The sequence below is a fragment of the Ziziphus jujuba genome, chromosome 11 (genome assembly GCF_031755915.1).
Source record: "Ziziphus jujuba cultivar Dongzao chromosome 11, ASM3175591v1".
Lineage (NCBI taxonomy): Eukaryota > Viridiplantae > Streptophyta > Magnoliopsida > Rosales > Rhamnaceae > Ziziphus > Ziziphus jujuba.
The window spans coordinates 3,555,249-3,627,337 of NC_083389.1; the positions used below are offsets into that span (position 1 = coordinate 3,555,249).

Genomic DNA, 72,089 nt, shown 5'->3' on the forward strand with positions numbered 1-72,089 from the left:
TCCATATCTACAATATCTCTTTGACTAGATAATTATTGGTACAGATATCTCCTAGCACATTAAAATATGATCATTTTAACCAATTTTTGCATTGATTCATCCTGAATGTTGAAGAGAATTGTGTCTTCGTTTGGAATGAAAGAGTTTCTGTGTTCCACCAAAACAATTCTTTATTTCATTCTTAAGAAAAAAAGCTGTTCCATTATATTGAAAAACGGATCTTAACTTATATAAGTATAAGTTAAGGGTTGAGGGTTATGATAATTTGTAAAATACATATGCTTGTGACATGTGAGATAAGTAAAAAAAGTCTATGTGTTTTTATTACTAATAGTAGAACAGGACTTTTTTTATAGTTGAAATAAAGTGAATTCGACTTCTATTTTTTCTATAAATTATTTTTTGATTTGATTTATTATTATAATTAGAAATATCTTTATCATTCTAAATATATGTATTAAGAAATTTTTTTGTTGATTCCTGAAAAGATTGTGCATTAATATTCCGAATATCAATGACACCTAAAAAGATATCTATGTATATCTTTTTAATGAAAAAAAAAATTATAAAATAATGTCATTTACAAATTAGTCAAGCATTTCTTCTTTTTAATACCTACCCAATATTTTTTGGCGATTCTAATCTTTTATCATCATAACTTATTTTGTTTTTGTTAGAACTTATATTTTGTATTATAAATTCTTTATTGTTCTCTTTTTTTTATTTTTTCTATTTGATTTATGAGTTTATTTGTTCTATCACACAAAGTTTGTATATATTTTTTTGTTTGTTAATGAATAATTTGTGCAATCTTTGTAGGTCGAATTTTACTGAACGACTCATGAATTAGCTAATTATTTCTTATTGAATCTTTTTCTTTTTTAGTTTTCACTTAAATCATATATTTTTAGTTCTCTCAAGCCAAATAATAGAGTTGGGTTTGTTTTTTTGTGTTCTTTTACAATTTCTTTTAGAAATAGAAAGCTTTTACTAAACTGGTTTTTTGTGTGTTTTGAACTGTTTTTCCATTTTCTAATTTTTTTTGTTGAGTTCTTTAAAAATAGGTCCAAAAACTAAAAGGTGGTTTTGGGGAGAGCCAGAAGGCAATTCAGTTTCCATTCCTCGAACTGTTAAAAAATAGAAATAATTTTTTTGTCCTTTCTTTTTTCATTGGATCGTTATAAGTTTTTTGTAGCTTAGATTTGTGCCAAGGTTTGAGATGAAAAGGAAGTAGGATCTTTATTTGAATACCATCTGTTAGCCAGTTTTTCGAAAATTCCATTTCAGATAATTGGACGCCATTATAAGTACATTTAATATGCATTTCTCTATTCCAATCCTTTAAATCGTCAGACCATTTGGGAAATTGAAATAGTAGTATACGTACAATATTTTTAACTATTATCAAGAAGGGTAATAGAATATATTTTTTCTAAAATTAGATTGGGTTACTAACACAAGACCTCTTATTATTTGAGCAAATATAATATTATCCCATGCTTCTGCTATTTCTATATGTGCTTTTTCTTATCTTTTATCTTCTTCTAGTTTGTCTTTTTCTTTGTTTTTCTCAATGCCTTTTGGCTTGTTTTTTTTTCTGCATAATCTGAAATTGTTAATTCTATATTTCTCCACATCCAATTTATAAAAAACATTTTCATCAACTCAGAGATATCAAAAGCAAAAAAATAAAAACATCTTTTTCGATTCTATCCAAAAAAAGGGGTCAATGTACATTTGCTTGAAAGAGTTTCCAAATAACTATTTTACATCTTTGAGTGTGCATAAAACCTTTTATTATGTCTCGACGAAAATCCGGTTGTTGTGAATAATGTATCAAAACCGCTTCCTCTATGTCATCAGGATTATTAGTGTCTTTGGTATTAGTATAAATAGTTTGTAGGTTATTAGTAAAAATCACTACACGTTTGGATTTTCATGAACGAATCTCATACTTCATCGCCACCCGCTCTGTGCTTTCTCCCTCTTATTGTTCCAAATCATTAATTAATTTGTATGACCATCGAGGAATTTTTTTTACTAATTTCTTTTAGTCCGATAGCTTTTTTCTAATTTTTTTATTGTCAAGGTCTCTTATATCTGCATCAAATAGAAATTTATAATTTTTTTTGTTATCTCTAAGTCAAATTTTATTTGTTCTTATTCGGGAAGAAAGAACGCTCTTTAAATTTTAAACTTGATGGCGGTTTTTCAATAAGTTCATTGATTAAGTTCAAGAAATATAAATTTTTTGTTGTTAATGGATTTTTTATCTGTTCAAATTTTAGATAATTAAAAATAAGAAGGATACAATGAATCTTATTTATCCAAAAACCCTCTATGTTAATGTTATTTTTTCTGGAAGTTTCATTTAGGATTGAAGTTGAAAAGAATTTATGATTTATCTCCGATAGGGGCCATTCAAGAAAGGATCATATATTTTAGGTAAGTATTAGTTTTGAGGATTATCATTACAAAATCTAGTATCTCTTTCCGGTATATCCCAAATAAAAAATATCCTATCTAAAGTTTTGTCTAGAGGTTTGACCCTATTTATAAATTTTTTGTTTAGGTCTTTTCTTTTTTGTTCATTGCTATAACTCCAATTATTATATATTCAGTAGTAGAGGGTTTATCTACTGTAAACAGAGACATCTTTCTTTGTATCATTTCAACAAAAGTTGAAAACTCGGCGGGTATGTAAAAGATATTCTTTCTTTTCTGTCACTTTGACATATATAAAAAAAATATTGTGACATCTTTTTCTTACAGCATTTTCAAATTGATTGTTTTTTATATATCGGAATGGCCTATTCCATCGTTTATAGTCAAAAAGAATATTAACAAGAGGTTTTTCAATCCATAGTATTTTTTCTGTAAATATTTCTAACTTTGAATTTTCTTCATTTTCATCCACATCCGTATAATATGATTCATAAATGGGTCTATTTTTATAGCGTGTCTCTTTAAAGTGGAATTCATCCTTTGTTTTTTCCTTTCCATTCACTCGTATCTCTTTTGTTTCATCAATTTTGTCTGGATCCTCCTTTTCTTCCCAAAAAAAGGAAGGAGAAGGATCTTTTTTGGTGGATCTCTCTTGTTCCTGGTGAGTCCCCTTCGTTTTTGGAGTTGTTTCTATTTCTACATCTGTTTCTTCCTCACTTTCCCCCTTTTCTTCCATTTTTTAGGTTTCTTTCAGTTTGTTTGTAACAATGGGTGACAAATATTCTGCCTAAAGAGTAGATACACGTAATAAATAAGAGAGTACTAAAGATTCAAGCCATGGAATTTCTCACTAGATCTAATACAATCTACTTATTAGATCTAATAAGTACATTAGATCTAATAGAATTATTTTGCTGTATCCAAGCTAATACCAATCCAACCCATTTCATTAATAAAATGTGGCCAATTAACCAACCAATAAAACTACTTGTTACAAATAACATCTTGTTGTTGCATCGAAACATATAAATGTTGACTAATCTGACTAACATTGAACTTGGTAAAATGAAATGGTTGAGTAATTAAAAATGAGATTATTCAGGAATGCACATTGAATGCTAAGATTACGCATTGAATTCGTATTAGTAGATCCATAATCAAAAAAGTGTTTGTGATTGTTCCATAAGAAATGAAACAAAAGATACGGTAGAGCTAGGACAATTATTGTATGAGCTCTACCTTATGCTAGATGTAGAGGCACATAATAGATCGAATGAACATCATGAGCTGTCCCGTAATAAAATTGGTTATTGCTGATACTTTCTTCTCAATTCTTTCTTCTCCTTTTCTATAATGCGAGCTCAGAGAATGAAGAGATAAGAGGGCCCTATGGAGAATGTGGTCAAAAATCCATAATAGAGTCAAACCACAACGACCGAATTGATTATCTTCATGCATAAGGATACTAGATTACCTAGTATAAAAGATTTAAAAATCATCACAAACCTCCCTTTTTTCTTTTCCATTGCAATTTCTAGATTATTATATGATGATTTTTAAACTTTCCATATATATATATAGAAAGAGAAAGAGCTGGACTGGAAATGACATCTCTTAACTCAATGACACCAAAGGGATATTAAATGAATGGATTTGGGATATGGATGGAATATAATGAAATAAAGCCACTTTTGGGTTCCCTGTGAAATGAGGCATGGAATAGAGACACTACGAAGAAGTTTCGGGAGTTATAAAGGAAACTTCAACCTCATATTGGTCAAATGTACTAGCAAGTGCATCAAAGATGTAGTCATCGATTCACCCGAAAGGCCACAATTACCACAAGCAAACATATTAATGACGAGGAATGCATTTTGCCTATGCTACTAATACTTGTACTTTCTCCACTATTTTGCCCCAGACTGGCTGAGGAAGAATTACATGGCATAAAACAAAAAAATATGCCAATTCGGCCTTCGGGCTGGGCATCCTATATTTAATTTATCGACCATTAATGATAAATAAAAAGAAAGAAAAAATAAATAGTAAGGCCATTCCATTTCAACAAAAGACCCACGCCCAAATTCCATAGCTCGGGGTTCGCAATCCCAATCATGATTTTCCTACCCCCAAAGGGAGAGGTTCTTACCTTTTTGGCCAGTTGTGGGCAAGGAGGTATTTAAACCCCTGACATCGTGGTTCATAGCCACGTACTCTAATCCTCTGAGTTACAGGCCCCACCCCATCTTAACTAGATCTGTTCTCGGGAGTGCCCAAAAAAAAGAAGGAACCTTTCCTCTCCCATTCGTTCTAGGTTAAGAAGATGTGAAAGAACCTCTCTGTATATAAGAATGGTGCATTCCAAGGTACGAAGTGGGAGAGAAGGGATTTCATAATTAGGGTTTTGAATAAGACGACCTTTGCATTTTTCATTTTTTTTTCATATTGAAAAAATAAAGTAGTAAGAATGAGAGGTGTTAAGCTTTTTATCATCCTGGCATCGAGCTATTTTTCCTGCAGGACATCCTCTATAGTATCATCACAGTAGTAGAGTTTAAACACCAAGTTCGGGATGGATTGATGTGGTTCCTCTATGCCTAGGACACCAGAATATCGAACCACGAACGAACAAAGGCATGAGAGAAAAGCATATTGGCTAGTGATTATGAAGCCCCAATTCTTGATTGGAGGGGACAACAAAGGCCTCTACCCTTCCATCCCTTGGATAGATAGAGAGGGAGGGCAGAGCTTTTGGTTTTTTCATGTGTCTTAAAGAGTTGAACAATGGTTTTTTCGTGTTGTCAAAGAGTTGAACAATGAAAATAGATGGCGAGCACCTGATCTAATTGATCGGGTCATGTAGGAACAAGGTTCAAGTCTACCAGTTTGTTAGGATGCCTCAGCTGCATACATCACTGCACTTCCATTTGACACCTATCCTAATGATAAACAGCTCGTCTCACCGTGACCTTTTCTTAAATTCTTAAAACTTCTGTTGCTCCACCCTCGTAAGGGTAGAAAACCAGTCACCATCTTAGCTGTGCTACCAGAAGCTCTGGGGAAGTTGGAATAGGAGAGCACTCATCTTGGGGTGGGCTTACTACTTAGATGCTTTTAGCAGTTATTCGCTCCGCACTTGGCTACCTAGTGTTTACCGTGGGCACAATAACTGTACACCAGAGGTGCATTCTTCCTGATTCTCTTGTACTAGGGAAAGGTCCTCTCAATGCTTTAATGCCCATGCCGGGTATGGACCGAACTGTCTCATAATGTTCTGAACCCAGCTCACATACCACTTTAATGGGCAAATAGCCTAACCCTTGGAACATACTACAGCCCAAGGTGGCGAAAAGCTGACATCGAGGTTCCCTTGCCTTGCCCCCCATCAATAGAAATAGAACTGACTAATCCTAAGGCAAATAGAACTGACTAATCTTAAAGCAAAGGGCCAAAAAACTCAATGCTACTATTTTTGAACAACTTGGGGCTGGGCCTTCTTTTCGCACTATTACGGATACGAAAATAATGGTAAAAAATGGATTCAATTGTCAATTGCTCCTATTGAAAATAGGATTGACTACGAATTTGAGCCATAGCATGTTCTATTCGATACGGGTAGGAGAAGAGCCCGACTCAGTATTCTTAAAAAAAAATGCAAAAATTAGAACCAAGTCAAGATGATACAGATCAACTCCTTCTTGTGCCAAAGATCTTACCATTTCCGAAGGAACTGCAGTTACATCTCTTTTCCATTTCCATTTAGGTGTTTTTATGTGTTTCCATGCCCTTTCAAGACCCCAAAAAATGTACAAATTCCTTTTCTTAGGAACGCATTCCAAGATTTGTCACTATAAAAAGGATAATGGCAACCCCACCATTAACTACTTCGTTTATAAATTTCATAGTAATAGAAATACATGTCCTACCGAGCTAGAATTTGTAACTTGCTATCCTCTTACCTAGCAAGCATAGATTTCCCTCCGTGGAAAGAATGATTCATTTGGATTGACATGAGAGTCCAACTACATTGCATTCCTTTAATCCATGTTGTATATTTGAAAGAGGTTTACCCCTTTGCTTCTCTCATGTTACAATCCTCTTCCCGTTGAACCCCCTTTCTCCTCGGTCCACAAAGACAAAATGTAGGACTGGTGCCAATAGTTTATCATGGAAGAAAGGACTAAGCTGAGATCACTAACTAATACTAATATAATAGAAAATGCTAATATAATAGAAAATAATTGTATTTTCTGTATACTTTCCCTGGTTCCGTTGCTATCGCGGGCTTTACACAATTGATCAATTCGCATGGATATCCCTTCAACACAACATAGGTCATCAAAAGGATCTTGGAGACCCATCAAAGCATAAAATCCAGGATCTTTCAGAAGATGGAATCCTATTCGAAGAGTGCATAACCACACGGATAAACTCATACTAACCCATTAATTTGGGATCCGATTCGGGATTTTCCTTGGGAGGTATCGGGAAGGAATTGGAATGTAATAATATCAATTTATACAAATACATTTATACAGAAGAAAAGGTTCTTTGTTGACTCAAACACTGTACCTACCAGATAAGGACAGAGAAAGAGAAGAAAATCGAAGATTTCACATAACATAATACTTTTGATCGGAAAATCAATTTAATTTATTTCATGCCTTTCGCTTAATGAGAAAATGAGTCAGATTCTACAGGATCAAACCTATGGCACTTAAGCAATGATGCAAAGGAATAAAATAAAAAAAGAAATAAAAAAAGAAAAGACAGGGAAAAGTAATAAAAAAAAAATAAGTAAAGTAGAAGAGCCCGGATTCCAAATGAATGAAAGCGTGACTGAATTGGTCCTAGTTACTCTTCGGAATGGCATGGAAGAAAGGAAGAGATTCTCAAACAAGGAAAAGGATTCAATGACTTCAAAATAATTGAATGAGGAGCCGTATGAGATGAAAATCTCATGTCCGGTTCTATCGAGTGGCAGTAAAGGTGACTTATCTGTCAACATTTCCACTATCACCCCCAGAAAACCAAACTCTACCTTACATAAGTTGCTAGAGAATACTTAACCTCTGGATTTGAAATCACTGCTTATATCCCTGGTAACGGCCATAATTTACAAGAACATTCTGTAGTCTTAATAAGAAGTGGAAAGGTTAAAGATTTACCCGATGTGAGATATCACATTGTTTGAGGAACCTAGATGCTGTCGTAGTAAAGGATCATCAACAAGGACATTCTAGTGCATTGTAGATTCTTATCAAAGATTTGTATCATTTAATGATGCCATGTGAAGTGTATGGCTAACCCAATAACGAAAGTTTCGTAAGGGAACCGGAGCAGGCTACCATGAGACAGAAGATCTTTCATCCAACATGTGTATTTTTTATTTTTCAATGGATTTAGATCTTTCATTAATGAAAATTTTTTGATGTAATGAGTAATAGCTCTGGTTGTTCGCTGTTCAAGAATTCTTGTTTAGACAGTTCATACCATCCATCCCTAATGTTTTGATCTAAGATTTCAATTCTTCCATGTTTCAGCAGTAGTATATTGTTCCATGGAGCTGGGATCCAAAATATGGAAGAAACAAGTGTTTCCATGACTCTACCACCCGGTCAATTCTGTTCCATTTAATCCCTCTTTCATGGCCACATATCTTTCTGGCTAAGGAATGGGAAAACTTTCTTTTGTTACATGAATCCAATTTTCATTTCATATGGAAAAAGTCATATTTTTCGCAGCAATGTCTTTGTCATTTGATCCAACAGCTTTCCGTTAGATAGGAACAGCTTTGATAAATACTGATAACTCTCGGATGGAGTATTAGAATGGAAAAATCCTTTAGATAATGAACTATTGGTTCAAAGTTATCTATGGCAATCAATCAACAATTCAAAGTACTTTTCTTGCGTATTCTTGATAAACCAACATTTATATATAGATGTAGGAAGATCTGTTTGGGAAGTAAGAAGCCACTTTGACATCTCTTCATTTGTAAAGAATTGTCGATGTGAAAACACAGAGACAACAGGCAGATTTTTGAATAGGAAAAAAGTGGATCTGTAGGGTCCTAAATGAATTGGCTTATTCGAAAAAAGCCTTGTTCTTTGGAATGTTGATCTCGTGTCTGGTACCGCATGGTTCCACTCTGCAAGAACTCTGAATCACTCTCTTAAAGTCCATCCTTTTCATCATAAATGATCAACTTGCCCTGAAATGACCTGGCCCAATATGGAAATCCCAATTCATTGGGCCTTTCGATACAATCAAATAGAGAGCCCCAAGGGTGCCATATTCTAGGAGGCCAAACTATTTGATTGAATAAATCCTCCTTTATCCATTGTGGGTTGAGGACTCCTTCTCCTTCTCCTTCTTCACATTTCAACTCATATTGTTCATAGATAAATCTGTGCTCAATGATAGAACAAGATCCATTTTCCATCATATCTAAGGGATTGCTTGGTTTGGGCCGAAGGAGCATTGTCACTCGATCATTATCGAACTGGCTACAATCTTTTTCTATCCATGAGGATCCCACCAAAGTGCCTTCTTCTTCTAATAGGCCATGAACTAGATCAGAATCATTCTCAACGAGTCCATAAGAAGTGATCTTAATTTTTTCATCGTGCTTGGGTAGAGACCAAAGGTCTTTAGTGACCGATCCGGTAGAACAACTCAAAAGATAAAGAAGTATCGTTAATTTCTTCATGCTTGTTCCAAGTTCGAAGTACCATTTGTACGAATAAGAATCCCCTTTGTTACATGATTTCTTTATATAGATAGATATAAGATCTATGGAGCAACTACTTAGAAGTACATTTTGTGCAACAACCATTCCTATATGATATAAAAGGTTCCCATGATCATGAATCGATCTTACCTGGGATCGCAAATCCCAAGTTTGCCTATGAAGAGCATATCTAATTATATTAGTACTTATAATTGATTTCTTCTTCATAATACTAATCGATAGGCCTTCATTGGTAAGTGCTACAAGATCTCGTACCATGGTTATGGACCCGAATCCATTAGTATGGAACATTTTCTTTTCCAAGTGAAATCCCCTAGTATATGAAAGAGTGAAAAGTGCTTTCGTTGTTGTGGAATAAGAAGCCTTTGTATCTTAATGCATGTATTTAATTTATTCAAAGCTATTAGAGCAGGATCCACATTTTAGGGAACATGAGTTGAAGCAATAACAAGAATATTTCTAGTGGAACATCTTTCACAATCCTTTGAGAGATAGTTCACTACTAGATCGAGGGATAAGTAATTAAGCTCATTCACATCTGGATCATGAACGTTTGGAACCCATATTATCCCAGGAGACATTGCTTTTGATAATTTGAATTGAAGGGTGATATAAAATCGGTCTATTTTTGACATCATATCCGTAGTTAACACATTCATTATAGTTAGAAGCTCCAGCTCCGTATCAAGGTCACGGTAAATATTGTCACTATCATCAATAAGAAAATCTTTTTTTATCCAGGAACTTGTTCAGAAATACTAGGTATTTGACCAAATAGGATCATCCAGTTCCTATAGAACCTATCATTAAAAGACTCCAAGAGAGGGATAAGGTTTTCCATGAGATGGGAAATGAAAACTATTAGCCCGACATGAGGTTTGTGAATAAGTGATTGTCTAATAATGAGCAAGGAATATCCGTCTTTCTGCTAAATAGGATGTATTAAACTCATAACTCATTAGATACTTTTTATGGATGTCAACTACGCATTGTAAGTAAATTGCTTCCGGTTGTTCAATCATTTGATAACCAGAGTCATTCTTTGATAAGTGATCACCATGAGTTAAACTCAATAGAATTTTATCAATCCTTTTTTCTGTCATTAAGGTGGAGAACTGAACCAAGAATTCTCTTTCGTTATCATCAATCGAATCATTGTTCGAGACCTAAGCTTCTATTTTATCATCAATCCAATCACCGTTCACATTTTTTTCTTTTTCTTATCAATGAATAGATCTCTTTACTTGTGTGACTTAGATGTCTTGTATTGTTTGAAAAAGTGATTCGATTGATAGGATTTTGTATGATAATTATGAAATTAACAATATCGATGAGATTGATATTCAAATATTTCTTCTTAGAACGTATTAATTTGACCCTATAGGCGGGACCACCACCTCATAGCATGTTGCCGCCAGAAGCAGAATCGCGTATTTCTTCTAAAGAATCTCTTAATTGTTTCAGAGCAATTAGAAAGGGATTATTTAACTAGAACGAATTCAGTTCAGATGTAGGATATATATACAGAAGTTTTTGCAACTCAATCATGTATGATGGAATCATCAAAGATTTGACCCTTTTGGACTTCGTCTGTAACTCACTATAGACTCGAGAAACAAATAGAAGGTGTGTCCCAATGAGATATCTAGCAACAAGAAGAAGGAAAAGGATTGAATAGAGGAACTCTCGAACGTTTGGCGATCTCAGATGTGTTGATATGTAAACAATCACTCGAAATCTCACTTATCAGATTCCACTATGGAAGACATAGTTTTTCTGAAGAATTCACCATGATATATCTGATTCACGCATAATATCATGTAAAATGGATACAAATTTTGGGCTGCTACTTAGTATCGGCAATAGGTCTGAAAAACTATCTAAAAATATCAAATTTAGATATTTGTATCCTGTCAAAGTATGGAACCATGGCATATATGTTTGGAATATATTCCAGTTTGAGAGAGTTGAAAAAACACTATCCCGTTGAAAGGTTCTATACATCTGCCCTTTCTTAAAGCATTTCTTTAGACAAAGACCCCATTTTTTCCTCTTTTTGGATGATAAATATTTCCCAGAACATGGAGTGTGAATCAAACCCATGTTTAATTGAAATTAAGATACTGATGCAATTTCTTCCCTTCTGAATTACATAGATTCATATATGAAAGAGGTTGACAATAAGTTCTTTCAAAATTGACTATTTGTCCCTCTGTTCGAAGTGTTTCAGCAATATCTACGATCGAGTAAATAGCTTTACAAATGAATGGATTGGATCAAATTGGAAAATGGAAAGATTTGTACAAGTTATACTTTTCATCAGCATTTTATGGAAAATCGTTAGGTATGAATATGTTAGACACCTATAACTTGATTGGTGAACTAGTATCTCTCTAAAAAAAACCATATTTCTTTTTACCGCCGCATAAAGAAAATATTTTGTTGTGAATGAACAATATATTGAGGAATTGTCAATATGTAAAACCATAATTATTGATACGGGCCTTTTCCACATAAAAAAGGAATCCTTTGTTACAACAGAAGTATAAGTGATGTGGATAATTCAAGAATTGAAGTCGATTTGCTTTATAAAAAGAAGATATCAATGAATTTCTATGAAATGGTTTCACGGGATTCAGACAATTGGCTTGATCGTGGGATATCATTGAGAAATAGGAATCCATGTTATCAAAAGATTTCCTGCAATTATTTCTAGTATGGAATGAGTCAATCATCCACTTTGGTTTCTTATTGAACAAAAATGGTGATATTGTTCCTCCATTGATCAAGAATTTCACTTTTTGGGAAGTATCATGATCATCCAATAAGAAGGGTTTCCATTTTTTCAAATGAACGATTTGAAGGCCTCTTGACTCTAGCAACTGATTGTAGAGTTGATCATTTGGACCTTTCAATTCATAGATGTAGATCTCGGACCTATGAATGGGGATATTCCCAAAACTCATAAAGAAAAAAAGGAAGTAAGTTAGACAAAAAGATAAGAAACTTGAACAAAAAAAAGAAGCAACTTGGACAAATAGAAAGGAAGTGACTTAGACAAATATTTTTTGTCGATAACCTCTGACCAATCAATCGAATGTTGATTAATATGTAATCAATCGAACACTACTTGAAAATGAAAATGGCTCTTCTGCTCATAAATGAAATGTTTCGAATGTTCCTATAAATTCGTGCTCCCATTAGACCATTTGTATCTATATGCATTAGGATCCCGATTCATGGATCTCTCCATTCAAGAAATAAAAAACCATTTCTTTTGACTCTTTTTCAAATTTGTTAAATATTGGTTAATCGTATATTTCATTATAGTTCTATGATTCAAAGTGTCATTTCATATTTGATCCCTTTGAATTCCATATTCGAAGTTGTGATTGGATATATTCATTAGAAAGAATCGATTCAATATATTTCTTATGCACCTGTAGGTGCTATATTGGATTTGAATCAGATTTCTGATCAATCTATATTGATTGACTGCCTACAATATTTTGTTGCTAGCAAATACCACTATTTTTGGCTTTGTATCTTCCAAATCATTCCCGTAGGAAGTCCAGACTCTTTTTTTTTTTATCTTTCGATAAAAAGATTCATTTTCTTCATAAAAAAAAGGAGGTAAAACCAATAAAGATTTCTTTTTTGATTCATCCCTAAAGTTGAATACCTCATTCAATAATGATTTTTGATCCAATCTGTAGGAATCAATAGAAAAGGCATATCCTTTATAATACACCAGATCCGGTTCGGTTATTGGTAGAGTGAATAGATTTGCCATTTCTTGAACTTTTGATTCAAAATCATGGTGTAATGTGTATCCCCCCCTATTTCGGTCATGGAATAGATGAAATAAATCAAAAAATGGATATTTGTTTAAGAATGAAATCGTATTGGAACAATCTAGTTCATCCTTCGGAGCCATTCACATCCCGGATCTGATGAAATAGGATGAATTGAGATGGAATTTTGTGAATACGTAATTATCTTGAATATAATAACTATTTCTTTATTTTCTGATTGCCTGGAAAGGACAAAAAAAACATCTTGTTCTTTCTTCAACAATTTATGATCTCTAGTGGAGCTCTCAGTAGGATTCGAACCCTGATGAAGTTCTGACCATCTGTCAAAGAAAAAAGAATGAATGGATCTTGTAGGATTCCCAATAAATTCTTCGATTTCTTTCAGAAGTAGATGATTACCCATCTGCTTGTCACATTCCGTGAATAGCCGGGACATTGAGGAATATCGAGAAAGCCATTTAGGGAATCGGTCTAATTCTATCTCTATTTGCTCCATTTGAAGAAAGAAAGTATCCCAAATAATCGATCTTTCTTTTAGTTGTTGAATCTCTCTTTGATTGATCAATGTGTGATATTCTAAATCCTCCTTACTAATGGAATCAAAATGATCTCTTGATCGATCAAAAGATCATTTCAATTGGCTAGAATCTATTACTTAAACAAAACTGGATCTTATGGAATCATATTGAATATTTGACGATACATTCCGTACCTTGCTAAAAACCAATCCTTGTTTACCAACCACACTTTGTCTAACCAAATCCAATTCTCTCTCAATATGTTCCTCAAAAAATCCAATTCTTGCAGGATCTTCCCTTAACTAAAGAAGAGATCTTGGTGGAATTGCCACATATGAAATTGAGCACAATGTTGCAAAGAAATAGCCCACTTGTTTCTTGAGAAGGGGAAGCATGCTTAATATCATTTGATTGAATAGTTGACCCACCTCTTTGTTGTTTGAAGAAATCCTCCGCTTCAATTGGTATTTTTTCATGAAAGCAAACATGAAATAACAAATCCAGTATTTCACTAAGATTTCAAATAGCTATCCAAAATTCAAGTTGATTATGTTTCGCACCCGGCCTTATTTTAGCTTCTATTGCTTGTATGAGTAAAACAGACCTTGGTTCTTTAGATGTGGCCAACCCCTCTTGACTATGACTTATTCTTGTATGAAGACAGCAAGATTGTCCTTGAACTTCTTGGCTTGGGTCCTAGTGATTGGTCCCACCTTCATTTGTATTGGGTCAGCACCTAAGTGGGTTGTCGGGCGAACAGTCTCAGGTGGATTCGCATCATTCCCCTCCTCTTGAAAAGGATTTGTCCTCAAATCGAAGTCATCACCTGCAACAAAAGGAGATAAATTTGCAACATTAAAGGTGGCACTAACACTATACTCACCCGGTAGATCAAGTTTGTAGGCATTGTCGTTTATTCTCTCCAAAACTTGAAAAGGTCCATCACCCCTCGGCATGAGTTTTGATTTCCTTTGTTCGGGGAATCTTTCTTTCCTTAAATGCAGCCACACCCAATCTCCAGGTTCAAACACCATTGATTTTCGGCCTTGATTAGCCACCCTTGCATATTGCTCAATCCTCCTCTCAATGTTTGCTCGTGTCTTCTCATGAATCTGCTTTACAAAATCAGGTTTTTGTTTTCCATCTAGATTAGCACGCTCACTTAAAGGCAAAGGTGTTAAATCTAATGGAGTCAAAGGATTAAAACCATAAAAAATTTCAAATGGAGTAAATTTAGTTACTGAATGTAAAGACCTATTATATGCAAATTCAACATGTGGCAAACATTCTTCCAAAGTCCTTAAATTTCTACTAATTAATGCTCTCAACAATGCAGACAAGGTTCTATTTACTACTTCGGTTTGTCCATCAGTTTGTGGATGACAAGTAGTTGAAAATAAAAGCTTAGTAGCTAATTTAGCCCACAATGTTTTCCAAAAATAGCTTAAGAACTTAGCATCCCTATCCGACACAATAGTTCTTGGCATTCCATGCAATCTCACAATTTCCTTGAAAAATAAATTAGCAATATTGGATGCATCATCAATTTTGTTACATGCAATAAATTGTGCCATCTTAGAAAACCTATCTACTACAACAAATATTGAATCCTTACCTGTCCTTGACCTAGGCAACCCAATAATAAAATCCATAGACAAATCTACCCAAGGATAGGTAGGGATCGGCAAAGGCTTATACAATCCATGCGGTTTCAATGTTGATTTTGTTTTTCGGCACTTCAAATAGCTTTCACAAATTCTCTCAACATCTCTCATCATGTTAGGCCAATAAAAATGTTCTTGCAGCAAAGATAAAGTTTTTAAAACACCAAAATGACCCATTCAACCACCCCCATGTCCTTCCTGAACCAATAATTCCCTAATACTACAATTAGGCACACAAAGTTTGTTTTCCTTAAACAAATATCCCTCAAATATGTAAAATTTATTAAATCCATGTTTCAAACAGGTTTTAAAAATTTCTCCAAAGTCACTATCATGCTCATAAAGTTCTTTCAATTGTTCAAATCCAAGCAATCTAGCATCTAAGGTAGAAAATAGCACATACCTTCGGGATAATGCATCGGCAACCACATTTTCCTTACCTTTTTTGTAGCGGATCACATATGGAAATGTTTCAATAAATTCAATCCACTTAGCATGCCTTCACTTAAGCTTTCCTTGACCCTTGATTTGCTTCAAAGACTCATGATCCATATGAATCACAAACTCCTTTGGCATGAGATAATGCTGCCACATCTCCAAAGCCCTTACCAAAGCATACATCTCCTTGTCATAAGTCGGGTAGTTTAGGGCAGCTCCATTCACTTCTTCACTAAAGTAGGCTATGGGCCTTCCTTCTTGCATTAAAACAGCTCCAATACCTACACCCGAAGCATCACACTCAATTTCAAAGTCTTAGAAAAATTTGGCAAAACTAACAAAGGTGCATTACACAATTTTTCTTTTAATAAATTAAAAGATTTTTCTTGTACTTCCCCCCATTTGAAACCAACATTCTTCTTGACAACTTCATTAAATGGTGCTGCTATGGTACTAAAATCCTTGACAAATCTTCGGTAAAAGCTTGCCAAGCCATGAAAGCTCCTCACTTGGGTGATAGAAGTAGGAACCGGCCACTCTTGAATTGCTTTCACCTTAGCTTGGTCAACTTTGATTCCTGCAGCACTTACTACAAAACCTAGAAACACAAGCTCTTCTTTGCAAAATTCACATTTTTTAATGTTAGCAAACAATCTTTCCTTTCTAAGAACTTGCAAAACTTGCCTAATTTGATTCGCATGGTCATCCAAATTTCGGCTATATATTAGAATGTCATCAAAATAAACAACCACAAATTTACCAATAAATGGACGTATTACATGATTCATAAGCCTCATGAAAGTACTAGGTGCATTGGATAATCCAAAAGGCATAACTAACCATTCATACAGCCCATATTTAGTTTTGAATGTGGTTTTCCATTCATCACCTTCTTTCATCCTAATTTAGTGATAACTACTCCTAAGATCAATTTTTGTAAACATGCAAGCACCATCCAACTCATCAAGCATATCATCTAATCTAGGAATGGGATGTCTATATTTGATGGTAATGTTGTTTATAGCCCTACAGTCAACACACATTCTCCAAGAACCATCCTTTTTAGGTACCAACAAAACAGGAACAGCACATGGACTTAAACTCTCACGAATGTATCATTTATCAAGCAAATCACTTACTTGTTTTTGCAGCTCCTTTGTTTCTTCGGGAGTGCTCCTATAAGCTGGTCTATTTGGTATGGCAGCCCCTGGAACAAAGTCAATTTGATGTTCTATCCCTCGAATAGGTGGTAGTCCACTTGGAATCTCATTTGGGAAGACATCTCCAAATTCCTTCAAAAGAGAAATCATTGAACTTGGCAATTCCAGTTCTTTAAAGTTAGTTTGATCATTAAAATAATTTTCTTTGTAAAGCATGACCAGCAAAGGTTTCTTACACTTAATAACCTTATTTATATCCCCTAAACTCAAATAAAAAATTGCTACGTAACCTTTCCTTTCTTTCTTTTTCTTTTTTTCCCTTGGATTGGCGCAAACCTTCGAATTCCTCTTCCTTCTCCAAGCTCGCGGGTTTGCCACTTCCTTTTCCCTCTCTTTCGGTTTTCCCTTGATCTTTCCACTCAATATGAACCTTAGAAACCTTACCTTGGTCAACAACCTCAATCTTACCTTCTTGAAAGAATGGTGAAGCCGTTGGTGCCATACTTGCTTTTTCCTTGAGCTTTTCGGCTTCTCTCCTTTGTTGCATTTGTAATTGGTCTTTGTAAACCTCTTTAGGAGATAACGGTTCCAGCTTGACCTTCTTCCCTTTAAACCTGAAAACAATACTATTTTCTCGACCAAAATGAGTAGCATATTTGTCAAATTTCCATGGCCTACCTAATAGTATATGTCCAGCAATCATGGGTACAATATCACATAAGACTACATCCTCATATCTTCCTATACTAAATTTTACTTTGGCTTGTTTGTTTACTTTCATCTCACCACTATCATTAAGCCATTGTAATCTACAAGGTTCTGGATGTTTAATTGTTTTTTAAGCCTAATTTATCAACTACAAGATTACTTATCACATTAGTACAACTCCCACTATCTATAATCATGCTACAAATTTTACCTTGTATTTCGCAGCGAGTGTGGAAGATATTTTCTCTTTGTATCTGCTCTTCATCTTTGTAGACAGCAAGTACTCTCTGTTGAAATGTGGTGATCTTGCCACAATGTGCAAGGTAGTTCGGTTACACTTGCACTCTTTGTTTTGCAACATCAAAGACCAAACATCATTTATGTTTATACATTTTATTTTATCTTGTAATGTTTAAGAACAATATCCTTTTTGTAATGCCCTAAGCTCATTATCTAGCTTAAGGCCTTTTTTGTCTAGTTGCTGGAATTGTATTTCCAGCAACATAAGTCCACTTCCTTGGATTCCATTTAAAGTAGGTTTGGTATTTGGACCTGAATTTTGGATATGATCAACTAGATATGTAGAGGAAGCAGCAAAAAAAAGAATGGCCCAATTTAGAGCTGGGAAGGCTGATTTAAGCCCAACACAATCTGACCCTTGTGCAGTGTTGTTGCCCAGAAAACTGGGCAAAACTGTCTCGGGTTTGATTACTTTTGAATGGGTAAATGGACTTTGTTTTATCTGGTTTTTGGGTAGAACATAGTTTAATATTCAAAGAGGCTTCCCTCCAATTTTCAAGTCAAATGGAGGTGGTTTTCAAACTCAAATGCCTTAGACAAGCTGAACTGCCCATTAAAGAAGGTTTCTTGCATGCCCAGCACATTGATTAGAGTTAGTTGAGGTAGTTTGGCTTGGTTGGTTACTTTTAATGCTTTTGTATTTATTGATCAATATGACAGCATGCCTTATTGTCTTTTTGATGTATTTAAAAGTATGAAAATTGAAATGAAAAACGTTGAGAAAAAAAAATTCAAAAAACAGATTTTGAAAAACAACATTTTTGGCTCTCTCTCTCTCTCAACTACTACATTTTCGGTTTCTTCTTCTTCCCAAAAGCTAACAACCTTCTCAAGAATCCTAAACCTCCATTAAAACTAGAAACAAAACCTAAACAAACCCAAAAAAAAAAAAAAAAAAAAACAAAATCAAGAACCAAGAACCAAGAACCAACAACAATCATTCTTGACTAACACCTTGAATGATTGTGCTCTAGGGTACAACAACATAAACCTACACCAAATTCCATCACTCTTCTTGAAACCAAGCTCAACTCGGCATTAGATGTATCATGTTTCATCTTCATTACAATCCTCCTCTTGCTCGGTTTCAGCCCCACTTTCTTCACTTGCAGATTCCAACTCACCATCACCCTTTAATACCATGATTCTTCTATTTGGGCATTGGCTGGCTATTTGTCCTCTTTCTTGGCACTTAAAACAAATTATTTCTCTGGATTTTTGAGGTTTAGGATCAGATTTTATCTCACCTCTAAGTGCTTGGATAGATTCGGTCTTGACCTCCCTTCTTGGTCGGTTGGTAGTTTCTTCTCCTAATTTCAGCTTCAACTTGTTTTCATAACTGGAATTGTTTTTCCAGCCACTTGAACTTGTCCTTCCACTGCTAGAAACTCCTCCAAACTGTGTACTAACACCCCTCCTCTGGAAATGGTTCTCAAGCTTAGTTGCTACATGCAACATCTCCTCTAATTCCAAGTATTGTTGTAATTCAAGTTGGTTGGCAATGTCTCAGTTTAACCCTCCAAGAAATCTTGCCATGGTTGCCTCCCTATCCTCATTCATATTCAGCCTCATCATTAACATCTCCATCTCTTTGTAATAATCCTCCACGGACCTACTTCCTTGAGATAAAGATTGAAGCCTTTGATGCAGCAACCTATGGTAATGGGATGGCACAAACTGCTTCCTCATGGATCCTTTCATTTGTCGCCATGTTGTAATTAAATCATCACCAACTCTTCTTCGGGTGTTTTGCTCATTGGTCCACCATTGGAGTGCATAATGGCCAAACTCCATTGCTGCCAATTTCACCTTCTTAGCCTCTGAATAATTATGGTGGTCAAATATCATCTCCATCTTTTCTTCCCACTCCGAATATGCTTCGGGGTCAGTTTTTCCCATGAATGGTGGGATGTTGATCTTGATATTGCTAAGATTGTCATCTGTTTCTTCCCTCCTATATCTTCCACAGCCAGCTCTATCTTGGACAGCAAAAGTTTCATCCATACCTTCCTTAAAGTCTCCACCGAATGGCTCCTCATCAAATTCCTCTCTCGGTCTCTCGCGACCTCCTCGTCCTCGGCCTCGTCCTCCATGGAATTCTTGCCTATTTCTTGTGTTCGGAATTCCTTGGGAAACTTCTAGCCTTCCCATCCTTTGATTCACATGCTCAACTTGAGCACTAACCTGCTGTATTGACTCCAAAACAGCTCTCATGTCCACTTGGTCTCCACTCCCGGTAGCTCGAGCATCGCCATGAAATGCTACGGACTCCTCCTCATTGATCCTCAAAGGTGGATCTCCTCTCCTCATTCTTGATTCTGTTATGCTAGTATAATAATGCAATAGAAATAAAATAGGACCTTACCAATTTCACTCCCTTACGTGTTTCACTCAAATAAAGACTCGACACTCGTGTTTGCACACTTGTTTCGGCTTTTTACCCTCTTTTAAGCTCACACACTCTTGCCTTTTTCCACTCAATGAATTGTCTCAAAGTTCTAATTAAAACACCCATAAAACAGAAATTAGATCACTAATATGTTTTAATTAAACTTATCAACAAAACAGTAGCAAAAAGTAGGCAATACCGAAAGAATCCAACAAATCCTAATTTTTTGGCTTTCTAGACAAGAAAACACAAAATAATGGAAAAACGTTGGAATTTCTGAAAACTGCACCAGATGGTAGTAGATTATGAGTTCAAGAATAAAATTCCAGGAAAATAAATTCAAATACGAACAAGAATCAAATTGAACAAAAATATAGAATAGTTGTTGGTTGTTGTTCTTTGTAATTCAAGTTTTATATCAATTCCTTTATTTAATTTTAATCCAAATAATTTAAGCACCCAAAATCCAAATATCCAGCAGCAAAAACAATTCTCCAGCAACTCAAATATTGAGTAAATACTAAAAAAACCAGCAGCTCCAACAAAATTCCAGCAAACAAACCAAACTCCAACAAACAGAAATATTGTTTTTTCTTCTTTTTTTTTGTTTTTTTTTTTTTTATTCGGCTTTACCTTCTTTTTTTTTTTATTTTTTTCACTCACAGAACATAAACAACTGCAGTAGCAAGAATAATTAGCAAAATTGCAATTCCAACTCCAAAACAAACACCAAACCCGTGACCTCCAAATAAACAAAATGTGCAGTTTTTTTTTTTTTTCTTTTTAAATGTTGCCGCAAACTTCTTTTTTTTTTTTTTTTAAATATATGAATGCAAATATTTAAGACTAAAACAGCAAAGGAAAATCAACAAAAACGAAAATTATCAAGAACAATGATAAAAGACAACCAACAAATTAGGAAACAAAAATACGATAAAACTAGGAAACCTAATTCAACTAGGAATGAATTTTTTTTTTTTTTTAAAGATATGCTGAACGTGTATGGGACAGATGCAACCTTAACCTAATGCTAAAATTGCAGAATAACACAAAAAAAAAATAAATAAAGCAAATGAAGATAGATCAAACCTGAACAAAATTTAGCTCTGATACCAAATTATACGAAACTAGGACGACCTGCTCCTAAACCCGTATTATATTAGCCCGGATCTCAATTAAGTTCAAGTTCTAATGGAATGGACCTCAACCCCTAACCAACCTGTGGTTAGAAACCTTGGTATAATGTAGACGCCACAATAGGGGATGGAAAACCTATTGATAAGTCAAGCTAAAACAACCAATTCTCTAATGGTGTTTTAGGTGTTCTCAAAGAACAAAGAGATAATTAATCTCACAAGTATTTTCTTAATCAAATCAAAGTTTTTATTCTTATTGAAAAATAAGCCTTTAAATAGGCTTGAAAGAAACAAAATAAACCCTAAAAATTTAATTCAAAATCGGACTCCTATAGGAATTAGGAAACTTGACCGAATTCTAATATGTCCCAAACTAAGTTTCCTAAACTAAATTTGATTAATTAATTCCTTTATTTTGAATTAGGAATTAATTAATTTACAATGGAAATAATAAAATAAAAACCTTCCTAAAGTTATTTGTCCAGAAAATAAATAAATAAAAACTAAAAAGTAATGGTAGTTTCCTAAAACAAAAAGTAGAATAAAATTAGGAAACTATAATACTAGCTTTTTGACTAATTGAACTTTGACCAATATTTGACCAATTTGAGCTCCAAATCAGCTTCAATATGCTTTGTAGGATGCCAAATAAGCTTGTTGTGAAGTTCCTCACGTTGCCCTTGCTTAGAAGTATGAGAAAAGGCTAATACAGTAAAATACAGTAAAGCCAGCAAGGAATACAGCAAATCCGGCCTTTCCTTCTCCTTGTGCGCAAACCACCTTGTTGGTCGGCTTTGGCTGGTTTCTATGACTCATCCTCCATATGAATTGAACCCATAAGGATGGGGTTCCAATTCATGCAACCCGGCCTTCTTATCATCACCAAAAACGTCACCCGGCCTTGTTTTGGCTTCTATTGCTTGTATGAGTAAAACAGGCCTTGGTTCTTTAGATGTGGCCAACCCCTCTTGACTATGACTTATTCCTTGTATGAAGACAGCAAGATTTTCCTTGAACTTCTTGGCTTGGGCCCTAGTGATCAGTCCCACCTTCATTTGTATTGGGTCAGCACCCAAGCGGGTTGTCGGGCGAACAGTCTCAGGTGGATTCGCATCAGCCCACACATAAAAATGACATTTCCATAAAAGGATAAGAAAATATTTCCATTTATTCACCAGAAGAGGAGTATCTTTTGAAACCAAACTAGATTTTCCTTGATATCTAACATAATGCATGAAAGGCTCCATGAAGAACCATAAAACTGCTGGAAAATCATTGGAAAAGACTTCTTGTACGGGATGTGTTATTTTTCTGTGGAAATGAATTCGCTCAAAAAATACGCCAGAAGATGTTAATCATAAATGAGAAGATCAGCTATGGAGAAAAAGTAAGACGGATTCGTATTCATAAACATGAGAATTATATAGGAACAAGAAAAATCTTGAATTATTTTTCAAAAAAAAAAAAGAAAAAAGATTTTTTTGGAGTAATAAAACTATTCCAATTATAATATCGTGAAGAAAAAGTAGTAATAAATGCAAAGAAGGGGCATCTTTCATCCAATAGCGAAGGGTTTGAATCAAGATTTCCAGATGAATGGGGTATTCGTACATTTGATACATAATTTAAATGTGGGAATTTGCCCTCTAAAAATGGAAATATTGAATGAATTGATCGTAAATTAGAATATTTTACGATTTCTAGCCTCGAAGATACTAATCGTAGGAATCGTAAGGAAAATGGAATTTCCATAATGACTGCAAATCCCTTGGATATCATTTGAGAATACAAATTCTTATCGTATCCAAAACATTTATTTTGGTCAGACTCATTAGCGGAAATAATTAAATGATTATGGTGATACATTTGAGTAATTAAACATTTTACAATTAGTAAACTAGATTTATTGTAATAACCTACATTGATGCGAATCCGCCCGAACCCGTACAACCGACAACCCACTGGGGTGCCAATCTGTTACGGATGAAGGTGGGACCAATCGCTAGAGCACAAGCCAAGAAGTTCAGGGATAACCTTGCTGTGCTTATTCAAAGGATAAATCATAATCAAGAAGGAATGATCATGACCAAAGAACCAAGACCTGTTTTGCTGATACAAGCGCTGGAGACTGGTACGGACCCGGGTGATGGTTTTTGCACATTTTTTCAGTCCGAGAAGCATGAAATGGTTCCAATGCTTTATGGGTTCAATACATATGCCTACGAGGTCATGGAATCAAGTTAAAGCAGCCTCAAATGCAATCAAAAACGGCTTGTACGGACAGCATCAACAATTTGGCCAAATTTACTGTATTGCTTGCTGGCTTTACTATATTTTACTATATTAGCCTTTTCTTATTTTTCCAAACATGGGCAACGTGTGGGACTTCATATTCAGCTTATTTGGCATCCTAAAAAGCATCTAGAAGCTGATTTGGAGCTCAAAGAGGTCAAAGATTGATCAAAGTCAACTTGATCAAAAAGCTAGCATTTTTAGTTTCCTAATTTGTTTTTCCTTTTTGTTTTAGGAAACTACCATTACTTTTTGGCTTTTAGGTTTTTATTTTATTCTTTCCATTGTAAATTAATTAATTCCTAATTTAATATAAAGGAATTAATTAATCAAACTTAGATTAGGAAAGGAAGTATAGTTTCGGCCAACTAGGTTTCTTTTATGTGTGGTGGTTGGTTTTCTTTATGTTCTAGGGTTTTTAAGTTGTCTTTTCAAAGCCTATTTAAAGGCTTAGTTATCAATAAGAATACAACTTTGATTTGATTGAGAAAATACTTGTGAGATTAATTATCTCTTTGTTCTTTAAGACACCTAAAACACCATTAGAGAATTGGTTGTTTTAGCTTGACTTACCAATAGGTTTTCCATCCCCTATTGTGGCATCTACATTATACCAAGTTTTTTAACCACAGGTTGGTTAGGGGTTGAGGTTCATTCCATTAGAACTTGAACTTAATTGAGATCCGGGCTAATATAATACGGGTTTAGGAGCAGGTCGTCCTAGGTTCGTATCATACATTTTCCAGCAAACTCGGTCCATTTAAACCATGATCATGAGCAAATGCATAAATATACTCCCGAAAGATAAGTGGATATAGGAGATCGTGTTGCTAAGATCTATCTAGTTTGAAATATCCTTGAAATTCTTTCATTTGAAATTCGATTTGAACCGAAGATAAAGGGTTTATTGGGTTATCAAATGATACATAGTATGAGATAGTCAAAATAAGGTATTATAGTACGAAAAATATAGATACCACGGAAAAAGGTAAGACCATCAGTAGACTCTTTATCCTCTCTTTTTTCATCTAAGTGGTTTATGTTCAGTCTAAGATACCTCGGAAAAATCCTTTATTTTTGCAATCCAATCACTTTTTTGATTTTGAAAAAAAAAAAAACCTTTTTATCAATATGCTACCTTTTTCTACACATTTATCTCCACCTCATAATGGAGAATACCTAATAGGTAGGACTCATAAAAAATGGATAATCTCTCATGGGAAAGCCTTTCCCATGTCAAGCACTAATATATTTTTAACGTCTAACTAGTTTGGGTAATCATTTGGACAACCATTCAAAAATGAAGACCAAAAGCTCGTTACTCTTTGTTTCTCTATAACTGGGGCCGCAGTTAGGCTCTGTCCATTTATTCACTCGACCTAAGTTGAAATTGATTTTCCAATTTCTTTTTTTCTGCCACACCAAGAATTCAAATAAGGGATGTAGACATAAGAAAAAAGTAATGAAGAAAAAAAAAAGAAGTAGAAAAAAGCTCGAATTTCATCAATCAATCAATATAAGTAAAACAAAAATGCTTAATCTCCCTTTTTTATTTGTTCATAGAAATCCAACTACCCCCATTACCATTAATGGTAATACCCAAAATCGAAAGTAGGAATAACGAATTAAAAGAGAACAGTAGAGAAAAGACTATACAAAGCTCTCTACAAGTGATCTCCACCTTCTTTATTTATATATTTCTTATATATTTCATTTTGATATATTTCATTATTTTTCATTAATTGACTATCGTTTGGTAATTAAGGGTAAGTTCCGTAAAAACCCCCGCTTTCTTTAAAATATCATGACCAGTTCCTATAGCATGAGCGCCTTTTTCAAGGAAATATAGAATAGCAGGAACGTTTAAATAGGCTTGATTCTTTATCGGGTCATAAAAACCCACTTTCTGAAGATCTCTTCCTTCTCTTTTGGATCGAACATCAATTGCGACGATTTGATAAATGGCTCACTAGGATAGATGAACAATACCCCCCTAGAAACATATAAGAAGTCTTCTCCCCGTACGGCTCAAGAAAATTGGAAATTTTATGCATGTATAGAATGATAAGGTCAAATATATCCATGAAATCATCAAATCAACTAGACTATGATTTAAATACTTATACTGTCCCCCACCAAAAAAATTTATTCGTATTTACAATTTGCACCCTCATAACTCAAGTTGGATAACTCTCAAATAACTTAAGGAAACCTTTTAAGCATTTCATTTATTTATTGGTCTCTTACCCCCCTTTTTTCTGTCTCTTTAAGAACCTCTTTTGATTCTGCACTCTGATCTAGTTGTTGAGACAATCGACAATGGTATTTCCTTGTTCCATGAACCTTTATCTTTGCCTTGAATCATTGGGTTTAGACATTACTTCGATGATTTTGACTCGTTTCAAAATGGCAGCAACATACCCTTGTTTTGTGATTTCTTTCTATCAAAGAATCATACGACTGAGTGATTCTTGTGTAATACATTTGATTTAATCAAAAAAGTTTTACCAATTCCAAAAAATTTGACTTTTGAATTTGAAACTTGCTTGAATTGTCTGCTTTTGATTTATATATGGAAAATATATTTACAGATATATTTACAAAGTTATCCCAATTTATTGATTAATACTTTCCCTAGATTCTTGCCTTCGAGAAAGGAATCAATACCTTTTACTCGAGCTCCATCATGTACGATTTACATCACCAAAAAAAAAAAATGAGAGTTTTATTGAAATAGAAAAAACGATGTTGAGTCAAGAGCACTTTCATTCCTCTATAATTCCTGTATAATAAAAAATGGTGGATGTAAGACTCCACAACAGATCATATCCTTCAAGTCGCACGTTGATTTCTACCACATCGTTTTAAACAAAGTTTTACCATAACTTTCCTTTAGTTTGGAACCAGTATGTAATTTATTTAGTTATGGAATCATGAATAGTCATTGGTTCGGTCGGTACATAGTAATCTATACTTTTTCTTTCTATATGAAATATAAATGGCTAGGTTCTGACGAAGTCTTAGAACGAATTCAATTTAATCCCCAACACCCAATACATATATTTACTTTAACATATATTTTATTTATTTAATATAATAAAATATAAATACCACGAATAAAATAAAAAATTTCTTTTTGAATCTGCACCTTCAAGTAAGTTGATAGTGATAGGATAAATTTAACAACTTCACACTTCTTCGAGTACTACGAACTTATAAGAAATCATCAAAAAGATTTTGGTGATTGAAAGATTTCCAGACTCAAGATCATTATTTTAATAACATTTTAAAGTAAGGACCACATTTTAGCATCCTAAGAGAAATCCATATTTGTATTAAACCATCAATGATTAAAAAACTAGATAGCTAAAAGATCCAATTTATTTTTTGAGTGAACTAGTGGATAAAGACTGGTGTAAGGTAAAATTGTTGTTTTTTCTACTAATTTCTAAAATTGGAATCGAAATAACAATAATATGGGAACCCTATACATATAGACTAAAAAATTGTTACTGAAAGGAATTATAGATATTTTCTGTTAAATATTTAACATTTGTGGATCACAAATGGATCCAATTATATATGCATGTTATTTGAACACGATTCATTTTGTGAAAAAGATATGATTAAGAGAAGAATTATTAAGAATACCAATAAAAATTTTCCAATCCAATTTTATACTCTTAAACAAAAAGGTGTTTTATTTTAAAAGGCAATCTTTATTCTGATATATAGCATTATACATATTATAATGCTATAATGGGTTGGGCATGCTCTGGGACAAAGGGATTCGAACCTCCATATAGCGGGACCAAAGCTCGTTGCCTTACCACTTGGCCATGCCCATTTGTATTCGACCCTAATAAATACTAGTATTGATATTGGTCGTTCATCACTCCAGTATAAATATCTATAAAATATATAGATTGTTGCTATAATTTTAATATGTGTCGATATAGAATTAAATTGAATTTATTGATCCTTACATATAATTCAATTAAGATATTGTATGAAAGTATGATTTATTCTATTCTCTTTTGATTTGAGAATTGAAGGATTTTTTATTGAGGGAGTTGTAAGTTTTCGATGCGATCTTTACGTGATTTACATCTCAAAGTGTGTAAATACCGAATGCATAGGTTGAGTCATTCGCTAAACAACTATTTTGTTGCAGATCAACCAGATGCTCCTACCCTAATGAATGCCAACTGGAAGAACTCACAGTCCTATCGTTCAGTGGGAAATCCCTTCTTGTGGCTTTAAATTTATTACCTATTGCTAATGAGGAGAGATCTTTCATTAGGGTTTGATGCTCCTCAATGGAGATCACCAGAATAATAGCTTGCTTGTGGAACTTGGTACTTTAATGCGGGTATTCTTGTACAGCTTGGCCTTTTCCCTAGCGCACTGCCATCGAATCCACTGGTCCTCCTCAAACCCAATGGGACGGAATTCCTTGCGAATTATAGTTTTCAACTTTTTTTGTGACAACCCAAAAATGTCATGGTTCCTCATATATGCATTCCATCAAGTTAGTGCATAATTTGACGATTTCTTTTTTTTTCTTTGTTTGATCCAGTCCGTTCTATCTTCTTTCCAATGAATCCACCCTATTAGATTAGAGAAAGGCTTCCTATTATGCATGACAACAGAACGAGCATTTGCTGGATGGCCAAACATTGAATAAAATGTTGGCATGGGGTTTGAGCAATTTCAATTTCATTATGAGTCTTTTCCAATTGAAATGAATCTTGTATACACCAATTGAAGCACATGTTGGGGCATCCAAACAAACTAGCAGAGGCGCTACTATGGCAAAGACAATAGCAAACACACTAGTCTACGTTGATCACCTATCAGCAGGGGAAGCAGTATAGGTGGTAGAAACTAACTAGGGTTTAGGTACCAATTCAAAGAGCATTCGTTTAGCTCTCCTTAGGGGTCAAGACTAGCCAGCCCTAGAGGTACCACACTAACAGCGGCATCCCAGCCTGATACGGATCCCTACCTCTCATAAAGTGCAAAGACTAATTGATCAGACTCGTGGGTGTTCTTATGAAGAAACACTTCTAATACTCGAAGTCATGCCTTATCAAGCATGTTCTCCCATTTTAAAATTGGTTTCTTCTACAGCACCAAATACTAATCATAATAGAGATTTCACCAAAGCAATGTTAAAAATTAGTAAAGTGGAAGTCAAGGAAGGCATTATTGTGAAAAAATTAAAACCTTAAGATCAGGGATGAGGTATCCAATAAAAAGACCCACTTGTTATATAACTATTGTACTGAAACATATAGCTGTACATTATTATATAGACTATTTAAAAAACAAAGATGTCTTTGAAGAATTTTAAGGTTAAATGACAAATATTTTTTATAATAAAAATACAAATAAAATATGCCATATTATGCTTAAAAAACATGAATGAATGAAAAAAAAAGGTACAACGATATGACATGTCATGATATGTATAGTAGCGGGGGATTATGGGACAAAAAATAAATCCACTTGGTTTCAAACTTGGCATAAACCCAATGTCATAATTCTCTTTGGTTTACACAACCAAAAGATTATTTGGAGGATCTACAAGAAGATCAAAAAATACAAAACTGTATCAAGAATTATGTACAAAAAATTATGAAAATATCTTATATTGTCGAGGGAATTTCATGTACAGAAATTCAAAAACAAATCAATTTGATTCAAGTCACAATCAGCTCATCGTGAACTAATAACTATTATAGAACTAATAACAAGCTTATCGTTTCGCGTTATCTAGATAAAAAAAACTAGTCGAGATACGATATATTGGTCATATCAATGTAGCAACTGAAATCTTTTTTGCATAAACAAACAATGGAAAAGAAAAAACTAATTTGAGTATGAGTTGTAAAGAAAGAAAAAAATATGTGAATAAATGGAAGGATGAGAGAAAGAGCGAAAAAACAAAAATATCAATGATATATGCGTACAATATGTAAGGTCTATGATTCATCTCATAACGAGGAATGTAATAAACCATTAATACTAATTGTTCATAGAAAAAGAATCAAGAGTCTCGAGCTAATAAATACTGAGAGGATTGACTCAAGAACAAATCAAATTTCGTTAGGGGCTCCGTTGTAGAAGTCAGACCTAACCATTAATCGAGAAGTGATGGGAATGATAGAACCTGTGAATACATAAGATTATACGAAAATGAATCATAATGATTCATTGGGTAGGATGGCGGAATGAACCAGAAACCAATTCATTTATTTTGAAAGGTCATGTCATAGACTAATCCTTCAACTGAATATTGAAAGAGTAAATATCCGCCTACGAAAATTTTGATTTTATTGGATTTTTAAATTTTTGCTGATCTGATATGATAATAAAAAGCAAAAAAAAAAAATAAAGGTTCATTATAACCTTATAACAAAATTACTTTATCTATACTATTATCTTTTAATGTATCTCTAAGTAAAAATTCTCCATAAATCGAATCCATGTTTAGTTAGATATCAAAACAAGATATACAAATTTCTAATAGATTAGATGAAGTTTCAAAAAATCTCATGAATCAATATATTTTTTCAGTATATTATTCATTAAATACATAGATATTGTTTTTTAATCGTTTCAATCGCGAGGAGCTGTATGAGAAGAAACTCTCTTGTCCAGTTCTGTAGAAGAGATGGAATTAATAAACAACCATCAACTATAACCCAAAAGAACGAGATTCCGTAAACATCATAGAGGAAGAATGAAAGGAATATCTTATCAAGGTAATCATATTTGCTTCGATAGATATGCTCTTCCAGTGCTTGAACCCGCTTGGATCACATCTCGACAAATTGAAGCCAGTCAGTGAGCAATGACACGAAATGTCCAGCATGGTGGGAAAGTATGGGTATGTATATTTCTAGACAAACCGGTTACAATAAGACCTACAGAAACCCGTACAGGTTTGAGGAAAGGATCTCTCGAATATTGGGTAGCTATCGTCAAACCCGGTAGAATACTTTATGAAATGAGCAGAGTAGCAGAAAATATAGCCAGAAAGGCTATTTCACTAGCAGCATACGAAGTCAATTCATTATTTCGGTATACGAACATAGAACCAAAAGAAAAGGCTTATTGGATGAAGAAAAAAAAAACAATTGCAGGTTTCCTTTCTTGTTTTGAACAAACAACATTTTTTTTTTTACTTCCAAAAGTGATTTGAATGTAGCGGATAACAGCGAAGCTCGAGAATTAATGTGTATTCGAATCACAAAAGCTAGTAATCAACGATATGCTCATATTGGTGATGTTATTATTGTTGTAATCAAGGAATCAGTACCAAATACACCTCTAGAACGATCAAAAGTGATCAGAGCTGTAATTGTACATACTCGTAAAGAACTTAAACTTGAGAACAATATGATCATATGATATGATGAAAATGTTGTGGGTGTAATTGAACAAGAAGGAAATCCAAAAGGAACCTGAATTTTTGGTTCGATCGCTAGGAATTAAGACAGTTAAATTTCACTAAAATAGTTTCATTAGCACCCGAAGTATTATAATTTCACTATGACATAATTAATATAATTAATATAGTTCTAATATTTAACTGAGTATTTAACTGAAATTGATTAAGATTATTTAGTAAATTGAGATTTATTATTAGTAGTAGATTGGTTGTGTCTCACGTATATGCCTTTAAGAATTCATAAGTAAAAAATAAAGAAAAATTGAAAAAGAGCATTTTGATTATATCAAAATTCAAGTACAACAATAATCTGAGTTTATCACGAATAAAGACACTATTGTTAACATAATAACCTCTATATGAAATGCTGACATGAATAAAAAAAGAACAGTTCGAATACCATCTACTGAAATTATTGAAAACATTGTTAAAATCCTTTTACGCGAAGATTTTATTGAAAACATGCTGGAACATCAAGAAAATAGCAAAGATTTTTTGGTTTTAACCTTACGACATAGAAGGAACAGGAAAGGACCATATAAAGCTGTTTTAAATTTAAAATGGATTAGTCGACCCGGTCTACGAATATATTCTAACTATCAACGAATTCCTAGAATTATAAGGGGAATGGGGATTGTGATTTTTTCATATAATTACGGCAAAGGGCTCAATTAAAAGAAATTGGTGGAGAACTTTTATGTTATATATGGTAATCCTTTTCATATGTGAATTACATGCAGAACTTTCATATTTGTGAAAAAAAAAAAAACAAAAGAAAAGAGAGGGTGGTTTTCTAATATCACCCCTCCCGTATTAGTTTATACCTCAAGGAGTTTGACCTAAAATGAAAGAAAAAAAAAAGATTCATGAAGGTTGAATTACTGCATAACTGCCCAATGGTATTGTCTGAATTCATTTAGATAATGAAAATCTAATTCTAGATTATGTTTCAAAAATGATTATAAGTAGGTTTTTTATACGTATACGATGAGGAAATCAAAGCAAAAATGAAGCAAGTCGTTTTGATTCAACCAGCAGACGTATAGTTTATAGACTCCGAAAAAAGATTCCAATGATTAGATGGTTTTTTTCAATTTCAACATTCATTTTTGGGGTATACAATTCGATGTTAAAAATTTGAAGCAACTTATTTTCTTCTAAAAAAGAAAGTTATAATTAAGTTAAGGAATGATAAATATGAAAATAATAGCCTTTACACATAAAATTTATGAAAAATGTCGATTGATCGATAGACGGGGATGAATTATAGTAATTTGTTCCAACCCGAGACATAGACAAAGACAATGATAATCTTTCTAAACAAAAAGGGACTCTATAAGTCTAAAGGAACCGTTGTATAAATACAGAAATAAAAATAAAGGATCCATTTTGACATGAAATGGATATATCCATATATCTCTGACTTCTGTTTATGAGATGATAAAATATGGAAAAACCTATAACAAGAACTGGCTCACATAAGCATAGACATATTGGTTCACGTAAAAATGAGCGTAGAATACGGAAGGGAGTTATTCATGTTCAAGCAAGTGTCAACAATTCTATTGTGACTATTACGGATGTAAGGGATCGAGTAATTCATGGTCTTCTACCGGTACTTGTATATTCAGGGGTACAAGACAAGGGTCACCATTTGCCGCTCAAACCACAGTGGGAAATGCTATTCAAATAGTAGTGGATCAAGGTATATACAGATTCTTGAATGCCATAGTGGGTATTCAAGAATCTGTACATGAAATTTTAGTGAGTTGAAAGAAATTGTATAGAGACGTAACCTTTCTGGAACTCATGATGCGTCTATTTGTGTCAAAGGTCCCTGATATGTAACTACTCAAGACATCATCTCACCACCTTCGGTGGAAATCGTTGATAATACACAAGCTATAGCGAACTTAATGGAACCAATTAATTTGTGTATTGAATTACAACTTGAAAGGCATCACGGGTATCATATAAAAATGCCAAATAACTTTCAAGATGGAGGTTATCCTATAGATGCTGTATTCATGCCTGTTCGAAATGCCAATCACAGTATTCATTCTTATGCAAATGGGAATGAAAAACAAGAGATAATTTTTCTTGAAATATGGACAAAATGGAAGTTTAACTCCTAAGGAAGCACTTCATGAGGCTTCCCGAAATTTGATTGATTTATTTATTCCTTTTTATATGCAGAAGAAGAAAAATTTGATTTAGAAAAAAACCAACACAAAGTTACTTTGCCCCTTTTACTTTTCATGATAGATTGGCTAAACCACATAAAAATCAAAGCGTAATAGCATTGAAATCTATTTTTATTGACCAATTAGAATTGCACCCGAAGATCTACAATTGCCTTAAAAGGTCCAATATATATACATTATTAGACCTTTTGAATAACAGTGAAGAAGACCTTATGAAAATGAAACATTTTGGCATAGATCGTTCAAGTAAGTTTCTTTTTTTTTTTTTTTTTGTTATTAGGATAGATAAATTATTCTAGATCCATCCCCCAAAAGAACTGGACATGATAATTTTTAATCATCCGGCTCGAGCTAGAATCAAACAAACCAAATAGATCCATATAAAAAATAAAAAAATTTGATATTGTATCCACACCTATATGAACGATTCTATGTAGGAGTAAGAAAAAATTTACCAAATTTCCTTTTTTAGAGTTTCAACAACCATCCATTATAAGGAATTCAGTTCTTAGAGATAAATGTTCAAAACCCAAGTGAGCTTACAAATCATGATCAAGTGCTTTTTGGGTCGTCTAAGATCTTGCAATTGGATTTTATCCCCAAGAATATTAAAACTTTTTACATACAAAGGATTTACTTGTTACCAATCTAGTTTAGCCCCTATTCTTCTTATTCTTCTTTAGATCCCTTGTTTCACTCCGATAGTATAATAAATCGAGTCAATGCAAAGGAAATGAATACATTTCCATACTTCGGGATTATGTCACATCACTCCACTTATTCTTTCTACTGGACCTCACGGAGCCTATTCATACAAGACATGATCGAGTCTGATCGTAGAAAAGATTCTCTTCAAACAAACCAGCCTATACCTCTGTATAGGGCTTATATTCTGCATGGCCCAATCAATAGTTCAAGTCGCACACTCCCATAATCCATTTTATCTTCGAAAAATTCACTTCAACTATGAGTGTCAAAAAAATTAAAATAATACATTATTACATCTTTACGGAGTTGAAGAGAAATATCCAAGCACATGTCTTATTTGTTTAAATAAGACATATTTGCAGCAATGAAATACTACTGGTCCTACCCTAATTGATAAATGATTGATTTAAAATAGCTATAATATAATATAATTTTTATATTATTTACATTATAAATTACATTACATTATATTATAAAGGGCCAAAAATCCCTTGCTTACATATCATGAGGAAGTGCATTAACATGAATACAGCAGTAAGAAGAGGTAATACAAAAGTGTGTAAACTATAAAACCGAGTCAAAGTGGATTGTCCCACACTAGCACTTCAGCATAATAACTCTACCAAAGGTGATCCTATTATAGGAATAGCTTCTAGCACACCTGTTAGAATTTTTACTACCCAATAACCAATTTGGTCCCAAGGTAAGGAATAACCAGTTACACTAAAAGACGCGGTCAATACACCCAAAATCACACCTGTAACCCAAGTAAATTCATGGGGCTTTTTAAAGCCGCCGGTGAGATACACACGAAATACGTGTGGGATCATCATGAGGACCATCACACTAGCCGACCATCAATGAACTGATCGATTTAACCAACCAATGTTAGCTTCAGTCATTATATATTGAATAGAAGCAAAGGCATCCGTAACGGTCGGACGGTAATAAAAAGTGTAATTCTACTTAGACAATAAAAAATGTTGACATGAGGAAGAACATTTATACTAGTTATATCATCTGCAATTGCCTTAATCTTAGGACGTTCTTCAAACCAATCACAGATTTTATTGGGATAGGTGAACAGAGCAGACACCCCCCCCCCCCCAAAGAATCGTATATGAGAATTTAATCAAGTATGGCTCAAACAGAAACACCAAAATACTAGTTCTACCAAAACACCAAGTTTTTGGAATGCTCCAAATTCTACTTGAGCATCCAAATCGGGGTCAATACCAGCAAAAACATCTCCGAACAAGGTTCTAGCACCATGCCAAATGTGGCAAAAGAAAAAGAGCAAAGCAAATGAAGCATGTCAAAAAGTAAACCAACCCCTCGGACTGCTACGAAAAACACCGTCATATTTCAAAGTAGCACGATCTAATTCAAATATTTTACCCAACTGAGCACATTTAGCATATTTTTTCACAGTAGCGGGATCACTATAACTAGCTCCATTGAGTTTGCCGCCATAGAACTCAATAGTTACACCTACTTGCTTGACACTGTATTTCGATTCTACCCTCCTAAAAGAAACATAGGCTCTAACAATTCTATCTCCATCTACCAAAATAACCGAAAATGTTTCAAAAAAAGTAGGCATACAACGTACAAAAAGTTCACGACCCTCTTTATCTCTATAAATAGGGTGTCCTAACCACCCAATAGCAATTTCATCCCCTTTTGTTGGATTATTGCCGATGTAATCATAAAAAGCTAATTTTTTAGGAATTTTAGGCCAAGCTTCGGATAAACTTTGATTTTTGGCTAGCCCAGCACCAACTTGTCGATATATTTCTTATTGAAAGTATCCTTGATAACAAAAGGGACCAAACAATTGTATTGAGGTAGTCGCTGAACCATACCACAGAGTTCCAACAACAACAAAAGCTGCAAAAAAGATAGCAGTGATACTACTAGAAAGGATGGTTTCAATATTTCCCATACGTAATCCTTTGTATAGATGGAATAGACCCGCCAATATGCCCAAGGTCCCTGCTACAATATGATGAGAGGCTATTCCTCCCGGAAAAAAAGGATCAAAACCTTCCACACCCCATGCTAGATTTACAGATTGTACCTTTACGGTTAGTCCATAAGGATTGGATACCCATATTCCCGGACCATACAATCCTGTTACATGAAATGCACCAAAACCAAAGCAAGCCATCCCTTAAAGAAATAAATGAATTCCAAAGATTTTGGACAAATCCAAAGAGGGTTTTCCTGTACGTTCATCATAAAATATTTCTAGATCCCAATACACCCAGTGGCAGATAGCTGCCAAAAGCGTAAGCCAGAAAACACAATATGTGCACCGGCCATGCCTTCGTAACTCCAAATACCCAGATTCGTTATAGTCCTTCCTATGGTACTCCAACCGCCCCATGAAGGGTATAATAAACATCCCTTGTTCTCCACGTTGGATCCAGAACAAGGTCAGAGGGATCAATAACCGCTAATTCGTATAGAGCCATCGAATCGGCCCAACCAACAACTAGAGATGTATGCATTATATGGACAGCAAGCAAACGACCAAGATCGTTCAATACGACGGTATGAACATGATACCAAGGCAACCCATGGAAGTACCTCTCTATCAACGAAAAATAAACACTATGTAGCTTTATTGCACTTAAAAAAAACTATACTATAGATCTTCCCTTTTGAGTGGATTATCTCGGGGAAAGGATTAATATTTGTTCTATTATTTTAGTAATTATGGAACAATTTTGTTTGTAGGAACAAAATGAAGCATATCTATTCTACACCCGATAAGTACCAATATGCAATGGTAAGAGGTTGATACCTTTTATATGAGTGACTGCATTTATTTATTTTTTTTCATCATTCAAAGGACCTATTTAAAAGAATTTTCCTTTAGTATTTCTGTCTTCCTTTTTTATAAACTTATTACATCTATGGATAAAATAGGACAAAGAACAATATTATTAAGACAATAAATACATTGTTACACTTTCACATCAAAGTGAGCTATGGTTATTAATTTTTATCTCATTTAATGCTTATTGATGCTTCAAAAGTTCCTTTTTAAAACCCTGGAGAGGAAGATACACCGTGGATTGACGCATAGTGCGACTTGTCAGATATATTTGGTCATATGGTATTTCCCCATTCTCTTACCTGATCGAGATATCCTCTCTTTGGCCGAAGAAAGGTTGATTGAATCATAAAAAATTTGGAGCATGAAATATAATGAAGTGCAATTCAATCTATTTTTTAGGGGGGTATACTGATTAAGCTTCTTAATTATTATAATTTATAATTCATGGTTGGCTTGGTTAGACCAAAAAAATGAAATATAATATTAATATACTGGCTCTGTTTAGAAAAAAAAAAAACCAATTGGTAATATATCTGTGATTACCACTTATATCATATTCTATTTATAGAGATTTTCCACTTATAATATATAATGATGATATATAATAATGATCTCAAAATGTTAATCAATCGAGTAATGTGAAGAATGCATTAAATATTTACTATTTAGCGGGAGACATGGAATAAAAAGAAAAAAAGGAAGTTGTAGCGAAAGGATGTGGTATTGAGGCATTTTTCCTATATGTGCAAATACAAATCGAGCAGATATTTACTTGGAGTAAAGCCTAAACCTAAAAAAGGTTGAAGAAGACCGTTCAGGAACAAGAAAATTATATCGTGATTTGGATTGGATCCCGATGAAACAATACATCAATGAGAAGTTAGTCCATCCGATAAGTTTAGTGAATTTTTATTTATTTATAGGTTTTTTATTTATATATAAATTAAAACAGGCCAAAAATCATCTTTCTTAAAACATGAAAGAAAAAGTCCCTCTTGGTTACAAGTTAAAAATGAGACTGTTTCATTTCAATCTTTGTAGATTCCATGTATTATTCTCATTATGCATATAAAGGAGGAGCTGCATGAGATAAAAATCTCATGTACGATTCTGAAACGAAGATTCTTTGAATCGAATGACGGTCGTAATGGATGTTGGCTCAATCCTGATACGAACCTAGGACGACCTATGCCTAAACCCGTATTATATTAGCCCCGATCTAATTATGTTCAAGTTCTAATGGTCACCTCAACCCCTAATCAACCTATGATTAGAAACCTTGGTATATAAAAGACATCACAATAGGTGATGGAATTCTTATTGATAAGTCAAACTAAAACACTCATTCACTAATGGTGTTTTAGGTGCTCAAAAGAACAAAGAGAAATTCAATCTCATAAAATAAATTCTGAATATTATTCATGGTGTGTTCTTCGTATAAAACAAGCCCTTTTACAGGCTAATGAAAAAGGAAAAATAAGCCATGCAATGAAGAATCCTAATATGGCAGAAAGTTTCCTCCTTTCCTAATCTAATTTGGATTAATTAATTCCTTTATTTTGAATTAGGAATTAACTAATTTACAATGAAAATAATAAAATAATAAATTTCCTAAACTTATTTTTCCAGAAAATAAATAAATAAAAATTAAAAAGTGATGGTAATTTCCTAAAATAAAAAGTAGAATCAAATTAGGAAACTAAAATACTAGCTTTTTGACTAAGTTGACTTTGATCAATCTTTGACCAATTTGAGCTCCAAATCAGCTTCAACAGGCCTTTTAGGATGAAAATAAGCTTATTATGGAGTCCCACACGTTGCCCTTGCTTGGAAGAAAGAGAAAAAGCCAACTCAACAAAATACAGTAAAGCCAGCAAGCAATACAACAATTTTCGATCAACTTTTTGAAGTTGTTCATACAAGTCTGTAAAAGTTGGTTTTACTTCTACCTTGACTTGTTCCCATGATGTCTTAATGATTTTTTTTTTTTATCCATAAAGATTTGGAACCATTTCTTGCTGCTCGAACTCCATGAATGCACAAAAATTGCTACCCGTGTCCTTATTGGCTTCCATCACTTGTATGCCCAAAATAGGTCTTGGATCTTTGGATATGGACAAGTGCTATTGAGAATGAATTATCCCTTAGATAAAGGCAGCAAATTGGTCCCTAACCTTTTAGCTTGAGCCCTAGTGATCGGCCCGGTCTTCATCAGTATCGAGTCAGCAACCCAGCTGGCTGTCGGTTATGCGGGCACGGACGGATTCGCATCAAATCCGAAGGAAATTATGGAGAAGCTTTATAGAATTATTATGAAGCTATGCTATTAGAAATCAATCCCTATAATCAAAGTTATATACTCTATAACATAGGCCTTATCCACACAAGGAACGGAGAACATAGGAAAGCTTTGGTATATTATTTTTGGGCACTAGATCGGAACCCATTCTTACCACAAGCTTTTAATAATATGGCCGTGATCTATCATTATGCGTGACTATCTCCACTATAGAAAGGGAAAGAAAGAGCCAATCCATTAACAAATACTAGAAAAAAAAGGCTTTCTACATATGTATATCAGTTGCAGTAAAGAAATGCACTTCATGGAAGTGGAAATATGACTAAATTTGTATGCCTAGATACTTTATTCTATGGATAAAGGGTCTAATTGAAAAAGAAGTGCTACAAAGATCAATTCGCGAGATTCTGGCCAATACAATAACAACTGCTTACGTATGTCATGATATGAGATAAAAGTTAGGAATCCATTTATGTGATATAGTTGATCCCCTAAGGTATTGAGCAGCGGTGTAGCATCAGATCCCAACGATAGTAAGTCTTTTCCTTCTTATGAATAAATTCTTTTTCAAAGATTCTATATAAATTTATATATGAAACCGAGATAATTACCTTTTAGAAAATTCTAATGATAGTGGAAATACTTATGCTTTATGAAGGTGGGAGAAAAGATAAAACTGATTAAATCATTAAGCAAAATTAAAGTTTGAAACTCATAACCTCTTTTGGCTAACTCGAGAGAAAAAAATGGGATAGATCCATTAGAAATCTTATTCAATTATATATGGTAGATTAAAAAAAGGAGATACTAAAAGAATTTGACTGCTGAGAGATATGAGGTCGGAAACTCTCAAGTGCGGTTCTAAGGGAAGGAATTTACCTGCTTACTCCAACCGGGGAGAACAGGCCATTCGACAAGGAGATTTTGAAATTGCGGAGGCATGGTTTGTCCAAACTACGAAGTATTGGAAACAAGGTATAGTGCTTACTCCTTGGAGCTATATTGAAGCGTAAAATTGGTTGAAGATCACAAGGCGTTTCGAATGAGAACACATTTTATTCTAACTATTTTTTATTTATTATAATGAATTGTTTATGAATTTTTTGTTGTCTCTATCAGTCAAATAAAATGGATCATTCCTCTGGGAAGAACCCAATGAAAAAATTTCATCATATCCCTTCTCTTTCTAAGATCGTTCTATTTCGTCTATTATTTCATAGGGATAAACGATATACAAATAAGTTAGAAAATATATTTCTTTTCTACTATTAATAATAATAACTAATAAAAGTAAAAGAGACCTTCGGATGACTAAATATAAATACTAGCAAGTCTCATAGTAATGACTAATGACTGGTCACATGGTTTGGAATAGAGTAATAGTAATATATTCTATGTAAGATGTAAAGTGTCTTCGTTTAGGAACTTCTAATTAAGATATGAATACATTAGGTTGTAGAAAAAAGAATTGCATCAATTCAAAGCCCCTCAAAAAGATTTTATAAGATTAAAAAGGTCCATTAAGTGCCCCCCAGCTATGTCATAATAGATCCGAACACTTACCCCATATCGATTTCCAGATGATGAATAACTAAAGAAAATAGATAGATGGGAGATAGAAGATTAAAAACTAAGTCTAAACATCTTTCATAGGTTCACTAATTACATAACTATTGGTGGGTCTCCTTGTATGTGTTGTCCAAAAAGGGGAGGACTTAATGATTATTCGTTCACCGGAACTAGAAGTTAAAATTTTGGTAGATAGGGATCATCAAAACTTCTTTCGAGGAATGGGCCAGGCTAGGTCATTTCTCAAGAACAATAGCTAAAGGACCAGATACTATCACTTGGATCTGGAACCTACATGCTGATGCTTGTGATTTTGATAGCCATACCAATGATTTGGAGGATATCTCTTGAAAAGTATTTAGTGCCCATTTAAGCCAACTCTCCATCATTTTTCTTTGGCTGAGTGGTATGTATTTCCACGGTGCTTGTTTTTCCAATTATGAAGCATGACTAAGCGATCCTACTCACATTGGGCCTAGTGCCATGGTGGTTTGGCCAATAGTGGGTCAGGAAATATTGAATGGTGATGTAGGCGGTGGTTTCTGAGGAATACAAATAACCTCTAGTTTTTTTAGCTTTGGCAAGCATCTGGAATAAGTAGTGAATTATAGCTCTATTGTACTACAATTGGTGCATTGGTTTTTGCAGGCTTATTGGTTTTTGCTAGTTAGTTCCATTATCACAAAGCGGCTCCAAACTTGGCTTGCTTCCAAGATGTAGAATCTATGTTGAATCATCATTTGGCAAGGCTACTAGGACTTGGGTCTCTTTCTTGGGCAAGGTATTAAGTACATGTATCATTACCAATTAATCAATTAATGCTGGAGTGGATCCTAAAGAGATTCCACTTCCTCATTAATTTATCTTAAATCAAGATCTTTTGGCTCAACTTTATCCCAGTTCTGCTGGCGGAGCAACCATTTTTTTTAACATTAAATTGGTTAAAATATGCAAAATTAACACCATCATTTAGCTATTGCAATTCTTTCCTAATAGTAGGTCACATGTATAGGACCAACTGGGACATTGGTCATGGCATAAAAGATATTTTAGAGGCTCATAAAGGCCCATTTACCAGCTAGGGTCATAAAGGTCTATATGAGATCTTAACAACATCATGGCACACTTAACTATCTATTAACCTAGCTATGTTGGGCTCTATAACCATTGTTGTAGCTAACCATGTGTATTCGATGCCTCCTTATCAATATCTAGCTACCAACTATGGTACACAACTTTCATTGCTCACATATCACGTGTGGATTGGTGAATTTCTCATAGTTGGTGCTGCTATTCATGTACCCATTTCTATGGTAAGAGACTACGATCCAACTACTCAATACAATGGTCTATTCGATCGTGTCCTTAAACATCGCGATGGAATCATATCACATCTTAACTGGGTATGTATATTTTTAGGCTTTCACAGTTTTGGTTAGTATATTCATAATGATACTATAAGTGTTTTAGGGCATCCCCAAGATATGTTTTCAGATACTGCTACACAATTACAACTCGTCTTTACTTAATGGATACAAAACACCCATGCTTTAGCACCTAGCGCAACGGCCCCTGGTTCAACAACAAGTACCAGTTTAACTTGGGGGGTGGTGATTTAGTGGCCGTTGGTGGCAAGGTTTCTTTGTTACCTATTCCATTAGGAACCGTTGATTTTTTGGTACATCACATTCATGCATTTACAATTAATGTGAGGGTATTGATACTTCTGAAAGGTGTTCTATTAGCTTGTAGTCCACGTTTAATACCAAATAAAGCAAATCTTTGTTTTTGTTTCCCTTGTGATGGGCCTAGAAGGGGGGGTTGAGACATGTCAAGTATCCGCTTGGGATCATGTCTTCTTCAGGCTGTTCTAGATGTATAATTCAATTTCAATAGTAATATTCCATTTTAGTTAGAAAATGCAGTCAGATGTTTAGGTAGTATAAGTGATAGTGGTAACTCATATCACAAGAGGCAACTTTCTACAAAGTTCCATTACGATTAATGGGTGGCTCTGCGATTTCTTATGGGCATAGGCATCCCAGGTAATTCAGTCCTATCGTTCTTCGTTATCTTCATATGGCATTTTTTTCTGAGGTAATCATTTTGTATGGGCTTTTAGTCTAATGTTTCTATTTAGCAGGCATGGTTATTGGCAAGAACTTTTTGAATGCATCTTTAGGCTCATAATAAATTAAAATTGATACGAACCTAGGACAACCTGCTCCTTAACCCGTATTATATTAGCTCAGATCTAATTATATTCAAGTTCTAATGGTCACCTTAAAAACAAAGGGAAAATCGGCCACACAAAGTAGTTTCCTATGGTGGCCGAAATTCTCACTCCTTTCCTAATCTAATTTGCATTAATTAATTCATTTATTTTGAATTAGGAATTAATTAATTTAAAATGAAAATAATAAAATATTAACTTTCCTAAACTTATTTTTCCATTGAATAAATAAATTAAAACCAAAAAGTAATGATAATTTCCTAAAACCAAAAGTAGAATCAAATTAGGAAACTGATGTGATTCTGCCCAAGCCCGCTCAACCGATAACCCATTGGGGTGCTGACTCGATACGGATGAAGACTAGGCCAATCACAAAAGCTCAAATTAAGAGATTTAAGGACAAACTGGGAGTATTTATACAGGGGGTAATTAATCTCAATAGAGCTTGTCCATACTTGAAAATACAAAGCCTATTCTAAGCATTCAAGTGGTGGAAGCTGATACGGACCCAGGTCACAGTTTTGGTACATTTTTGGAGTCTGAGAAGCATGAAATGGTTCCAATGCTTTATGGGTTCAATACATATGCCTAAGAGGTCATGGAATCAAGTTAAAGCAGCCTCAAATGCAAACAAAAAGGGCTTGTATGGACAGCATCAACAATTTGGCCGAATTTGCTGTATTGCTTGCTGGATTTACTGTATTTTACTGTATTAGCCTTTTCTTATTTTTCCAAGCATGGGCAATGTGTGGACCTTCATATTCAGCTTATTTGGCATCCTAAAATGCATCTAGAAGCTGATTTGGAGCTCAAAGAGGTCAAAGATTGATCAAAGTCAACTTAATCAAAAAGGCTAGCATTTTTAGTTTCCTAATTTGTTTTTACTTTTTGTTTTAGGAAACTACCATTACTTTTTGGCTTTTATTTATTTATTTTCTGGACAAATAAATTTAGGAAGGTTTTTATATTATTCTTTCCATTGTAAATTAATTAATTCCTAATTTAATATAAAGGAATTAATTAATCAAACTTAGATTAGGAAAGGAAGTATACTTTCGGCCAACTTGGTTTCTTTATGTGCGTGGCCGGTTTTAACTAGGGTTTTTAGGGTTTATTTTGTTTCTTTCAAAGCCTATTTAAAGGCTTATTTATCAATAAGAATAAAACTTTGATTTGACTAAAAAAAATACTTGTGAGATTAATTATCTCATTGTTCTTAGAGAACACCTAAAACACCATTAGAGAATTGGTTGTTTTAGCTTGACTTATCAATAGGTTTTCCATCCCCTATTGTGGCGTCTACATCATACCAAGGTTTATAACCACAGGTTGGTTAGGGGTTGAGTTCCATTCCATTAGAACTTGAACTTAATTAAAGATCTGGGCTAATATAATACGGGTTTAGGAGCAGGTCATCCTAAGTTCGTATCATTTGGTATCAGAGCTAAATTTTGTTCAGCTTTGATCTATCTTTATTTGCTTTATTTGTTTTTATGTTATTCTGCAATTTTAGCATTAGGTTAAGGTCGCATCTATCCCATACATGCTCAGCATCTCTTTAAAAAAAAAAAAAACAAAACAAAAACTCATTCCTAGTTGAATTAGGTTTCTTTGTTTTACCATATCTTTGTTTCATTGTTTGTTGGTTGATTTTCATATTTGTTCTTGGTAATTTTTTTTTTTGTGGAATTTTTCTTTGCTGTTTTAGTCTTAAATATTTGCATTCATATATTTAAACCAAAAAAAATAAAAAAAAACAAAAGGTGACTTGCGGCAACAACTTAAAAAAAAAAAAAAAACTGCACTTTTGTTCTTGTCACGGGTTTGGTGATTATTACGAGTTGGAATTGCAATTTTGGTAATTATTCTTGCTATTGCAGTTGTTTATGTTCTGCGAGTCAAAAAAAAAGAAAAAAGGGAAAGCCGAATAAAAAAATAAAAATAAAAATAAAAATATTTCGGTTTGTTGGAGTTTGATTTGTTTGCTGGAAATTTGTTGGAGCTGCTGGCTTTTTGATTAGTTATCCAATATTTGAGTTGCTGGGGAATTATTTTTGCTACTGGATATTTTGATTTTGGATGCTTAAATTATTTGGATTAAAATCAGTTAAAGGATTTGATACAAAACTTGAATTACAAAGAACAACAACCAACAACTATTCTATAGTTTTGTTCAATTTGATTCTTGTTCGTATTTGAATTTCTTTTTCTGGAATTTTATTCTTGAACTCATAATCTACTACCATCTGGTGCAGTTTTCAAAAATTCCAACGTTTTCCCATTATTTTGTGTTTTCTAGTCTAGAAAGCCGAAAAATTAGGATTTGTTGGATTCTTTCGGTATTGCCTAGTGTGCAAACACGAGTGTCAAGACCTTGTTTGAGTGAAACACATGAGGGAGTGAATAATGTGAGGATTTATTTTATTTTTGCAGTATTTTACTAACATGTCAGATTCTACAATAAGAAGAGGAGATCCACCCTTGAGGATCAATGAGGAAGAGTTCGTAGCATTCCATGGCAATGTCCGAGCTATCTGGAGCGGAGACCAAGTGGACACGAGAGCTGTTTTAGAGTCAATACAGCGGGTTAGTGCTCAAGTTGAGCATGTGAATCAAAGGATGGGAAGGCTAGAAGTTTCCCAAGGAATTTCGAACACAAGAAATAGGCAAGAATTCCATGGAGGACGAAGAGGTCGCCAGAGACCGAGAGAGGAATTTGATGAGGAGCCATTCGGTGGAGACTTTGAGGAAGGTATGGACGAAACTTTTGCTGTCCAAGATAGAGCTGACCATTGAAGATATAGGAGGGAAGAAATAGATGGCAATCTTAGCAATATCAAGATCAACATCCCACCATTCATGGGAAAAAATGACCCCGAAGCATATTTGGAGTGGGAAGAAAAGATGGAGATGATATTTGACCGCCATAATTGTTCAGAGGCTAAGAAGGTGAAATTGGCAGCAATGGAGTTTGGCCATTATGTACTCCAATGATGGACCAATGAGCAAAACACCTCAAGGAGAGTTGGTGATGACTTGATTACTACATGGCAACAAATGAAAGGAGCAATGAGGAAGCGATTCGTACCATCACACTATCATAGGTTGCTGCATCAAAGACTTCAATCTTTATCTCAAGGACATGGATCTGTGGAGGATTATTACAAGGAGATGGAGATGCTTATGATGAGATTGAACTTGAATGAAGATAGGGAAGCAACCATGGCAAGGTTTCTTGGTGGTTTGAATCATGACATAGCTAATCAACTAGAATTGCAACAATATGTGGAATTGAAGGAGATGTTGCATGTGGCTATTAAATTAGAGCATCAATTCAAGAGGAGGGGTGTAAGATCATGGTTTGGAGGTGTTTCCAACAGTGGAAGGTCCAATTCAAGTGGCTGGAGGAACAATCCCATCTATGAAAACAAGCCAAAGCCAAAAGTCAAAGAAGAAAGTTCAAACCGGCCAAGGAAGGAGACTAGAATCAAATCTGTCCAAGCACCAAAGAATGAGGTAAAATTAGATCCTAAACATTCTAGAACTCATGATGTTGTGTGTTTTAAGTGTCAGGGACAAGGACACATCGCTAGCCAATGCTCAAATAGAAGAATCATAGCGTTAAAGGGCAATGATGAGCTAGAATCAGAAAGTGAAGAAAGTGAGGATGAAGCCAAGCAAGAGGAGGAGGACTTGGAGGATGAACCCGAAACCTTGCAAGCATTTTTAGTTTCCTAATTTGTTTTTACTTTTTGTTTTAGGAAACTACCATTACTTTTCGGCTTTTATTTATTTATTTTCTGGACAAATAACTTTAGGAAGGTTTTTATTTTATTCTTTCCATTGCAAATTAATTAATTCCTAATTTAATATAAAGGAATTAATTAATCAAACTTAGATTAGGAAAGGAAGTATAGTTTCGGCCAACTAGGTTTCTTTATGTGTGTCGCCAGTTTTACATAAGGTTTTTAGGGTTTATTTTGTTTCTTTCAAAGTCTATTTAAAGGCTTATTTATCAATAAGAATAAAACTTTGATTTGACTAAAAAAAATACTTGTGAGATTAATTATCTCTTTGTTCTTAGAGAACACCTAAAACACCATTAGAGAATTTGTTGTTTTAGCTTGACTTATCAATAGGTTTTCCATCCCCTATTGTGGCATCTACATTATACCAAGGTTTCTAACCATAGGTTGGTTAGGGGTTGAGGTCCAGTCCATTATAACTTGAACTTAATTAAAGATCAGGGTTAATATAATACGGGTTTAGGAGCAGGTCGTCCTAGTTTCGTATCAAAAACTAACATACTAGCTTTTTGACTAAGTTGACTTTGACCAATATTTGACCAATTTGAGCTCCAAATCAGCTTCAATATGCTTTTTAGGATGCCAAATAAGCTTATCATGAAGTTCCACACGTTTCCCTTGCTTGGAAGAAAGAGAAAAAGCCAACTCAGCATAATACAGTAAAGCCAGCACAAAATACAGCGAAAACAAGCCAAATTTACTAACTGTTCGTACAACCCCTTTTTGGATGACTTTGAAGTTGATTTGACTTGATTCCATGTCCTATTGGGCATATGTATTGAATCCATGAAATAGTGGAACCATTTCATGCTTCCCGGCCTCCATAATTGCACAAAAACCATTACCCGGGTTCGTACCGGCTTCCACCACTTGTATGCTCAAGATAGTTCTTGGATCTTCGGGTATTGACAAGCCATTTTGAATATGAATTAATCCCTAGATAAAGGCATCAAGATTTTCCTTAAACTTCTTAGCTTGAGCACTAGTGATCGGCCCCGTCTTCAGCTGTATCGAATCAGTACCCCTGCAGATTGTCAATTGAGCGGGTTCCGGCAGATTCGCATAAAAAAGTTGTTCCTACTACTCAGCCTAGAGCCTTGAGCATTGTCCAAGGACATGCTGTAGGAGTAACCCATTACCTTCTGGGTGGAATTACCACAACGTGGGCATTTTTCTTCGCAAGAATGATTGCAGTAGGATAATGGCTAGAAGGATTTGAAAGGCATTATGGCATTAAGATTTCCAAGGTTTAGCTAAGGCTTATCTCAAGACCCCACTACTCATCGTATCTGGTTTGGTATTGCTACTGCACATGACTTCGAAAGTCATGATGATATTAATGAGGAACGTCTTTATCAGAATATTTTTGCTTCCCATTTTGGGCAATTAACAATAATATTTCTGTGGACTTTTGGAAATCTATTTCATGCAGCTTGGCAAGGAAACTTTGAGGCATGGATACAGGACCCTTTATGGGTAAAACCTACTGCTCATGCAAATTGGGATCCTCATTTTAGTCAATCGACTGTGGAAGCTTTTACTCACGCCGAGGGGGGGGGGTGCTTTTGGCCCAGTGAATATCACTTATTTTGGTGTTTATCAGTGGTGGTATACAATCAGTTTAAGTACCTATGGAGATCTTCATAATGGAACTCTTTTTTTATTATTTCTTTCTACCATATATTTAATAGCCGGTTGGTTACACCTACAACTGAAATGGAAACCGAGCATTTTTTTTTTGGTTTAAAAATGTCGAATCGCACCTCATTCATCATTTATCAGGACTATTTGTAGTAAGTTCCTTGGCTTGGACAAGAACATTTAGTTCATGCTGCTATTCCGAGAGCCAGAGGGGAATACATTCGTTGGAATAATTTCTTAGATGTATTGCCGCACTACCAAGGATTAGGCCCACTTTTTACAGGTCAGTGGAATCTTTATGCTTAAAACTCCAATTCCAGTAGTCATTTATTTGGTACCTCCCAAAGGGCTGGAATATCAGTCAGCCATAAACGCAAAGTTTATGGCTGACTGATATTGCTCATCATCATTTAGCTATTGCTTTTACTTTCCTTATTGCTGGTCACATTTATAGAACTAATTTCAGGATTGGGCATAGTATAAAAAACCTTTTAGAAGAACATATTCCTCCAGGGGGACAATTGGGGCATGGACATAAAGGTCTTTATTACACAATAAATAATTCGATTCATTTTCAATCAAGCCTTGCTCTAGCCTCTTTAGGGGTTATTACTTCCTTGGTTGCTCAACACATGTACTATTTGCCCGCTTATGCATTCATAGCACATATCTTTACTATTCAAGCTGCTTTATATACTCATCACCAATACTTTGTAGGATTCATCATGACAGGGGCTTTTGCTCATGGAGCTGTATTTTTTATTAGAGATAACAATCCATAACAGAATGACGATAATGTATTGGAAAGAATGTTAGACCACAAAGAAGCCATTATTTCCCATTTAAGGTGGGCCATCCTCTTTCTAGGGTTCCGTACTTTAGGACTTTATGTTCATAATGATGTCATGCTTGCTTTTGGTGCTTCGAATAAACAAATCTTAATTGAACCTGTATGATACGAACCTAGGACGACCTGCCCCTAAACCCGTATTATATTAGCCCGGATCTTTAATTAAGTTCAAGTTCTAATGGAATGGACCTCAACCCCTAACCAACCTGTGGTTAGAAACCTTGGTATAATGTAGACGCCACAATAGGGGATGGAAAACCTATTGATAAGTCAAGCTAAAACAACCAATTCTCTAATGGTGTTTTAGGTGTTCTCAAAGAATAAAGAGATAATTAATCTCACAAGTATTTTCTTAATCAAATCAAAGCTGTATTCTTATTGAAAAATAAGCCTTTTAAATAGGCTACAAAGCCATGAAATAAAACCCTAGAACATAAACAAAATCAGCCACCACACATAAAGAAACCTAGTTGGCTGAAACTATACTTCCTTTCCTAATCTAAGTTTGATTAATTAATTCCTTTATATTAAATTAGGAATTAATTAATTTACAATGGAAAGAATAAAATAAAAACCTTCCTAAAGTTATTTTTCCAGAAAATAAATAAATAAAAGCCAAAAAGTAATGGTAGTTTCCTAAAACAAAAAGTAAAAACAAATTAGGAAACTAAAAATGCTAGCCTTTTTGATCAAGTTGACTTTGATCAATCTTTGACCTCTTTGAGCTTCAAATCAGCTTCTAGATTATTTGTATGATGCCAAATAAGCTGAATATGAAGTCCCACACGTTGCCCATGCTTGGAAAAATAAGAAAAGGCTAATACAGTATAATACAGTAAAGCCAGCAAGCAATACAGCAAATTCGGCCAAATTGTTGAGGCTGTCCGTACAAGTCCTTTTTGATTGCATTTGAGGCTGCTTTAACTTGATTCCATGACCTCTTAGGCATATGTATTGAACCCATAAAGCATTGGAACCATTTCATGCTTCCCGGACTCCAAAAATGTACCAAAACAGTCACCCGGGTCCGTATCGGCTTCCGCCACTTGGATGCTTAGAATACGCTTTGTATCTTCAAGTATGGACAAGCTCTGTTAAGATTGATTACCCCCTGTATAAATACTCCCAGGTTGTCCTTAAATCTCTTAATTTGAGCTCTTGTGATTGGCCTGGTCTTCATCCGTGTCGAGTTAACACCACAGCGGGTTATCGGTTGAACGGCCTCGGGCAGAATCACATCACTGTATTTGCCCAATGGATACAATGGACTCATGGTAAAACTTCATATGGGTTCAATGTACTTTTATCTTCAACAAAGGTCCCGCGTTCAATACAGGTTGAAACATATGGTTGCCTAGTTGGTTAAATGTTGTTAATGAGAATAGTAATTCACTATTCTTAATAATAGGACCCGGAGATTTCTTAGTTCATCATGCTATTGCTTTGTTGAAGTGTGGCAATTTTGCCACTTCATAATGTATGTCACCGGCTAGCATGCACACCTTGGTATCAAATCTTTTCCTTTTATGAGTTTATATTTTTTTGTATGTTTTTAATTGATGTAAGATATATTTTGATAATGTTTTGTGCCTAAGTTATGTATGCAAAAGTATAGGCAAAGTTATGCACAAAAGAGTAGGAATGTTATGCTGGAAATGCCTATGCTGCTGGATTTATAATTTCCAGCAACATGGTTCCACTATTTATCTTATATCTCAGGTTGCAAATGAATTTTTGGGATGAAATTTTGAGGGATGTCTACAGAAATATATAGAACACTATGGTTCAAATTTCAGTTCCAAATGACATGGGAAAGTCCATTTTCTATTCCAAACAGATTGCTGTATCTGATGGGCCCAGTATGCAGAGTATGGGTCAGTTTTGGAGCTGTTTGGCCCATGATCCGGTTCCAGAACCTTCCTAGCTCTTGGAACAATATTTATTGATGACCAAGGATGCTTCAAACCAAGTTTCATAAGCAGATACAAAGGGGAACTAAGTAGGTAAAGCTAGTTTGGTTGTTTACCCAATCTAGTTAAACAATAGGAACTTAGTTCAAACCATGTGCCACTTTTTACTATATTTGGACGAGACATGTTGCAGCTGATTTTTACCTTTTTTGTGTATGAAAATTTAGGTGTTGACCATTTTACTTTTCAAATTTCAAATACTTTACTCATTTTGTAAGCTCACATGCTTGGCATGTGTGAACTAGTTGTAATTTCAAGCTTATATTGTAAAATGAATGAAATGGCTACACATCTAAGCCTCATTTTCAAAAACCAACCTGGTCCTCTTCTTCTCATCTCTTCTTCATCACCTTAGAACACTTTAGGAACCCTAAAAACCAGAAAACACCATAACCAAAACCTAAAAACACAACTCACACACAACCATTCCCAAGAGCATCACCAAAAGCTTGCTTGTTGCTAACACTTCAAGCTAGCTTGCTCTTGGTCATAACCTTCTCGCCCCAACAAAGTGGTCATAACCTTCTCGAAGCTAAGATATCTTCATTGGAGGAGTCAAGGAACCTAAATGAAATTTCCTTGCCTGAGTTGGTGAATGCCTTGCAAGCTACGGAGTAAAGGAGGAGGATTAGACATGAAGAATCAATGGAGGCTGCATTAGTGTCTAAACAACATCAAAAGACACAAAATTAAAAGAAGAAGAAGCTTAAGGTCATAAAGGAGAAAGGTGAAACTAGCAAACCCGAGAGGAAGTCCTATGAACCTTGTCACCATTGCAAGAAGAAAGGTCATCATCCAAGAAGGTGTTGATGGAGGCCGGACGCATTTTGCCATAAATGCCAACAAAAGGGTCATGTGGAGAGAGTATACAAGGCTAACAAGAAAGATAAGCAACAAGCAAATGTTGCTAAAGATAATGCAAGTGATAGTCAATCCGAAGAGTTGCGTGTTGCTACTTGTTTTAGTAGCATTAAGAATGATGAAGGATGGATCATTGATAGTGGAGCAACACACCATATGTCTCACAAGCATGAGTGGTTCACAAACTTGGATAGGAGCAGCCACAACAAAGTTAAAATTGGAAATGGAGCCTTGATGGAAGTGAAAGGCAAAGAAGATGTGGTGATACACACCACCAAAGGTATCAAAACTATCCATGATGTTCTATATGTACCTTCTTTATGTGAGAACTTACTTAGTGTAGGTCAAATGCTTGAGAACAAATATGCATTACACTTCTCAAACATGACATGCATTATAGTTGATCCACATGGAAATGAATTAATGTGTGTTGGAATGAAGAACAAGAATTTTAGGTTGAATATGGATGAAAATGGTGCATCGGTTGCATTGAACACCAAAGTTGAGAACACCTCTCAACTTTGGCATAAAAGACTAGGCCATACTAGCTTTAAGTCATTGGTAGGCACACATGAACTTGTTAGAGACATGCCATTGGTGGAGAAGCAAGAACATGTGTGTGAAGTGTGTCAAAAAGGAAAACATACTAGGCTAGCATTTCAATCTTGTTCTTGGAGATCAAAGGAGAAGTTAGGACTTATACATTCGGATATTTGTGGTCCTATGAGTGTTCCATCCTTAAATGGCAGCAAGTATTTCATAACTTTCATTGATGTTTACTCAAGAATGTGTTGGGTGTATTTCCTTGAAAGAAAATCACAAGCTTTGGAGAAGTTTGTAGAATTTATGAAGTTAGTGTAAAATCAATCCGGTTGCACTATAAAGGTGTTAAGGACGGACAATGGCGGGGAATACACAAGTGAGGCTTTCAAACAACTTTGTAAGGATCATGGTATAGTTCATCAATTCACTACACCATACACACCACAACAAAATGGTGTACGTGAAAGGAAGAACCGTACCATCATAGAGATGGCTAGATGTTTGTTGTTTGAAAGTGGCTTGCCAAAGAAGTTTTGGGCCGAAGGAGTTAATATATCCATCTACATCCAAAATAGGCTTTACTCCAAGTCTTTTGAGGAGTAAAACCCCATTTGAGCTTTGGTTTGGATATAAGCCTTCTCTTGATCATCTAAGGGTATTTGGAAGCATTTGTTACATCCTAGTACCACAAGAGAAGAGATGAAAGCTTGATGAAAGGTCGTAAGTTGGTGTCTTGGTTGGCTATAGTGATGTGACCAAGGGATATATAGTGTATAACTTGGAAACCAAGAAACTTGTGATAAGTAGAGATGTGAAAGTTGATGAGGAAGCTAAATGGGTTTGTAGTAAGGAGAAGTTGGCTAGTATGGATGAAGACAATCAGCTTAAAGCTCATGATAATGATGAGGAATAAGGAAACGATGAAGGTGCTACCTATGATGATGAATATGATGAGAATGAGCTAGAAATCTCCATAGGGGCTGATTTGGAGATTGGTGATGGTGTGAGAGGCACAAGACCTCTTAATGAGATTTATGAAAGGTGTAATGTGGCATTGAGTGATCCAGTCAATGTCCATGAGGCTATGTCAAGAAAAGAGTGGAGACAAGCCATGCAAGATGAAATCGATGTGATAAACAAGAATGACACTTGGAGTTTGGTAACAAAACCGAAGGGAAAGAATGTTATTGGGGTGAAGTGGATCTTTAGGACCAAGTACAATCTGGATGGGTCCATAAATAAGCACAAGGCAAGGCTTGTTGTCAAAGGATATGCACAACAAGCTGGTGTGGATTATGGATAGACTTTTGCACCGGTTTCAAGGATGGAAACCATAAGACTTCTTCTTACAATTTCGGCACAAAAGTCTTGGAAAGTATATCACCTTGATGTGAAGTCATCCTTCTTGAATGGAATATTGAAGGAGGAGGTCTATGTTCTGCAACCCGAAGGTTTTGTGAAGAAAGGAAGTGAAGAGAAGGTATACAAGCTACATAAGGCATTGTATGGCCTTAAACAAGCTCCTAGGGCATGGTATGCCAAGATAGATGGTTTTTTGACAAAGCATGGATTTAGGAGGAGTCCTAATGAGCCTACATTGTATATTAGGACTCATGGTTGCATGGTGTTGGTGTCTCTTTATGTTGATGACCTCCTAGTGACCGGTGGTAATAAGAAAGAAGTGAACAATTTCAAAAGTGAGCTAGAATTGAACTTTGAGATGTCTAGCCTTAGAGAGATGAAATACTTTCTTAGAATTGAAGTTGTCCAATCATCCAAGGGCATCTTCATATCTCAAGAAAGCTATGTGAAGGAGTTGCTCAAGAAGTTTGACATGGAGGATTGTAATAGCGTTGCCACACCTATGAATGAAGGCACCAAGTTGGTGGAGGATGATGATTCTCCAAAGGTAAATCCTTCCATCTATAGAAGTTTAATTGGTAGCCTTTTATATGTATGCTCTGCTAGACCAGATATCATGTTTAGTGTGGCTGTTTTGTCAAGATTTATGCATAGTCCATCACAAAATCATCTTAGTTGTGCAAAAATAATCCTAAGGTATTTGAAAGGTACAAGTGATTTTGGTATATGGTACAAGGATGGCATGAATGAAGCTTTGCTTGGTTATAGTGATAGTGATTGGGCTGGTTCTTTGGATGATAGCAAGAGCACATTAGGCTACATTTACACTCTTGGAAATGGTCCTTTCTCATGGAATTCCAAGAAGCAACAAACCGTTGCACAAAGCACCGTGGAAGCCGAGTATATTGCTTGCTCAAGTTGTGCTAATCAAGGTATTTGGCTTAGGAAATTATTGGAGGACTTGAGCTTGAAGCAAGAGGAAGCCATGGTAATATTGTGTGACAATACTTCAGCAATAGCAATTGCACAAAATCCAGTCCAACATGGGAGGACCAAGCACATACCGGTCAAGTATCATTCCTTAAGGGAATTTGAAGCAAATGGTGAAGTGAAGTTGGAGTATGTGACTTCCAAGGAGAACTTGGCGGATATCTTCACCAAGCCATTGGGAAAGAAGAGATTTGAGATATTGAGAGGACTTCTCAATGTCTCATACAAATTTGCCAAGGAGGAGTGTTGAAGTGTGGCAATTTTGCCACTTCATGGTGCATGTCACAGGCTAGCATGCACACCTTGGTATCAAATCCTTTCCTTTTATGAGTTTATATTTTTTGTATGTTTTTAATTGATGTAAGATACATTTTGATAATGTTTTGTGCCTAAGTTATGTATGCAAAAGTATAGGCAATTATGCACAAAATAGTAGGAATGTTATGCTTGAAATGCCTATGCTGCTGGATTCATAATTTCCAGCAACATGGTTCCACTCTTTATCTTATATCTCAGGTTGCAAATGGATTTTTGGGCTGAAATTTTGAGGAATGTGTACAGAAATATATATAAGACTATGGATTTTTGGGCTGAAATTTGATTTACCTAGTGAGTATAGAATATACTAGTAAGTGTAGGTAAAAAAAAAGGTCTATTGATATTGGATTTGATAAATATCAATGCAATGAATTATTTTTTAGAATGGCCAAACCTAATTTCTTTCCATTATTTTCCATTATAGCAAAATTCATTTGAATGATACATATACCTACCAATTTATCATAGCTTTGAAATATTTTATAGAAGCAATCATTGATAAAGAAATTCGACTTGTCCTCTAAACGAAAAAAAATTTAGAGAAAAAAAATCAATAACTTATCATTTTTTTTATTTGAATTCCCTATCTTAGTGTGAGGTAGAAATAGGCCCGCCTGATCTTAATAATGAGTAAATCATCGAATGAAAGCGTAAGAATGGGTTTAATTCCCCTTTCTAGTAGACCAATTACTCACTAGAAAGTGCTATCCTTTATATTAAGTCATACCATTCCCATTCTATTATATTGTATATTGACAATTTCAAAAAACTATTCATACTATGGGCATAGTATAGTGGCGGTCGGGCAAGTATGCCCCCATCATCTAGTGGTTCAGGACATCTTTCTTGCAAGGAGGTAGTGGGAATTATACTTCTCCTGGGGGTAAGTACTATGAAAGGAAGTTGATCGTGGACTATCAATAAGCATGAAATTGCTTCTTCCTGTCCTGGGTCGAGCAGTTAAAGGGGACGAACTGTAAATTCGTTGGCAATATGTCTACGCTAATTCAAATCCAGCTATGCCCAATAATTCGCCAATCTACCATGATATAACCCATTTGTTGTTTTCATCAAATGCTCGATCCCAATAGCAAAATAGTAAAAGTTTTTTATATATCTCTGCCACTATTTAGTTACTCTATTTAATTTATTTTTTTTCCAACAAATTTTGAATTTTCTAATGATCTAGATTCATATCAGGATCGGTAAGTGTGAAGGTTAAGGACAATAGTAAAATAAAGAAAAACAAACTTTTCCATTGAAAGATTGATTATCCAATTGATTTGGAAATAACAAAAAGATTATTAGTAATCCACGCCGCTTTCCCTAAAGCCCATATCCGTATGGATAGAAATATATCACTCACTTCTCTGTTCCAACATGACAATTCTAATTGAAAATCTAAATCGAAAGTGTTTGAATGAAATCATTAATAACAGATATACTGTACACTTTATTTTATTACGTTATTTCCTTGGGATTGTAGTTCAATTGGTTAGAGCACCACCCTATCAAGGCGAAAGCTGTGGGTTCGAGCCCTATCAGTCCTGATGGATCTAAATCCAATAAAATAACAAAAATACATCAATTCGTCTCTCCATTTTTGTGTGAAAGGGAGTATAAATAATCAAATTTCATTCCCAACCGGATTCCTCATTTTTTTCATTTCGATTGTTTGTTTAGGTTTGGTTAAAATCAATGGTAAGGTAAGTGTAAAGGTGGTTAGATGATACTTCATCAGATGATTGTACAAGGAAGGTGGTAAGTTATAGAAAAAAAGAATGGAAAAGAATGATAAATCAAAATTTAAATTAATATAAGGAATTTCTAATTGGATCAAGAATCAACCTTTGAAGTCGGTATGGATAAAAGATCTTCCTATGTTATACTATTCAATTTTTTATGGTGAATCGATTTGATAGCCCAGATATTCTTATTTATGATATTGATCTGACTCGATTACATCGAGACATAATTCATCCCATTGAATTTACAAACGAAAGATTTATCATCTCTATGGGATTAAATCCTGAGTTATTGCTAATTAAAGAAAATGAAACGATGAAATTATGGAAGTCAATATTTTTGCATTTATTGCTACTGCATTGTTCATCTTGTTCCTACTTCTTTTTTACTTATAATGTATGTAAAAACAGTAAGTCAGAGCAATTAATTTGAATTAAACTTGACTTTTTAGTTCTTATCAATGATTGAAGAAAATAAATAAAACGAAAAAGATTCCAATTTCGTGTATTAAATGAATGAAATGAACAAAATAGGATAAGTAGCATTCTATGAGAGATGATAGTATGGTAGAAAGAAGGATTCATATTTTTCTTTCTACCATACAATCTAGTATTGTCATTGTACTGAATAAAGTTTATTGCCTGAAGATATAGGTTAATTTAATATATATCAATCTGTATTATTATCTTCATATATATATATAGATATCAATTCCAAATATAAATTACATAGTGTCATGTCCCAATTCTATTTCTTCATCTAGTTCTATTTAATTTGTGTTTATTCCAATTAATAATCGAAAGTAATCGAAAGACAACTCTTGTTCGTACGATTCTAATTCCTGTATTTTGGATTATTTTTAATATGAATCCCAATATCCATTGAAAGAAAGAAAAAAAACCAATGAAGGAAAAAAGGGTATGGATAAAATAAAAGCAAGTAATATGTTTGTTAGCATTTCGACAAAGAAGTAATTGATTGAGCAGTTGATAGAGGTTTCGAGGGTTTCCGTGGGAACTTCTTCGAATTTCAAAAAGGAGTAGTAATCCTCATCGATTCTTAACCTTTGAATCATGATATGAAATGAGTTCAATAAAGCAAGCATAGCATAAATAAAATCTATAAAATAATAAACCACATAATAAAACAAGCGGTAAGTGTGCAATATGTCACTCGCCCAAGGCAATATTTTATTATATGGAGTTGTAGTATCTCATTGGACAACCACTATGTTGTTTCCCATAAAAAAATGTGTATCCATGTAATAACAAATTTCTTTTCTCTTTTAACAGTAAAAAAAAAAAATTGGAAAAAAAAAGGTTTGTTCTTTCCGATTGCCCATATATAACTTTGGTAAGAGTCGAGTCATCGAAATAGAAAAGTTATGAAGAATACGGTTGGAATCAATTTCCTACCATTTTTATTCCTTTTGAAAGAACATGGGAATAATTGCAATATTTCTTTGATTGAAAGAGTTCATATATTATTCACGCCACTAGTATAAAATACCGTTTCGAAATGAAGATGTTTTTTGTTTCCATTTCAAAATGGAATTTTAATTTAAATAGTGAAATTAAAATTAAAAAAAGGCTTTGCAGGAAGATCTATAAAAACAATTGATACAGTTTGGTTCCTCAATTAAATTAGTAGTACTTCTAGAGTCCACTTCTGCCCTATACTACAAGTGAAAGGGAAAATGTAAAGACTACCATTGCAGCAGTCCAAATGAGACTTACCATATCGATGTGAATTATGTCCTCTATTTCTATGAATATGAACTAACTATTCAATTATTGTTCACTAATAATAAAAAAATCACTGGCGCAAAGTCAACAGGGGGTTTTAACCCAACACTATTGATAAAACAATCCAATAAATCCAATTATAACACGTTCATATAATTATAAGATTTATGGTATAATCAGAAAATATTAAGCACTAGCAAAATACGTTGGACAGCCTTTTGATTGAAGTAGCAAAGGCTGTTATTAACGTCTAGTAATAATAAAACCTATTCTTTCTTTTGGTTCCCTTCATTTTATTTTTTATTAAATCAAAAGTGTGAAAATATAGAATCACGATAGATCACTATCTACCGCATACCCTTATGTCTTTCTTTCCTATCTTGCCCATTTGATTTACATCTTCGATTGGCTATATGAAACAATCAAAGACATCCTATTACATGTTCTTGATTAGAGATTAAAGTAAAAATATCAAAGATTAGAGTAAGAATTTCTTTTTGTATTTTATTTATAATTACTAGTTATAAATTTATATTATAAATAGAAATTAGATGTTCAATATAAGTAAAATATGGAAAAATATTTATATATTCTTCATATATTATAATAAATACATAATATATTCAAATAAATATATATATAATAAATACATATATAAATAAGTTAAAGCCAATTATCCATTCAATCTAATTAATATTGAATGAATCCCGGAGTACTCAAAGACTTTCATGAGTATGTATACAAAGTATCTTCAGCCTTTTCCGCAACTAATAATTTCAATAGATTCCCCCGTTTGGCTATCCAATCTAATTCAAGATCCAGTCAATAGACACTGCATTAGTAGTGGAAGGGCTATCATATCAATATTTACTAGTTCTTTTTCAATACTATAATATTTCCTTAAATCTTAGACGCAAGTATTTGCAGCATTTTAAAGAATGAAAAAAACCTTCGGATGCTTAGAATCAAGCAAATACCAAAAGTCTTTTTCCTCCGCCTGCTTCTGTTGGAAAAAAAAAATAGGTAAGTTTTATCAGCAAACCAAAATAAGGTATTTTGATTCTTTTGTTGATCAGGCGACACCGGGATTTGAATTGGGGAAAAAGGATTTGCAGTCCCCCACCTTACCACTCAGCCATACCACCAAAATGATACAAAATATATGAAAACATTCCGTTCCCTTTTCGAGTGAAAAACGAAATGTGGATGTGGATTTTCAGTGACAAAAGCAAAAATTCAAGACAATTATGAACCGTTAACTATTGACTGTCAATTCATGAATAGTTTTTGAATTTGAATCCAAAATTTTATTTCCCTAGTGATCTAAGAAAATCCAAATTGAGACATAACTAATCTTTTTCTTTTCAATAAAAAAAAAACGCTTCTCAGTTTCAATTATAACGACAATTAGGGGTATATGTAAACCCTATAACATAAATTTTTTAAATAGATAAATCGAGTATCTTATCTGTATATGATGCCTATAGGTAATTTTAGGAAATTTTAAGGAAATTATCATTCTTCAATTCAATTTTTACAATTTACCAGCGAATAGATCGAATATTGAAAGTCAAAAATTTGATAAAGCATGATAGGTTCTTTCTGTCCCCAACAAAACAATATAATAAAAAAAAGAGGGAGAGTGCAGATAGATAGTTCTGTTTATATCCACACGTGTTTAATAAATATCATCTTTTTTACACATTTCAATCCTATTCTACAAATTCGATTAAAAAAATAGGTAAAACTCCATAAGAAAAAGTGGAATTTATCATTTTCATTTATATCTGTTGCAAATTACAATTTGAGTATAAAATTCTCGTTATCCCTCCTTCATACGTATTTCATATATTCCATATATTATATGGAGTTAGGTCAAATTTCATGTGGTTTAGTAAACAGAATATCAATTCCATCATTGCTACATTTATCCATATGATTTGATGAAGAATGAGCAAATAATGGGATTTTTTTTTCTATAAATGAGAAATAAAAAAATGCTTGGAGGTAGAACTAAGGAAATGTCCACAATACCTGGATTTAACCAAATACAATTTGAAGGGTTTTGTAAATTCATTGATCGGGGTTTAACAGAAGAATTTTATAAGTTTCAAAAAATTGAAGATACAGATCAAGAAATTGAATTTCAATTATTTGTGGAAACATATCAATTGGTAGAACCGTTGATAAAAGAAAAAGATGCTGTATATGAATCACTCACCTATTCTTCTTAATTATATATATTTGCGGGATTAATTTGGAAAACTAGTAGGGATATGCAAGAACAAACAATTTTTATTGGAACCATTCCTCTAATGAATTCCTTAGGAACTTCTATAGTAAATGGCATATACAAAATTATGATCAATCAAACATTACAAAGCCCTGATATCTATTACCGGTCAGAATTGGACAATAGCAGAATTTCGGTCTATACTAGCACCATAATATCAGATTGAGGAGCAAGATTAGAAATGGAGATTGATAGAAAAGCAAGGATATGGGCTTGTGTGAGTAAGAAAGAGACAATATCTATTATAGTTCTATCATCAGATATGGGTTTGAGTCTAAGAGGAATTCTAGAGAATGTTTGTTACCCTGAGATTTTCTTGTCTTTCTTGAATGAGAAGGAGAAAAAAAATTAAGTCAAAAGAAAATGTCATTTTGGAGTTTTGTCAACAATTTACTTGTGTAGATGGAGATCCGGTATTTTCTGAATCCTTATGTATGGAGTTATAAAAGAAATTCTTTCAACAAAGATGTGAGTTAGGAATGATTGGTCGACAAAATATGAACCGTAGACTAAATCTTGATATACCGCAGAACAATACATTTTTATTACCGCGAGATATATTAGTCACTGCGGATCATTTGATTGGAATGAAATTCGGAATGGGTACGCTTGATGATATGAATCATTTAAAAAATAAACATATCCATTCGGTAGCAGACCTCTTACAAGATCGATTTGGATTGGCCTTGGTTCGTTTAGAAAATATGGTTAGAGGAACTATATGTGGAGCAGTTAGGCACAAATTGATACCGGCTCCTCGAAATTTGCTAACTTCAACTCCATTAACAAATACTTATGAATCCTTTTTTGGATTAAACCCGTTATCTCAAGTTTTCAATCAAACTAATCCATTCACACAAATAGTTCATGGTAGAAAATTGAGTTATCTAGCCCTACATGATTGACAGGGTGAACTGCCAGTTTTTGGATACGAGATATCCATCCTAGTCACTATCAACGCATTGTCCCTATTGACATGTTTGAAGGAATCAATATTTGACTTATTGGCTCCTTAGCAATTTATGCGAGGTGTGGTCATTAGGGGTTTTTAGAAAGCCCATTTTATGAAATCTCTAAGAGATAAAAAAAAATACGGATGCGTTATTTATCACTAAGTAGAGATGAATACTATATGGTAGTGGCAAGGAATTCTTTGGCATTGAATCAAGGTATTCAGGAAGCACAGGTTGTTCCAGCTTGATACCGTTAATAATTCCTGACTATTGAATGGGAAGAGGTTCATCTTCGAAGTATTTTTCCCTTCCAATATATTTCTATTAGAGCTTCCTTCATTCCTTTTATCAAGCATAATGATGCAAATCGAGCTTTAATGAGTTCTAATATGCAACGTCAAGCAATTCCTCTTTCTCGATCGAAAAAGTGCATTGTTGGAACTGGGTTGGAACGCCAAATAGCTCCATATCCTAAGGTTCTCACTGTAGCCGAACACAAGGGAAAGATAATTTATATCAATATTGACAAGATCCTTTTATCAGGCAATGGGGATACTCTAAGAATTCCATTAGTAATATATAAAAGTTCGAACAAAAATATTTGTATGCATAAAAAAACCCAAGTTGCACGAGGTAAACGTATTAAAAGGGTTAGATTTTAGCGAATGATACTGCTATAGTTGGTGATGAACTCACTTTGGGAAGAAACATATTAGTAGCTTATATGCCATGGGAAGGTTACAAATCTGAGGATGCGGTGCTCATTAATGAGCATCTGGTATATGAGGATATTTATGCTTCTTTTCACATATGGAAATATGAAATTCAGACTCATGTAACAAGTCACGGTCCTTAAAGAATCACTAATGAAATACCACATCTAGAAGCCCATTTACTCCGAAATTTAGACAAAAAAGGAATTGTGATGTTAGGGTCTTGGGTGGATATGGGTGATATTTTAGTAGGTAAATTAACGCCCCAGATGGCAAAAGAATCATTGTATGCTCCGGAAGATAGATTATTACAAGCCATCCTCAGCATTTAGGTATCCACTTCAAAGGAAACTTGTCTAAAGTTACCTATCAGTAGTAGAGGCCGAGTTATTGATGTGAAATGAATTCAGAAAAAAAGGGCTCTAGTTATAATCCATAAACGATTCGTGTATACATTTCACAAAAGCATGAAATTAAAGTGGGGGATAAAGTAGTTAGAAGACATGGAAATAAGGGTACCATTTCAAAAGTTTTACTTAGACAAGATATGCCTTATTCGCAAGATGGAAGACCTGTTGATATGGTCTTCAACCTATTAGGAGTACCCCACATGAATGAATGTAGGCCATATATTGAATGCTCTCTCGGGTTGGCAGGAAGTCTGCTAGATAGACATTATCGAATAGCACGTTTTAATGAGAGATATGAACTAGAGGCTTTAAGAAAACTAGTATTTTCTAAATTATACGAAGCCAGTAAGTAAACAACGAATCCATGGGTATTTGAACCTGAGTGTCCAGGAAAAAGCATAATATTTTATGGAAGAATGGGGGATCCTTTTGAATAACCTCTTATAATAGGAAAGCTTTATATCTTGAAATTAATTCATCAAGTTGATGATTAAATGCATGGAAGTTGTAGCAGACATTATGCACTTGTTACACAACAACCACTTAGAGGAAGGGCCAAGCAGGGGGGGGGGGGAACGAATATGAGAAATGGAAGTTTGGTCTCTGGAGGGATTTGGTATTGCTCATATTTTACAAGAGATGCTTACTTATAAATCTGATCATATTAGAGCTCCCCAGGAAGTACAACAATCATTGGAGGAATAATAACTAAACTAGAGGATGCTCTAGAATCTTTTTGATTGTGCGTTCAGGAATTACGATCTTTGGCTCTGGAATTGAATCATTCCCTTGTGTCTGAGAAAAACTTCCAGATTAATAGGAAGGATGCTAAATCAGAATGAGTTAGAATTTTTCTTCTATGATCGATCGGTATAAACATCAACAACTTCGAATCGGATCAGTTTCTCCTCAACAAATAAGTGCTTAGGCCAAAAAAATCCTACCTAATGGAAAGATAATTGGAAAGGTGACAAAATCCTACACTTTTCAATACAAAACTAATAAACCGAAAAAGATGGATTATTTTGTGAAAGAATTTTTGGGCATATAAAAAGTGGGATTTATGCTTGTGGAAATTATCAAGTAATAGGAGATGAAAAAGTAGAACCAAACTTCTGTGAACAATGCAGAGTTGGATTTGTTGATTCTCAGATATGAAGATATCAAATGGGTTACATCAAACTAGCATGCCTAATAACCCATGTGTGGTATTTAAAATGTCTTCCTAGTTATATTGCGAATCTTTTAGATAAGCCTTTTAAGGAATTAGAAGTCCTAGTATATTGCAATGTGTGATTTTATCAAAATTATATGTTTACAAATTCATAATGAGAAACTGTTATCCCATTCAATCGAATTAGGATACCCTAGATCTGACATGTCTCTTGGTAGGAGTAACATGAAACTCAAAATTATGGGTGTGTTCAATTCTCCGAAGTAAAAAAGGAATTGGTCTATGGTTGATTCAGCAACAAATAAATAAATATTTGTACATCGTGAAAAAAAAGACTTTTTTTGTGGAATTAACCTTTTCCTTTCTTTCTAAAAGAAAGAAATTCTGTCGAAATAAGCAAAATAAGAAAATATGTCATGATTGTAGGAGTCTATCCATCGCATATAGGCTTTAGGGAAATCATGAAATAACCATCGAGGCAAAGTAGGTTTTTTGGGGTTTTTATAGAATTTGAAAGTGGAAACGAAATCTCTTTCTTTTCTTTGTCTTTTTTGGTGTAACTACTTGAGCAGAATGAGCGGAAACTTTCACGTTCGATTTTGAGGGGGGGAGATTCCATAGGACCCTATCCAACATTTTCTTTTGCTAGGCCCATAACTGGAAAACCCATTTTCTTACGATTATGAGGTTCATTCGAATATGAGATCCAATTGTTGAAATACAACATCCCACTTTTTTTTAATACCTAAGGCTTTGAGACATTTCGAAATCAAGAAATTTCTACTGGAGCAAGTGCTATCCAAAAATAATTAGCTGATCTAAATTTGTGAATTATTGTAGATTATTCGTTGGTAGAATGGAAAGAATTAGGGGAAGAAGGCCCCATAGGTAATGAATGAGAAGATTAAAAAGTTGGAAGAATAAGGGATTTTTTTGTTAGACACATAGAATTGGCTAAGAATTTTATTCGAACAATACATAGAACCCGAGTGGATGGTTTTATGTCTATTACAAGTTCTTCCTCCCGAGTTGAGACCTATTATTTAGATGGATAAGGTGAACTAATGAGCTTAGATATTAACGAACTCTATAGAAGAGTTATCTATTCAAACAATACTCTTATCAATCTATTAACGACAAGTAGATCTACGCCAGGGGAATTAGTAATGTGTCAGGAGAAATTAGTACAAAAAGCCATGGATACACTTCTTGATAATGGAATCCGTGAACAACAAATGAGGGACGATCATAATAAGGCTTACAAGTCATTTTCATTTGTAATTCAAGGCAAAGAAGTAAGATTTAGTGAGACTCTGCTTGGCAAATGTGTTGATTATTTGGGGCACTCTGTCATTGTCATAGGTCCTTCACTTTCATTACATCGATGTGGATTGCCTCGCAAAATAGTAATAGAAATTTTCCAGATATTTGTAATTTCTGGTTTAATTAGATAACAATTGGCTTAGAATATAGAAGTTGCTTTGAGTAAAATTCAGGAAAAAAAGCCGGTTGTATGGGAAATACTTCAGGAAGTTATGCAAAGGCATCCCGTATTGTTGAAAGGGGCACCCGCTCTACATAGGTTAGGCATACAGGCCTTCCAACCCATTTTAGTCAAAGGATATGCTATTTGTCTACATCCATTAATTTGTAAGGGATTCAATGTAGACTTTGATATGGATTAAATGGCTATTCATGTACCCTTATCTTTGGAGGCTTAAGCGGAAGCTCGTTTACTTAAGTTTTCTCATACGAGTCTCTTGTCACCAGCTATTGGAGATCCCATTTCAATATCAACTCAAGATATGCTTATTGGGCTCTATGTATTAACGAGTAGGAATCGCCGAGGTATTTGTGCGAATAGATATAATCCATGGAATCACAGAAATTATCAAAATGGAAGAATTGACATTAATAAGTATAAGAAAGAAATAGAACCCCATTTTTGTAATTCCTATGATGCAATTGGAGCGTATCGGCATAAAAGAATCCATTTAGATAGTCCTTTGTGGCTCCAGTGGCAACTAGATCAATGCTTTATTACTTCAAGAGAAGCTCCCCTTGAAGTTCACTATGAACCTTTGGGTACCTATCATGAGATTTATGGGCCCTATCTAATAATAAGAAGCATAAAAAAAGAAAAAAAAATTGTATATACACTCGAACCACTGTTGGTCATATTTCTTTTTATCGAGAAAACGAAGAAGCTATACAAGGATTTTGCGTAGCCTGCTCATATGATACCAATAATATGGTATCCAAGCTAAGTAATTCTCTAACACTAGTGTGAATTTAGGTCTCTTCGGTTCAAGTAAGACCATAGTACCTGAATTTCACACGAATCAAGACTAGAAAAAGGAAGTTTTCCAATCATTGACTCAAACCCATTGGTGAACCACACTTAGCAAAATATGGAGGTACTTATAGCAGAACGGGCTAATCTGGCCTTTTACATTAAAGTGATAGATGGAACTGCCATTAAATGGCTTATTAGTAGATTAATAGACCACTTTAGAATGGCATATTCATCACACATCCTGGATCAAGTAAAGACTCAGGGATTTTGACAAACCACTGCTACATCCATTTCGTTAGGAATTGATGATCTTTTAACAATACCTTCTCAAGAATGGCTAGTCCAAAATGCAGAACAACAGGGTTTGATTTTGGAAAAACACCATCATTATGGGAATGTACACATGTTAGAAAAATTATGACAATCTATTGAGATAAGCGACTATTTGTAACAAGAAATGAATCCTAATTTTAGGATGATTGATCTTTTAATGCAATCCATATAATATCCTTTTCGGGAGCTAGAGGAAATGTATCTCAAGTACACCAATCAGTAGGTATGAGAGGGTTAGTGTCAGATCCACAGGGACAAATGATTTATTTACCTATCCAAAGCAATTTACATGAAGGACTGTCTTTAACAGAATATATAATTTCTTGTTACGGAGTCTGTAAAGGAGTTGTTGATAATGCTATATGAACATCGAATGCTAGATATCTTACACGTAGACTTGTTGAAGTACTTCAACACATTGTTGTATGTAGAATAGATTGTGGCACCGTCCAAGGTATTTTTGTGAGTCCTCACAATAGGATGATGTTGGAAAGGATTTTTATCCAAACATTGATTGGTCATGTATTAGCAGACGATATATATATAGGCCATTGATGTATTGCCATCCGAAATCAAGATATTGGGATTGGACTTGTCAATCGATTCATAACCTTTCAAATACAACCAATATCTATCCGAACTCCTTTTACTTGTAAGAGCACATCTTTGATCTACCGATTATGTTATGTTCGGAGCCCTACTGATGGCAACCTGGTCAAATTAGGAGAAGATGTAGGTATTATTGCGGGTCAATCTATTGGGGAACCGGGCACTTAACTAACATTAAGAACTTTTCATACCGGTAGGGTATTCAAAGGGAGTACTACAGAACATGTATGAGCCCCTTCTAATGATAAAGTAAAAGGCAATGAGGATTTGGTTCATCCTACATGTACACGACAGGGGCATCCTGCTTTTCTATGTTATATAGACGTGTATGTAACCAAAAAGTTTTATTTTAGGCCAAAATGATCAATATGTAGAAACCAAACAAGCTATTGCTGAAATTCGTGCGGGAAAATACACTTTAAATTTTAAAGAAATGGTTCAAAAACATATTTATTCTTTCTCAGAGGGAGAAATGCACTGGAGTATTGATGCATACCATGCACCAAAATTTACATATAGTAATGCCCATCTCTTATCGAAAACAAATCATTAATGGATATTGTCAGGAGGTTCGTGCCGATCCAGTGTTGTCCCCCTTTCACTCCACAAAGATCAAGATCAAACAAATGTTCATTTTATTTCTACCAAAGGAAAAATATTTTCTAGCCTTTTAGGAAATCAAATAAATAATGACCAAGTAAAACACAAATTCGTTAGTTTGGGTCTTTCTGGTAAAAAAGAAAGTATCATTTTTTATTATTAAAAAATTAATCGAATCCTATATAAAGGTCATTGTAATTTCATATTTTCTTCTATTCTACACGAGAATTCTGATTTAGTTTTATTGGCAAAGGGATGATGAAATAGATTCATTATTCCATCCCAGTGGATTAAAAAAAGAGAGAAAGAACAAATGCCTCATCCTACTATTTCGATTGAAATACCGATAAATGGTATTTTCCATAGAAATATTATTTTTGCTTATTTTGATGATCCTCAATACAGAAGAAAAAGTTTAGGAATTACTGAATATGGGATGATAGGGTTATATTCAATCCTAAAAAAAGTAGGATTTTCTTGAGTAACAAGGAGTCAAAGAATTTAAGCCAAAATACTAAATAAGAGTAGATCGATTTTTTTTCATTCCTGAGGAAGTGTATATTTTACCCGAATATTCTTCCAAAATGGTATGGAACAATAGTATCATTGGAGTAGATGCATGAATCAATTTAAATATAAGAAGTCGAGTAGGTGGATTGGTACGAGTGGAGAAGGGAAAAAAAAAGATTGAACTTAAAATCTTGTCTGGAGATATCCATTTTCTTGTAAAGATGGATAAGATATTTTGACACAGCGACATCTTGATACTACCAGGAATAGTTAAAAAAAATGTAAGGAATAAAAAAATTTTAAAAATTGGATCTATGTCCAATGGATCACACCTACCAAGAAAAAATATTTTGTTCTAGTTCAACTCGTAATCATATATGAAATAGCAGACGGTATAAATTTAGAAACACTCTTCCCTCAGGACCTATTGCAGGAAAGTGATAATCTAGAACTTAGAGGTGCAAATTATATTCTTTATGGAAACGGTAAACCAATTAGGGGAATTTTTGGCACAAGCATTCAATTAGTTCGGACTTGTTTAGTGTTCGATTAGGACCAACACAAAAAAACTTCTTCTATCAAAGAGGCCCACGCTTCCTTTGTTGAAGTAAGGACAAATGGTCTGATTCGAGGTTTCCTAAGAATCGACTTAGTGAAATCCCATGTTTCATATATCAGAAAAAGGAATGATCCGTTAGGTTCAGGATTGATCTTTGATAACAGGTCAAACTATACCATTCCATTTTATTCTATTTATTCCAAGGAAACGATTCAACAATCACTTAACCAAAATCAATGAACTATTTGTACGTTGTTGAATAGAAGTAAAGAATCCCAATCTTTGATAATTTTGTCATCGTTTAATTGTTTTCAAATGGGTCCATTCAATGATGTAAAATATTACAATGTAATAAAAGAATCAATTAAAAGAGATCCTCCAATTAGGAATTCATTAGGCCCTTTAGGAACAGCCTCTCAAATTGATAATTACCTCTTAAAAACTCATAATCAGATCTCGATAACTAAATAGTTAGAACTTGTCAATTTAAAACATACTTTTCAAGCACTTAAATATTGTTTAATGGATGAAAACGGGGAGAATTTATAATTTCGTTCCATGCAATAACATCCTTTTGAATCCATTCAACTTAAATTGGCATTTTCTCCATCATAATTATGATCATAATTATTGTGTACAAACAGCTACAATAATTATCCTGGGGCAGTTTATTTGTGAAAATGTATGTATAGCTAAAAAAGGGCCATACCTAAAATCAGGCCAAGTTATAATTGTTCAGATTGACTCTGTAGTAATAAGATCAGCAAAGCCTTATTTGGCCACTCTAGGAGCAACTGTTCATGGCCATTATGGAGAAATACTTTCCAAAGGAGATACATTAGTTACATTTATATATGAAAAATCGAGATATGGTGATATAGCATAGGGTCTTCCAAAAGTGGAACAAGTGTTAGAAGTTCGTTCGATTGATTCAATATGGATGAACCTAGAAAAAAGGGTTGAGAGCTGGAACGAACATATAACAAGAGTTCTTAGAATTCCTTGGGGATTCTTGATTGGTGCTGAGCTAACTATAGTGAAAACTCATATCTCTTTGGTTAATAAGATCCAAAAGGTTTATCAAGGTCGAGGATCCAGATCCATAATAGACATATAGAAATTATTGTCAAATAACATCAAAAGTGTTGGTTTAAAAATATGGAATGTCGAATGTTTTTTCACCGAGAGAACTAATTGGATTGTTATGAGTGGAACAAACGAAGTGAGTTTTCAAGAAACTGCTAGCATTTTAGCAAAGCTGCTCTACATGGTTGTATCTATTGGTTTAATGGTCTGAAAGAGAACGTTGTTCTAGGGGGGATGATACCATTGGGACCGAATTCAAAGAAGAATTTATTTGAGTGGGAAATGAAAGACATTTTATTGGACCACAAGGAATTATTTGATTTTTACATTTCAAAGAATTTATATGTGTTGAAGTGTGGCAATTTTGCCACTTGATGGTGCATGTCATCGGCTAGCATGCACACCTTGGTATCAAATCCTTTCCTTTTATGAATTTATATTTTTTTGTATGTTTTTAATTGATGCAAGGTATATTTTGATAATGTTTTGTGCCTAAGTTATGTATGCAAAATTATAGGCAAAATTATGCACAAAAGAGTAGGAATGTTATATTTGAAATGCCTATGGTGCTGGATTCATAATTTCCAGCAACATAGCTCCACTATTTATCTTATATCTCCGGTTGCAAATGGATTTTTGGGCTAAAATTTTGCGGGATTTCTACGGACATATATAGAAGACTATGGTTCCAATTTCAGGTCAAAATGACATGGGAAAGTCTATTTTCTATTCCAAACATATTGCTGTATCTGATGGGCCCAGTATGCAGAGTATGGGCCAGTTTTGGAGCTGTTTGGCCCATGATCCGGTTCCAGAACTTTCCTAGCTCTTGGAACAATATTTATTGATGACCAAGGATTCTTCAAACCAAGTTTTATAAGTAGATACAAAGGGGAACTAAGTAGGTGAAGCTAGTTTGGTTGTTTACCCAAATTAGTTAAACAATAGGAACTTAGTTCAAACCATGTGCCACTTTTTACTATATTTGGAATAGACATGTTGCAGCTGGTTTTTACCTCTTTTGTGTATGAAAAGTTATGTGTTGACCATTTTACTTTTTAAATTTCAAATACTTTACTCATTTTGTAAGCTCACATGCTTGGCATGTGTGAACTAGTTGTAATTTCAAGCTTATATTGTAAAATGAATGAAATGGCTACACATCCAAGCCTTATTTTCAAAAGCCAACGTGTTCCTCTTCTTCTTATCTCTTCTTCAACACCTTAGAACACTTTAGGAACCCTAAAAACCAGAAAACACCATAACCAAAACCTAAAAACACAAATCACACACAACCATTCCCAAGAGCATCACCAAAAGCTTGCTTGTTGCTAACACTTCAAGCTAGCTTGCTCTTGGTCATAACCTTCTCATCCCAACAATATGATATATCAAAACAATCGTTTTTAGTATTTAATGATTCCTAAAAGCAGATTCATCCTCTTTTCTATTTGTGTTGTGGTCATTTAATTTGGTAATAGAAATAATGATAATAACGAATAGAAAGAAATTAATGGTCTGGATCGTGTATCAATGGCCAATCTTCGGTAGAAAAGAAGGTTCCTTGAAAACAATTATTTATTTCTAGATTTCATTCAAGGAATGCGTTCATTGGATTTTTTGTAGTACAAGATTTTTTTTTTTTTGTATGATACAATTTGTTTTGCCATTTCAAATTCAATTACATCATGCAATTCAACCTTTTTATTTATTTTATTGGTATTCTGATTGTATCTACACATTTTAATTCTTTTATTCAGTTTGCTAACTCAATGGTAGAGTATT

The 72,089-nt window shown here is 34.2% G+C and overlaps 4 pseudogenes; 2 read left to right on the top strand and 2 right to left on the bottom strand.

The window, feature by feature from the left end:
* Nucleotides 1-8,112: 8,112 nt before the first annotated feature.
* LOC132799932 (protein Ycf2-like) lies at nt 8,113-9,858 on the bottom strand (annotated as a pseudogene).
* Nucleotides 9,859-9,913: 55 nt separating this feature from the next.
* LOC132799933 (protein Ycf2-like) lies at nt 9,914-36,160 on the bottom strand (annotated as a pseudogene).
* A 4,692-nt stretch (nt 36,161-40,852) lies between these two features.
* On the top strand, nt 40,853-47,944 carry LOC125419678 (photosystem I P700 chlorophyll a apoprotein A1-like; annotated as a pseudogene).
* A 17,563-nt stretch (nt 47,945-65,507) lies between these two features.
* LOC132799934 (DNA-directed RNA polymerase subunit beta''-like) lies at nt 65,508-70,628 on the top strand (annotated as a pseudogene).
* Nucleotides 70,629-72,089: the final 1,461 nt, after the last annotated feature.